This window comes from Pinus tabuliformis, chromosome 3_2 (assembly GCF_031772625.1).
Source record: "Pinus tabuliformis cultivar Carrire ecotype Pingquan chromosome 3_2, CPIR1, whole genome shotgun sequence".
Lineage (NCBI taxonomy): Eukaryota > Viridiplantae > Streptophyta > Pinopsida > Pinales > Pinaceae > Pinus > Pinus tabuliformis.
In genome coordinates, this window is record NC_142302.1 from 264,070,828 (window position 1) to 264,142,916 (window position 72,089).

General features: G+C 36.8%; 1 protein-coding gene across 1 annotated transcript; it reads left to right on the forward strand.

The window, feature by feature from the left end:
- The first annotated feature begins 18,591 nt into the window (after positions 1-18,591).
- LOC149180676 (uncharacterized) lies at positions 18,592-51,716 on the forward strand. Its single transcript, XM_089413953.1, has 4 exons — positions 18,592-19,161; positions 19,266-19,539; positions 19,729-19,957; positions 51,491-51,716. The coding sequence occupies exons 1-4, from the start codon at positions 18,592-18,594 to the stop codon at positions 51,714-51,716; spliced, it is 1,299 nt and encodes a 432-aa protein (XP_089270079.1).
- Positions 51,717-72,089: the final 20,373 nt, after the last annotated feature.

A 72,089-nucleotide genomic window follows, 5' to 3' on the forward strand; every position in this document is an offset into this window, starting at 1 on the left:
ATGGAGCTTGGGGAGAGCTGTGTGGTACCCAACAAGTAATGTAAGACTCAGATGAAGCTTTGTGCATGAGTAAGCGCAGCGGAAGGTAAGACTATGATAGTCGGTTGGATTGATTGGGTCCATTGTGGTAAATGGATGATGACAAGACAATCATGAGAAAGGTAACCAGGAAGGGTAAAGTAAATGGATCTGAGGTGTTAGGTGCCTTGGCTATGTTGGGAACGATTGTTCTAAATGTTGTGCATGCTATGCACAAATAAGGAAGTTCTATTAACCTTAACCTTATGTAATTATGTTGGGATCATGATTATTCTGATGTCTATATGCGTATACATGTATATATGTATGCCATTGACTGACTAGATCATTATTATTTTATGTTGATGTTTATATGCATGTATGTGTATGTATGCATATCATTGCGTGACAATATTGTGATTGTTTATGCTAATGCTTGTATATGTGTATGTATCTATGTATCTGTGTTACTGTCTGACATGATCATTAGGAATCGTTCTTGTAGAGGAATGAATGCTTACACAGGGAAATGACATGAAGAGGTTCCTAGTCTTACGAGGAATCAATTGGGAAGACTAGTCATGACAAATATATGAGGTCAATATCATGTGGATATGAATTGATATTGTATGCATGTATTATGCCTATGTTTATGTTATGATAGGTAATGCCGACAGACGCATTAGTAGAATTAAAGTCGTGCGGTCTGTGGCATGCTAGGATAAGCATGGATGACAGAGAGACACTAGAAGAAAGGTTACATGGTAGAGATAGTGTGGTTTGGATGTGAGGTACTATTTTTGTGCATATGTTGTATATGTTGTACATATTGCATGTGATGTTGTGTGCATGCATTGTCGTATGTATATAGTGTGTGTACATGTTGTTTTGCAATGATTATGTACAAGGTGGTACAGATAGTGTTGTGTGCATATGGTGCTCTGTGCATGTTGGATATGCGGTGCTGTGTATAAATGATGCTATGTACATGTTGGATATGTAGTGCTATGTACATGTGGTGTTGTGTGCATGTTGTACATGTGGTGCTATGTACATATGGTGTTGTGTGCATGATTGTACAAGTGGTGTTGTGTACATGTTGTACAAGTGACACTGTGTGTGGGTGGTGCTGTGTACATGTCATGCATGTGGCACTGTGTATAGGTGGTGTCATGTACATGTAGTGTATGTGGTACTATGTACATGTGGTATTGTGTACACATTGTACAAGTGGTTTAGTGTACATGTGGCGTTGTATACACGTTGTGCATGTGGTGTCGTCTACATGTGATATTGTGAATATGTTGTGTAGATGGTTGCGGTGTACAGGTGGTACTATGTACATAATCTGATTAAGAAAATTAGTTTTATTGTGCTAAGATCCTCCTCAGATTATAAACAAAATTCTATTCATTTGCTTAAGGATTCATGAGTTCATTTCAAGTGAAAATGTGTTTTATGTTAATTTTATAAGCAATTTAACATAAATAAGAAACAGAACAACAACATATAAATGTATAGAACATCACCAAAAACACATCACAACATGAACATGATGAAGGCTTTACCCCTCCTAGGCTATGTCTCCTTGGTCTAGCTTCCAATGGCTTGGGCCTCTCTATTACGCTCAAATGTGTAAAAAGATGTGTTTACAATGCTCAGAATGCTTTGAAACCTGTTCCAATGGCGTTAGAATGTCCAAAAAATGGCCATCTAGCCTCTTTCTGCTCCTGATTTGGTAAAAAAAATTGAAGAAGTTATGGCCTTTCCCAATCTTCTGCTAATCGCACTGTAAATTCCCCAAAATCCGACATCATCCAACAATTTCGCTCGCCAAGCACGCTAACGGAGCGACAATTTCACCGAAAATAGAGCGAAATTATCAGACAGTTAAAAATACCGCTAACGCTTAAGGTCCGAAATTTGTGGCCAGATGGGGGGTCACATGCCCGGAGGCTAAGGCCAACGGCCTGTCCCCATTGGACGGGCCCCCAATCCACCTTTGCGGTGATCACATGAGCGATTATGTCTGTGGGTTGGCCCAACCTCCAAACTGCGTGTTATAAACTTGAAATACAACTCGTGGTCTATACATATTAAGAACTACCACCACGGTGTAATGGTCAAGATTGTGTATTAGCATTGGGAGGTCACAGGTTCAACCCCTACTGCCTCTGACCATACTATATAAATTTTTTTGGTGGCCTCTTGGGCTGCTGCGTGGCGACCTTCGGCTAGGCCACGTGTCAACTTGTGGTTGGCCACTCCTTCAACCAATCAAAACGACTAAAGTCCGACCAATAAGGATGTGCCACTTGGCACAATATCATTTTCCGAGGAGCCTATTAACCAAGTCAACATCCACATACCCCACCTAGTCAGCGCCGCGTCAGTACTACGAACTGATGACTAGGTTGTCCTTTTTTTTGAAAATTTTCCTGTTTGGGAAAGTGGATAAAACTCGTTTATGGAGTCATACAGAGTCCTTTTCATGTGAAACACGTTGCGTCAGATTCAAGATGATGAGCACTACACGGTCGTCTAAGTTCCACACCAATCCGACAACTTTGAGTTTTGAGCTATTTTTTGAGCTCTTGATCATTCCTCCCCACTAGAAGCCTTTTGGACCCCAAAAGATCACTTTCAGTTGTCCAGTAGGTGAGGGTACATTTCCATCACCTTTCAAATCTTGATCCATTTAGCCTTTGAAGGATTTGTTCCCTTGAGCCCCACTCGAAGGTAATCCACATTCCCTCATTTTGAAGATCTTGTTTTTCTGTCAAGAATGGTGTCTTGTTGTAGTTCATCAAGGTATTCAGGAGAAAAATCTTCTATGGAAGGAATTTGGACATTCTCTCCTTGATCTTCAATCAAAGGAGGCTCATACAAACTTAAGTTCTCAACATTAATGACAACATAAATTTACATATATGAAGGCAAATCCAACCTTAAGGAATTGTTACCAATCTTTTCCAAAATTCTGAATGGACCATATCTAATTGGTTTCACTTTTTTACCTTCTCCTTGGAGCCTCTCTTTGCTAATGTGAAGCAAAACCTCATCACCGACTCGGAACTTATGATCTACATGATTATTTTCGTGCCTTTCTTTGTACTTGCCTTGGCTCTTTTCAAGTTGTTCTTGAACTCTTTGGTGTACCAATTGAATTTGTTCAATGAACCTTCTTGCTTTGTCTATGTCACTATGACCATCAATAGCAACATCTTTTCCAAAAATGAAATCCAAAGGAGACTTAGGCAAGTATCCCAAACATGCCTCAAATGACGATGTTTGAGTTGAAGAGTGCTTGGCCCGGTTGTAAGCATGTTGAATATAGTGCAAATGTTCATCCCACAACTTAGGATGCTTGCTGCAATACCCACGAAGAAGATGTATCACTGTCCTATTCACCACCTCTGTTTGACCATCTGTTTGTGGATGAAATGTTGTACTCTTTTTCAATTTGGTTTCCATGAATCTCCACAATATTGAGCAAAAATTCCCAACAAAGCGAGAATATCGATCACTAACAATGGATGTGGGAAATCCAAAATGAACCCATACATTCTGAAAGAATAATTGAGCAGTTTGTTCAACTGTAACTTGCTTTTTACATGGCATCAAAATACACATTTTGATGAACCTATACACAACTACATACAAATAATCATGACCTTTTTTTTACAACGGAAGACCTCCTACAAAATCCATAGAAACATTCTCCCACGGTCGTGAAGGAACTGGAAGTGGTGTGTAAAATCCTAACTTCATATAACTAGGCTTACTGAATGCACATAATGAACATCCTTTAATAAAACGTGACACACTTTCAAGCATACGAGGCCAATAAAAATACCCCTATATATGTGCGACCGTCTTACTTACATCGAAATGACAAACAATAAGAGAAGTATGTGCCTCTATTATGATGTTGACTCTTTCTCCTTGTGGAATACAAAGCTTGCCAAGATGGTACAAGAAATTATCATGCAAATGATAATCAATTTCCTCTACTTGGTTACCTTGAATCAAGCTTGCATAAACATCCTGAAAGTCATTGTCTAATGCATATTTCTCAATATAACTTTCATGCAACACAAAATTATGCTTGAGTAAAGTAATTGCACTAATAATAGGCCTAGAAATCATATCAACAACTTTATTATAGATACCTTTCTTATACCTTATTACCAAGTGGAATTGTTGAAGAAAACTCATCCATCGAAAGTGCCTTGATTGTTGCAACTTTGATTGAGATTGCAAGTATTGCAATGGTTGATGATCAATGTGAATGCTTGTTTCCTTACCCATTAAGTAGTGTTTCCATTTTTTCACACTTTGCACCAATGCATACAATTCCTTGTCATATGTAGGATAATTAATCACTGCACCATTGAAAGTTTCCGAATGAAAACAGATAGGAATACCATGTTGCATGAGGACCGCACCCATGGCGTAGTGACTAGCATAAGTCTGAATCTCAAATAACTGTCTCAAGTCTGGAAGTGCAAGTACTGGACTTGAACTGATCTTTTCCTTTAATGAACCAAAGGTCTTTTTCTATTTGCCTCCCCACTGAAAAACCTTTTTCACACTTGTCAATGCATGCAAAGGAGCTGCTATAGAAGAAAAGTTAGCAGTGGATTTCCTCCAATATTGGGCTGCTCCAAAAAAATTCTTACCTCAGTAACTGTCTTGGGCCTTGGACAATTCAAAATTACATCAACCTTGGAGGGATCTATTTTCAACTCACCTCCTCCAACAATATGATCCAAGTAAACTAAAAAAGTTTTTCCAAACTCACACTTTGACATCTTTAGATACAAATGTTCTTTCTTTAGGACATCAAGTACTTTTCGCACATGCATGACATGTTCATAATGATATTTACTGAAAATTAAGATGTCATCTAAGTAGACTATAACAAACTCATTAAGAAATGGCCTCAGCACATCATTCATCACATGCATGAAGGTAGCAGGAGAATTACATAAACCAAAATGCATAACTAACCATTCGAACAAACCTTGTTTAGTTTTGAATGATGTCTTCCAAATGTCTCCTTCAACTATTCTAATTTGATGGTAGCCACTCCTTAATTCCAAATTAGTAAAATACTTTGCATCTTTCAATTGATCAAATAAATCATCTATTCTAGGCAATGGGTAATGGTTCTTTATCGTAATATTGTTCAATGCACGAAAGTCCACACACATGAGCCATGTTCCATCCTTCTTTGGCACCAAAACAATAGTTAAACCACATGGCGAAGAAGATGGCCTAATGATCCCTTTATCCAACAACTCTTGAATTTGGCTTTTAATTTCTGCACTTTCCATCACTGACATCCTGTACATGCCAATGTTAGGAAGAGGACAATCTTGCTGCAACTGTATCTCATGTTGGATTCCTCTCCTGAGAGGTAATCCTTTTGGTTATTGAAACATCTCATCATTTTGGTTAACTACATCAACCAATTCAGATTTAAATCTTGAATCACAACCTTTAAAAGCTTCATTATCAACATCATTCTTGATTTTGATCATTAGAAGCACAAAATTCTTGCTTGAATTCACTAGTCTTTTCATTTGTCCTGCATTAACAAGTGAAAGATTTAATCTCTTGCTATGATATCTCACAATATATTCTACTCCATATTTGAACAAATGGTATTTGTTTTCATGTCTATCGAAGATATATTTTCTGTCATGGAGATACAAGCTACCCAAAACTGTACCACATATGTCTAATGGCACAACATCAAGCTCCACTTCATCTATGAAATTTGCAGTAATGGCGAATTTCAGTTTACACTTTCTAGTTACCTGTAATTGTGCATTGTCACACACCCATCCAAGTGGATATGGTTTATGAAGTGGAATGGTTTCCAAGTTTAAACTTTTGACAATGTTTTCAGAGATAAGATTGGCTTGAGAGCCACTATCAAAAAGTGTATCAATTGCTATGTTTTGAGATCACCCTTATGTGAAAAAGTTATATCTGCTTCTTTTCATTTGGAGTTTCATTGTGTGAATTTGAAGTACTAGTGCTAACAATGGATTCTTTTCCTTTCATACCCATGGCTGTAATTTTAGTTTCATTACCCGAATCAGATCCCAAATCCTATTGAGTCATTGCAGTTGTCTTTTATTTTCCCTTGTTGTTGAATTTCTTTGGTTTCATTTCGAGATGAAGCTTCCAACAATGAGCTTCATCATTACCCTCTTTGGAACAATGCTTGCATGTTAATTTCTCTCCTTCCTTATTGATAGATGCATTTTTCTTTCCCTTCCCTTTGAAACCCTTTTCTTTTCCTTTACCCTTAAATGGATTTTTACTACCCTTTTCTGGAGTGTTTTTTGCTCTTGCCTCAAGATGAGTGACTTGCACACACACATCATCTAGGTTATTGGGATTAAAAATTAAGATAGTATGCCTAAGGTAATTGTGTAAACCCTCTATGTACTTCAACAACATGTCTTGTGATTGCAAATCTACACCTAACATTAGAGACCTTTTTCTAAATTCTTGGGTGTAATCTTGCACATTTTGACATTTAAGTTGTCTAAAGTTCTGCCAATTCATGATGGATTTATGCATATAAGCTAGAGGGTATATTTTTTTTAATTGTGGTAATGAAATCAAACCAAGAAATTGAGATTTTGCCGTGTTTTTAAATCTCCTCTTGTGTATTTGATTCCCACCATACTAGTGTTGCACCTTCCATCCGTAAGGAAGCTAATTGAATCTTTATGTCATCCTCTTGAAGGTTTTGAATTCTGCAATAGACCTCCAATTAACGAATCCAATTATCAAGTTTCTCTGCATTCACTTCACAATTATACATGGGCAACTCAAATTTAACATCAAGTTTTAGTAAGGGTGATTTACCAGTTCCTTTTGAGGTATGTTGATGAGTATGAGTAAGGGTTGTGTTAGTGGAAGAGGGTGAAGATGTCTGTGAAGAAGAAGATGAAGAATATGGTGGAGAGGGTGGAGGTTTACCTCCATTTCCATTACCTCCTCCTCCTGAAGAACCTTCTCCTTTGGGAGGTTTGGAGCTTTCACCCTGTAGCCTGGTATTCCTCTCTTCATAGAGGACCTTCACCATCTCTGTCATATCAAAGAAAGCCTTCCTGAAGACCTTCTCATCCTCTGTCATTGTAGGCTCTCCTTCATGAGACATGCTCACTGGTGCCTCAACTACAACTTGAGGAAGAACTGGTGATGGATATTGTGGCAACCTTTCCCTTCTTCCCTTTGACCCAACTTCAGGGCTTTCAACCAGTTTCCCTTCTCCTCTTTTGAGTTTTAACCTTGTAAGCATGACATAAACTTGCAAACAATTAAATCCTTCTTACACAAATAAAACCAAGAGATATAATACCAAAAATGGATCTGATTAAGAAAATTAGTTTTGCTGTAAGATCCTCCTCAGATTATAAACTAAATGTTATTCATATGCTTAAGTATTCATGAGTTTATTGCAAGTGAAAATGAGTTTTTATGTCAATTTTATAAGCAATTTAACATAAATAAGAAACTGAACAACAACATACAAATGTATAGAACATCACGAACAACACATCACAACAGGAACATGATGAAGAATTTCACCCCTCCTAGGCTACGTCTCCTTGGTCCAACTTCCAATGGATTGGGCCTCTCTATTATGCTCAAATGTGTAAAAAAATGTGTTTACAATGCTCAGAATGCTCTGAAACCTGTTCCAATGGCTCTAGAATGTCCAAAAATGACCATCGAGCCTCTTTATGCTCCTGAGTTGGTAAAAAAAATTGAAGAAGTTATGGCCTTTCCCAATATTTTGCTAATCACACCGCAAATTCCCAAAAATCTGGCATCATCCTACACTTTCACCCGCCAAGCACACTAAGTGAGCAACAATTTCGCCAAAAACCAGGCAAAATTGTCGGACAATTAAAAAGACTGCTAACACTTAAGGTCTGAAATTCGTGGCCACGTGAGGGGCCACATGCCCCGGGGCTAAGGCCAATGACCCGCCCTCATTGGTCGGGCCCCCACTCCACCTCCGCGGTGATCACATGAGCGGTTATGTCCGCGGGCTAGCCCAACCTCCAAACTGCACGAGCATAAACTTGAAATACAACTCACTATCTATACATATTAAGAACTACTCTCGGGGTGTAATGGTCAAGGCTGTGTATTCACATTGGGAGGTCGCAGGTTCAACTACCATTTTCTCCGACTAGACTATAGAAAAACTTTTGGTGGCCTCCCAGGCTGCCATGTGGCGGCCTGTGGTTGGGCACTCCTTCAACCAATCAAAACCACTAAAATACCACCAATAAGAATGTGCTACTTGGCACGATATCATTTGCCGAGGAGCCCATTGACCAAGTCAACGTCCACATACCCTGCCCAATCAGTGCCACATCAGCAATACAGATTGCTGACTGGGATGTCTTTTTTTTGAAAATTCCCCTGTTTGGGAAAGTGGACAAAACTCATTTCTGGAGTCTTACGGAGTCCATTTCACGCGAAATGAGTTGCACCGGATTCAAGATGACGAGCACTACGCGATCGTCCAGATTCCACGCCAATATGACAACTTTTAATTTTGAGCTATTTTTTGAGTACTTTATCAGTACATGTTGTACATATGGTACTGGTGTACGTGTGGTATTATGTGCATGTCGTACATGTTATGATGTGTACATGCGGTACTATGAAGGTGTATTATGTAGTCGTGGTATCGTGATGTGTGTATTCCTTATGTTGTACTTTGTGTAGTACATGTATTTTGTTGTGTTGTATGCTAGGAGTAGGTACATGTATTGTGTGGTGTTGCACATTGGGTATAGATGTATGAGTATTATTACATATCAGGTGTATGTGTATGCATTTTGTTGTGTCGTGCGTTGTGTGCAGATGTATGTCTTGTGATGTACATTGTGTACATATACATTTTGTGTTGTGTCGTACACCGGACGTAGGAGTATGTATTGTGTTGTGTTGTACACCGAGTGCAAGCATATGTATTGTGTTGTGTTGTACACTGGGTGTAGGTGTATGTGTTGTATGTCAGGTGTATATGCATGTATTACATGGTGTGGTATGCCTTGTGTGGTTGTATGTGTGGGATGTACACTATTTGTGTGTGCACATGGTTGAGGAGAAGGCACTAGGTGTTTGTTGGGTGCAATAACCAATTCGAAGTGCGTACGAAATAAGGAAAAAGATGGAATCCAAGGACTGATTAAAGGATAAGTATCAATATTTTATTTAGTTTTATTATGCATGTGATTTATGATTCTCATCTATGATTATTACATGTGATCTATGATTATGGTTTATGATGGTTACATGTGATTTATGATTTTGATCTATGATGGTTGTGTTTCGAGCTAACCTGATGTGATATGTTATACATGATGATTTGGTCAAAGATGTTAGTTTGACTTGTTGTGAAAGGAGGTGAACATAATTGCAAATGTACCTTATTGACGAACTACCAATTAGGTATGATTTGAAGTTATTTCAATTTATTTTGAATCTAATGGAAATTATTTGCTTGGTATAGGAATGCATGAACCTTCTTAATTGGGTGGTTGAAATCAAGTGCAAGAATTAGCAATGTCAGCAAAAGGAATTGGAAAATGTAGTAGTATGCTGGTAAAGCACTTCAGGAGTAGGGCCATTGTGGGAAACTGGTACCCAATAGTGTCCATTGATTTCCATGAGCATGCTATGGCTTGTATGATGATTTGAGGCAGGGATATGCCTTAGTGTTTGTATCTTCCGATGTGAGGAAGCCTTGCTAAGGGATGGACTCCCCAAGATGGGAGTGTCAACGAAACTTGGAAGGCGTGTGACTGCATGGAAGGAGATGACCATATTTCCTGAGGCACTGTGTAGTAGGGAAGGGAAGACCAGGGATGGATTTGTTTTGGTAATTAGCATTTCCTGATGGAATCAGATGCACGTTGGGAGTGCACCCTGGAACAATGAGCCGATAACTTTTCATTGAGAGGATAGGTGGCGTAGGATTATAGCGCTAGACATTAGATGCAGATTTGATTTTACAGTGGATTCTGGACTTCTGGGAAAGGAGGTGAATCCTGGTATTACTTCGAGGGTGGAGGTGTGTGCCTATGGATTCCCTTGTTGCGTATGTGGGCATCATATCCTTTATTTGCTGGTTTAGCAAATGTGCATATCTGTATAGGTGGTTATTGTAAATACTGTAATGAGCTATGTTATAAATCTCCAGTATGCAGTATGGTTGTTATCTAGTCATGTTGTCATGATGTTTTTCATTGCATGGGTCATTCATTGTAAATACTGTAAAGAGATGTGTTGGTTATAAGTGTTATTAAACACCGAGAATAGTTTTCTCCCAAGGGGGAGGGTTCTGTAACAACTCTGGTAAAAATTCCATGTAAAAATATATAAGACCACGGTTGATGGGACACGTATTCCAAGATGAATGTTAGGTAGGACATCTTAGTGTGGTTGTTCATTTGGTTTTTTATAGCTAAGGAAATTGGAAAAGGCAATGTCTAAGGCTTTGGAAAGGCATGAGACATTTATTGGCATTTTATTTATGAAAGTAATGGAAATTAGGAGAAAAGGAAGGTGAAAGGTCATAGGTTGCATGTGAGGAGGAAAATGAAGAAAATAGAGGCCTCATTAATAAAAAGGCTTCTGAGGATCAATTGGCAAGCTCTTAGTTGGTGTAAGCTCTTGGTTCAAGCTTTTTCTTTGGTTATGCATGGGATCAAGAAAGGAAAAGAAGGCAAGATGAAGAAAGGAGCAAGCAAGGAAGAGCAGGATCAAGTAGCTACAACACAATTCTTTGTAGGTATCAATTTTCACGTGTATTTTCCTTGCTGTTACGGGAATAAGTACCCTAGGGCTTTGGGTCAGAACCCCAACAGAGCAAGAGTAATCTACAACAAGAAACACACATACAACTCAGGCAACATGATTAAATAATAAATCTATGTATGGATGAACATACCCAGATGTCCTTCATTTGGGTAGTTCCAGCAAGGTTCAGACCCTCTGCAACTCCTGATGATCTTCGAATCTGCAAATCAACCAATCTGAACATACATAGCAACATATAGATAAAGCATTTTAATGAAATCAACTTTATATCATATAAGTAAGATGATTAGTTATACATCCAAATGACATTCATACATGAGTTACAACAACATCTGATGCATAAACAAGGTCAATCTCAGGAACAAGACAACATTTCTTTTTATTGTAGAAAACTATAATAAACATGGAAAGAGTTCACCTGAGTCTTCTTCTTCCGGCTCCAAGTGGAACCATCCTCTAGGTCCGTCCAGTCCCAGTCTTCAACAACCTCCTTCCATAACCAATACCATGATATCTCAAGCAAGTGGGAGAATATCAACACTCAAGGAAATAAGGGTTTCCTGAACTTGGGGAAGTGCTTGAAGCACATGGATACTTCAAACTTGGTGAGGGGATAATTTCAGTATAGTAATTCTATCTCTTCTCTCCTCCTTAAGGCCTTCCCATAGAAGTCTTATTTATACTTCTCCCAATTAGTTTTATAGTTGGGAAACAGTTGGGAACAATTGGGCCATGGGCACTAGGAGGTAATCAACATGTAAACCTGTGAACTCCACCCATAGTTAAGGAAATTTATTTTTTTAAGTGTTTTAACACATATAAGTAGGTTGGGTATTGACTAACCCGTGTGTACATGCTTTTATCACAGGGAAAAGTAGCGTACAGGGAGTAAAACATTGTTTTTAAAATATTTGGACCAAGTCTGGAAGGAGGGGTTGCCCTAGGCCATGAACCAAGAATCACAAATACCAAGGGTGATATTTAGAGCTATAATAGATGCCCCCTAATATATGAGGTCAGAAGGGGTACATGATGGCCGAAATGTATTAAGTATATGGAAAGGAAACCTATCAAAAACTGAGAAAGACTTCACCAGATTTTAGCCTGCCAAGCCATCAAAAAGAGATAAAAAAGAAACAACTATCTGAGGTAGGCATACCCATGCTCAGAGAAAGTAAAGCATGTTGACATATCAAGTACAAGAGAATCCACTATGTATACAAGTATAAAAGATTGAAAGTACATAATGGATCATCTTATCGTGATCGAACAAGTACATGTCTGAATATCACATATAAAAAGATGATCAATGAAGTTGATCAATGATGTCAAAAACTGATCCCAATAGTAACAAATGAACATGATGGAATAAGATGATACTACATCACAACTCGGATGCCAGCATATAAGATGTCACTGTGAAGGAATGCAACATATAATGTGGATGGTGTCAACTAGCAACAACAAGAGCAACTGACAAGTGAACCAAAGAATGTTGATACAACCCGAGGTCTTCATCGTCCGCTGTGGTTCATTTCTACACAATGGGAATAAATGATCTGAAGTCGACCATGTGAGAAATCGTTTGATTATCGGTCATTGATGTATACCGTTAACAAACGGGAAAATACTCACCGATAATGATAATGAGAGTCAAGGTACCCAGTACAATCTAATAAGTGTGAATGAATGAGTTGAGGTCGAACACCTGGAAGAATCTATCAATCAGCGGGCAATGATGGTTTCCCACTGTCGATAGTGAAGGGTCTGCCACTGATGACTACAAACCCCAAGGTACTGCCAAATGGACTCTAGATCTTTGCCCCAGAGAAATGAGTCGTAGTCGATAGGAAAAGATCCACTAGAAGGAAGGCATTAAGGCATCCTTCATCAATCTAGCGCGAGTGTAACCCATAGGCCAATAATGTGGTAGGAATCAGACGAAAAAAGATGTAGTAACCCAACCGAAGCACGTTTCTGGCGTACACAAGATGTAGCGAATGCATGATAGAAACCCTCTGAACCAACCAATAATGAAAGCTGACATAGAGGCAAGGAATCCACTAATAGGGTCAAATAGCAACTAGGCACTGCACGAATCCCAATGTGTGATAATGAAAGCTGCTGTCGAACACAAGGGAAACCACTCATTCAAAGACCCATGATATTGATCGATGTTGAACACAAGGTGACCTATCAATAATGAAAATAGGGCCATGGTGCAACTCTAAGCTTGCCCTCAGAGCAATATGTCGTCGTCGATAATGACAAGACCCGCGAGAAAGAATTCAATGGAGACCTTCTCAAATCGGCGCGAGCAAAGGACCAATATAACTGATGTGATGACAAACAATACACTGACAACCAGGGATGATCGACTGAAAAATAGGTCAAGAGACACCGCAAAGAGGCCGACTCAGGCTTACTTCCCTTGAACAAAAGCACGACTCAATGATGACTATGTGGTAGCATATGATAACTTTGTATAAGTTTGTCATGCAGGAGGAATGAACGAACTCTCCATATGATTGGAAGAGATAACCAACCGAAGGAGAACTGACTTAATGACAAGGCTAAGGCGTACCTAAGTCAAACTAAATCTCACCCAAAATGGAGGAGAGAATTTATTTTGAGTGCTTTGTTCAAGGGCGACATAACTGACTCTAGCTGCCAACAATATATGGAAATGTTGTCCCATTCCCGCTCTTTTTTGGAATATATAATTTTTTTTGTCTTTTTCTTTAAGCTCAAAAAATAATAAAAGACTGCTATAGTACAGTGGAAAGAACGAGTGTCAGTGAAACAGATGATCTAGTTCCTTGGATGGGAACAATCCTATGCTCAATGCAGGGAGGAAAAACTAGTCAAGGACACTCAAAGGGATGTTCCTTCCACGGATCAAAGGGTGTGTCAAGTTGCAGAAGCTAAGTGATTGTAGGTTTGAGTTTGCAAAAGACATGGTCAAATAAGTGGCTTAAACACAAGTCCAAGTGAAGCCGACTCAAGGCAAAATGGTGCAAATAGTCAAAATGCAATGCAGCAGTACAACTCAGCACAAATGAGCCTCTAGGGTATAAGGCCAGAACGAAGTGAAGAAGCAAAGAGAAATGAGTCTTCAATGCACAAGTCATGGTGGGACTAAAGAGGACTCCCGAGCCTACTCAATATAACAACATGGGCAACAAATGTCAGTGAGGTGCTAACTACGATGCCCATGTAAAGGATGGCTCTACCATCGTGTCATGATTTAAAAATCGGCGAGTGAACATGGTTTACTAACCATAACATGATGGGATCGACCCTATGGCTAGTGTATCGACAAATGGAGGCTAGTATGCAAGATGCAACGAAAAAAATGGTTTCCCTAACCTATATGCCAGTGAGTAAATGATACCTGCCATGACGGGTCAGCGGTCATGGAACCGATATGAAATCTCGAAGAAGCATCCAAAATACCTTGAAAAACAACCTATTCCTGACAATCCAAGCTCACAAGTTAAAAGATTCATGAGACGAAAAAAATCAAGTTTTGAAAAAATTTGACATTTTCAAAGCTATAAAATGACCTTTTGACTCACCATTTGTGCCATTTGTGTTGAGAGCAAAAGTTGTGGAGAAAAAAGAGCAAACTTGCCCCCCAAAGAATTGGACCGTTCAAATTGGATCAAAATCATTAGGTAACCCTCAATTCAAGCTTGCATTACTTTGTGATTGTTTTTAGAATTTTTTTAATAAGGTTTGACCATAGGAATTTATGTTAAAAAAAATCAACTCGGCGCATACGCGGGTTGGATGTTATCAACCCGCGTATACGACGACCCTACACGGGACTGTGTGTAAAAGGAACCCGTGTATACGCAGTTTGAAATTTAAACACAAAAATCTAACGGTTGAAACTCAATTTTTTCAGGATGACAACCAGATGGAGAGAGAGGGAGCATACCACAATTGATAATGAAGTTATGAATCTTCAGCAGGCATTAGATGCATTGAGGGGATGTGGTTTGTTGAAATTTTTCAAAATGCCCAACATGAAAGCCAACACTCGTCTGCTTGAAATGCTAATCCACTATTGGAGTGTCGAAGATGATACATCTATGATTGATCAAATGCCTTTGCAGATAGAGGTGGAGGATATTTACTTTATCACTGGTCTCTCTCGGAGAGGAGAGATTGTACATTCGACTGGCCGGACACGAAGTAGTCTTTTAGTGGAAGACTACGTACACATTTACTGTCCTGGGTATTCGGAAAATGTTAGGATATTCCGACACACAGGAAATAGTTAAGTATAACTTGGTCTAGTGTAGAGTTAGGCAAAGTGTGTTTCTTTACTATGTACTTTTGTAACTTACAATTCAACGGTCACGATATGTAGTGATTCGACGGTTCATTCTCTCCTCGGTATTACCAACACTTGATCCGTGGCTTAACACCCGATTGGTCCATGATCTCTATTTAAAGAACATGGAGGGTCATTTGTAGGGTAACTGTGCATGAGAGAAGCTTATGTACATTTTCATTCTTTTATTAATAAATTGCTTGAAGTGGCCATGTTGGCTCAGGTCGTGGACTGTTTCCCTCTTTGGGGATTTTAACCACATCAAAAATACTGGTGTATTGATTTGTGATTTGTTTGTGAGTGGTGTCCTTTGGCATTTTGTTTGAGGAACTAACCCTGTAAATTCCTACATGGTATCAGAGCTATTTGAGGGCCGTATCTGTTGGTGATCCAAATCTGAAGCTGGTAGAACTGCATCCAACTGCCATTTCCTAGATCTAGTGTTTTTGACTGCTTTCGAGTTGACAAGACTGCTCTACTGTGTTAGGATCATCTGTTCCAGTGAAGAACCCCTTTCGTTTCATGCAAAAAGGTTTCTAGTAGCCCTAGCTACGCATTTTTAAGATTTGGAGGTATACAATGTTTATTTGCAGTTTCTAGTTATTTTCTCTCTGTTTATTTCGGTTTATTTAGCTCTTTATTTTTTTTTTTATTGCCGATCTATACCTTTCATTTCTACATATGCTCTTTTCCCCACGACTCTGTGCGATATGGGAAAATTAGAAACAGAGAGGAAGGATTTTTCTTATGCGTATGCTCTTTTCCACCGCGCCTAAGTGTGATCTCGAAAAATCATAAACATTGAGGAAAATATATAGTTTCTGGCTAAAGCTAACTTCAAGTCGTAAGGTTTATTTTTTTTGTATTTCCGTGTTGGGTTTTGTGTTCTTTGTTTTGTAGGGAAAAAAAGAGCTTTCTCAAGTAAGCACATAGCCCAAAGCTTCAGTGACTAAAAAAAAAAATAAAAAAAATCTCTTCATCTTTTCCAAAAATTACAAACCTTTTAATCTAGCTCATTTGGTCCAAAGCTACTTTATGAGAATAGATGTCTTGAGTTCAAATATTTCTTGGTCCAAAGCTACTTTATTAGATTAATTTTGGAAAGGGGGCATATTTTTTTTAATATGACATTATCATTCATTTCTGCACATTCCCGCACTTCTTCGGCATCTTCAACAACTTTTCTTCAAAAAGCCATAACTTCTTCATCCGGAAGTCATTTTCAGAGCCGTTTTTTTGAATCAGCCTATTTTTTCGAGATATTTCCATTGGAACACTTATTTTCAACATATACGACTTCAGTTTCTATTAAATATGGAAAGTCCATGCCAAATTATTCTTGACAACACCAACTACTTCCAATGGTGGTCCTACATTGTGGATTTACTTAGAAATAAAGGTCTTTACCGAATATCCTCAGGCTACGTTACCGGATCCGCGGGGGCCAATCGGTGAAACCTCGGATCCCCGAATCCGAAACGGGTACGGGTATGGATACGGTGGGATCCGTACGGTAAGTTAACAAAAGTTCATGTAACAGTGGATCCTCAGTTAATAACTCAGTTAATTGAATTTTTTTTCTAGTTTAACTCCTAGTTTAGCTGCAAAAAATTCTATAAAAGGGCGATATTGAACTCGATTTTAGCATAAGCGGCTCCTCTGTGCGGCATCGTGGTTGAGCTGTGGCAGTCGAGCAGAAGAGCAAGCTCGGGCATCGTGGGTCGAAGTCTGCACAGTCGTGGGCACCGTGAGCCGATTTCTGCACAGTTGTGGGTTCCGTGAGCTGATTTCTGCACAGTTGTGGCCGCTGTGAACCGATTTCTGCACAGTTGTGGGTTCCGTGAGCTGATTTCTGCACAGTCGTGGGCGCTGTGAACCGATTTCTACACAGTTGTGGGTTCTGTGAGTTGATTTCTGCACAGTCGTGGGCGCTGTGAACCGATTTCTGCACGGTCGTGGGTGAGCCGATTTCTGCACAGTCGTGGGCGCTGTGAACTGATTTCTGCACGGTCGTGGGTGAGCCGATTTCTGCACAGTCGTGGGCGCAGTCGAAGTCTGCACAGTCGTGGGCGTGCACGCGGTAGGTGTTATTTTTATTTTTTTTATTTTTATAACATTACGTTATCATATGATATGCCTGTAGGTTTTATTTTTATAAGTTATAAAATATACGTAGGTTTTATTTTAATTTTTAATTTTTTTAACAAGTTATAACTTATAACATATAACGTTCATATGATATGGTTAAAATTTAAAATTTAAAATATTTTTTTTATAAATAAAAATTAAATGGCCCGTGGGCCGTAAACTATATTAATATAAAAATTTAAAAATATTTTTTGTTTATGTTTATATCTGGTAACGTAGTATAGTTTATTTGATGCCCGGTAACGTAGTATAGTTTATATCCGGTAACGTAGTATAGTTTATTTGATGCCCAGTTTAGTCTTTGCCCTTTATCCGGTAACGTAGTATAGTTTATGTTTATATCAAAAGTTTATTTAGGTAACTGGTTAGAATTGTTTATGTGAACTTTATAATTTTATTTTAATAATTATAATAATTTTATATCAATTATTTAGAATGTGTATTGTTTTTTTTTATTAATATTTATATGTTTATAACTTTATAAGTTTTTAAAATTTTAAATTATGTATATATATAATATTAATAATTTAATTAGTTATTTATTTAAATTTAAATTTTAAAATTATTTATTATAAAATAATAATTTAGAATTTTATATTTTTTTAAATTTTATTTCGCCCTGTACCACTTTAGAATTTTGTTTTGAGAATGACAATTTTATTAATTTATATTTGGTTATCATCGCAGGTGTGATAAACATGGAACCATTACAACATGAATCTAGTGAAGGAATAAATGTCAATAAAGATCCAAGATCTCCTTTATGGCAGTATGTGGAAATTCTTGGCAAAAACTCTGGTGGTGGTTCGTACAAATGGAGATGTAGTGAATGCAATAGCATTCGAAATGGCTCATACACTAGGGTGAAGGCCCATCTCACTGGGCAAACTAACACAGGTGTGTTAGTATGCAATGGTCCAAATGGCCAACCTGGGACAAGTTTGAGTCCTGCAAAAGTTAAGTTTTATGCATCTTTGCAAGATGCTGCTGATAGGAAATTCAGCAAGGGAAAACTCCCTGTGCAAGCCTCTACAACCAAGTCGTCCTTGCCATCTACACCAGCTCTCACAAGTAATAAAAGGCCTACTCTAGGACCTCTTGAAGCAGCATTCAATAACTAGGGTAGAGAAGTTGCAGATGAGCATGTTGCTCGTTGCATCTATGCAAATGGACTAGCATTCAATTTGGTGCGCTCTCCTTATTGGCAACAAATGATTAAAGCAGTTAATGAAGCACCAAAAGGATACAAGAGCCCCGGGTATGAAAAGGTACGCACCACTTTGTTAACATCAGAAAGAAAATTTGTGGATAGAAAATTACAATCAATCCGTGATACATGGGCAGAAACAGGGGTGTCCATTGTTTCTGATGGATGGAGAGACCAAAGAAATCGCCCTTTAATTAATGTTATTGCAATTTTTCCCCAAGGAGCAATGTTTTTGAAGGCCATTGATTGCAGTGGAGTGGAAAAAGATGCAACATTCATCTCGACAATTCTTATTGATGCAATAGAAAGTGTGGGATCACAAAATGTTGTCCAAGTTATCACAGACAATGCAAAGGTTTGTAGAGCAGCGGGCCTGATTGTGGAGAGTCAATACAATCACATATTTTGGACTCCATGTGCAGTGCATTCATTGAACCTTATGCTAGCCAAGATTGGTGAAATTGAGTGGATCAATGAAATATATGTAGCATCAAAGGAGATCCAAATGTTTATCACGAATCACTCAATGTCCCAAGCCATATATCGGAGTTTTGCAAAGTTGGAGCTACTAAAGGTACTCCAATTTTAATCAATGTTATGCATTATGAGTTCTCAATTTTAATGTTCAATTTATTTTATGTCTGATTTAAGATTTTACTTTTCAATATGTTTATGTAGGTTGCCGAAACTCGTTTTGCTTCCCACACTTTAGTCATAAAGAGGCTTTTGGAGGTCAGACAAGCATTACAGGCAATGGTCATTGACCCTCTTTGGGAATCATGGAGGACTTCAACTTCTGATAGAGGACAAAGAATAAAGTATATCATTCTTGATGATGCATGGTGGGACAAGGTCCAATACCTTTTGCAGTTCACAGAACCAATTCTAACCATGATTAGGGCATTTGACACAGATATGCCTTGCTTGGGGGAAGTCTATGAAAACATAGATAGTATGTTGGAGAAAATATGAGAAATTATCAAGGCAATTGAGCATGACCCCTCTGAAGTATTTTACAATGAAGTGAAAGACATAGTTACAAAAAGGTGGAACAAAACGACCACACCATTACACCTTTTGGCGTATGCTCTACACCCCAAATATTACCATTCCAAAATATTGTCTTTACCTGGTAGAGCAGCACCAAATAGAGATTCTGAAGTGGTACAGGGATATAAGACAGCTTTGAGGAAAATCTATAGGGAAGTTGGAATTGCAAAGGATGTACGTGATGAATTTGGAGCATTTGTACAATCCACTGGGATCTTTTCAGATCCAATAGCCATGGATGATCGAGGGCATATGGATCCTATTACTTGGTGGGGCTTTCATGGTGGAGATAGCACTTATCTCTCAACTCTAGCCACGAGGTTGTTATCGCAGGTTGCCAGTTCCTCATCCGCTGAGAGGAACTAGAGTACATATGGCTTCATCCATTCGGTAAAGAGAAACAGATTGGGAGCAGAGAAGGCTGAGGATCTTGTATATGTCCATTCCAACCTTCTCCTTCTATCACATTCTACTTCAGAGTATAAAAAAGGTCCAAATAGGATGTGGGATGTGGAACCTGAGATATATGACTTGAACATGACATTGAATGCCATGACTCACCTTAATCTACTTGAGGATGCTACACAACCACTTCCTACTTCTGCAACAACTTTTAACATTCCTGGCGCACGATCGTCTATTCATGATGTAGAGTTGCAATATGTAGATGATGATGATGTAGACCCATTTCATGATATGTAGACACACCTACTCTATATTATCATATTAATAAAGTGATCATTGATGAAACATTCATTTTGTTTTTACTACTATTGAGAACTCATAATGCATTATGAGTTATCATTGATGTGATTCATGAATGGTTTTGATTTTAAACATCAAATGTATTTTTTAAAATTTTAAAAAATATTATTATATATTTTTGTACTCGCCGTATCCTCGCCCTATCCGGATCCTGGCTTTTCAAAAATCCAACGGATCCGTATCCGTATCCGGATCTGGATCGGGATCCGTATCCGTATCCTGGTAACTTAGGCCTCAGGCCAAGAAACCAAACTGAAAGATGAAGATAAGGCAACCAAATGGGAAAATAGGCAAGATAAAGCACGTGGGTTGATAGGGATGTCTATTTCTCTAGACCTTAGATTCCATATTGCAGAACTTGATACTCCTGATGAAGCAATGAAACATATCACTAAAGTTTTTGGAGTTAAAAATGAACTTAGAGCCCATCGACTCGAAAATGAGTTGCTTACATTGGAACCCAATAATTTTCCTTCCATTGAAGATTTTCTGTCCAAGTTCAAGACCCTTAGACTTCTCTTGGAAGGTGTTAAGGTTAAGAAAGAAGATGGTAACCTTATCTATTCCGTTCTTACTAAGTTGGGACCAGCCTAATCTGTGTTTATTTCCACCTTCCATTCTACAAGAGAAGCCTTCATTTCTCAAGGACAAGCCTACAAGTCCCCTTCCTTTGATTCCTTTTGTGATTCTTTAATAAGAGAACAAGAAAAACTCTTACACCTTGGTCTTCTTAATCTTGGAAACTCTTCTAAGAAAGCCTTAGCTGCCCAGCAGCAACCAAATTCAAAGAATCCTAAGAAGCCGCATCCTAAAAGGAATGGTCCTAAACCAAACAAGGGTCCTAAGCAATTTCAGCCTCAAAATGAAAAATTATTTCAACAAAATGATAAGGCAAATAAAAACAAAGGAAAGAAGACTGATAGACATTGCCACTTTTGTAATCGAGATGGCCACTTAGAATCCAAATGCTTTAAGAGAATGGAAGCCTTGGAAGCAGCAATAAAGAAGCATAACATCCATTTGGAGCACTCTTCAACTTCAACTTCATCTTTAGGAATAACACTTTCTGCATGTGGTCGTTAAACATCTCGGTTTGGATTTGCACTAAATGTATCTTCTTCTTCTAATTCTCATGAGTGGCTCATTGATTCTGGAGCTTCTTATCACATGGCCAAAAACAAAGCCATGTTTTCTTCTTTAAATGATTGTAACACCAAAAATATATACGTTGGTGATGATAGATCTTTTAGTGTTGTAGGAACTAGAACTATTCATATAGACAATGGTCAATTTAATGATGTATTATGTGTTCCAACCTTATCCTGCAATCTTCTGTCTGTATATCAAATAACTCATTCAGGTGAAGGTAAAATTGTTGAATTTTCACCTCACGATGTTGTAATTAAGGACCTAAGAGATCCTAGACAGATTTTAACCACTAGCATTGCTGATGATTCTATAAGGTTGTATAAGTTTAACAACTTTGGGTCATCAAATCTTCCCTTGGTATTTGTTGCTCATAATGATGAAGCAAGAAAAATTTGGCATGAGCGATTTGGTCACTTAAAATATCGCTCCCTTCAGAATCTATGTAAAAAAAATATGGTCACAGGTCTTCCAATGGTATCTTCAGAGATGGTGTTTGTTCCAGATGTGTACTCAGAAAACATTATCGAGATAGTTTTGAAAAACGTGCCTCTTGGCACATCTAAGCCCCTTTACAGCTTGTGTATAGTGATTTATGTGGTGCACTTCCAGTTGTTTCATTCTCTGGCTACAAGTATTTCTTAACTTTCATTGATGATTTCTCCAGATGCACTTGGGTATACTTATTAAAACTCAAGAGTGAAGTATTTAACATGTTTTTGGCCTTTAAGATCTTTGTTGAAAAACAATCTGGACATCAAATTCTTAAGATAAGATCTGATAATGGTGGAGAATATGTTAACAACAAATTCATCAACTTTTGCATTGAGAATGGAATTCAAATGAAACATACTGTTCCATATACTCCACAACAAAATGGTGTAGCTGAAAGGAAGAATCACACCTTAAAGGAAATGGCTAATTGTATGCTTCAATCTAAAGGATTTAGTCTTAATTTTTGGGCAGAAGCAATTAACTGTGCAAATTACATAATAAATCGCACTCCTACTAAGGTTTTAAAGAATATCACTCCAGAAGAAGAATGGATCTCAATTAAACCAGATGTAAGTCACTTTCGTGTTTTTGGAAGTGAAGCATGGGCCCATATTCCAGATGAGAAACATAAAGCTTTAAAACCTAAGAGTGAAAAATGTATTTTTGTTGGATATTCTGAATATGTCAAAGGATATAGACTTATTCCACTTAAGTCTAAAAATGTTATCATTAGAAGAGATGTAAAGTTTGCTGAAAATATATTAGCCTACGAGCCTAGTTTGGCAGATGTGCCACCTCTCTCTATCTCTTCTACTTTTGAAAATATTTCTTCTTCAGATGATGAAAGCGAGGATGACAATCCTCCCCCACCTTCTCAGGATCCTTCTTCAGCTCCTCAGCTCCAAAATGGCTCTGTGCTACTTGGGATGTAGCAGGTGCTCTTGCCGGTGATCCTACAGATCAACGACGTAGACGTTCTCAGTTCGATAGAGCCTCTTATTTACTGGCTCAAGCTTCAACGAATTATGATCCTGCCACCTTTGTAGAAGCTTTAGGCCATCCAGATTGGGACACAACTGTGAATGAAGAATAACATTCATTATTGGCAAATGATACATGGGATCTTGTTCCTCTACCAAAGGGACGAAAACTTGTTAGATGCAAATGGGTTTACAGAACCAAGTATGGACCAGATGGGAAAGTTGATAAACAGAAAGCTCGTCTTGTTGGTAAGGGTTTTTCACAAGTTGAAGGCATTAACTATACTGAAACCTTCTCCCCTGTTGCGAAAATGAACTCTATCTGTCTTGTTCTTTCCCTTGCTGCCTCTTTCAAATGGGAAGTCCATCAGATGGATGTTAAATCTGCCTTCTTGCATGGGGACTTGCATGAAGAAATATATATGGAACAACCTACTGTCTTTATACAAACAAAATCCAGCCTTGTATGTTGACTTAAGAAATCCCTTTATGGTCTCAAGCAAGCTCCTCAGGCTTGGTATGCCAAAATGGATAGCTTTCTTTTAGAAACTGGCTTTTCTAGGTGTCATTCTGACAATACTGTCTACACCATGAAAATGGGCAAGTCTCTTATCATTCTTGTTCTTTATGTTGATGATCTTATCCTCCTCGTAGTGATCCCAACCTTATAAACCATGTGAAGTCCAGCCTTAAAAAGAAGTTTGAAATGACATGCTTAGGACACTTGCATTATTTTCTTGGTCTTCAAGTCTTACAATCCAAGGAAGGTATTTCCCTTTCCCAGTCCAAGTATGCCTGTGATCTTCTATGCCATTTTCACATGGAAGACTATAAGCCAGCCCCTTCTCCCTTTTAGTCTGGAGCCAAACTTTGCGTCACTTGTACTTCCCCTGAAGTTGATGCTACCTTATACCGTCAACTTGTAGGAAAACTTTTGTATCTGACCCATACTCGTCCTGACATTTCCTTTGCTGTTGGCCTTCTTGCTCGGTTTATGCAAAACCTACATGAAAGTCATTGGAAAGCACCTAAAAGAATACTTCGTTATGTTTGAGGTACAGTCCAGTTTGGGATTCATTATAGTGCAAAAGCATCTCCTCTATTGGTTGGTTTCACTGATTCGGAAGTCTACTGCAGGTTATGTGTTCACTCTTGGTTCAGGACCTATTACATGGGCTTGCAAGAAACAAAGTGCCATTTCTCTTTCTTCAGCAGAAGCTGAGTATCGTGGGGCCGTAGAAGCTAGTAAGAAATCCCTGTGGCTTCGTCAAATCCTGTGAGAGTTTGGCTTTTAGCAGCAGCATCCGACTACACTTTGATGTGATAATCAAAGTGTCATTCAACTATGCAAAGATCCAGTCCAACATCAGCGTAGCAAACACATTGAACTGCACATGTACTTCATCAGAAAGCTCATTCATGACCATGTTCTTGAAGTACAATATTGTTCAACAGATGATCAAGTTGCAGACATCTTTACAAAGGCTCTCACAGAGGCTAAGTTTACTAAACTTCAATTTATGGTTAGAGTTCAAGAAGTTGTCACTAAGGAGGGATAGGCTCTAATGCCTCCTTCCTTCTCCTATTGTGTCATATTTGTACATCCTTTAATCCTATCCCAAGTTGTTCTTAAGGGGGGATGTTAGGATATTCCGACACATAGGAAATAGTTAAGTATAACTTGGTCTAGTGTAGAGTTAGGTAAAGTGTGTTTCTTTACTATGTACTTTTGTAACTTACAATCTGACAGTCACGATATGTAGTGATCCGACGGTTCATTCTCTCCTCGGTATTACTCACACTTGATCCGTGGCTTAACACCCGATTGGTCCATGATCTCTATTTAAAGAGAATAGAGGGTCATTTGTAGGGTAACCGTTCATGAGATAAGCTTATGTAAATTTTCATTCTTTTATTAATAAATTTCCTGAAGTGACCGCGTTGGCTCAGGCTGTGGATTGTTTCCCTATTTGAGGGTTTTAACCACGTCAACAATACTGGTGTATTGATCTATGATTTGTTTGTGAGCGGTGTCCTTTGGTGTTTTGTCTGAGGAACTTACCCTGTGAATTCCTACAGAAAAAAAATGGAAGTCAGATTCCAATAAAACATGTGGAGAGCTTATCCCTGAGGATTCTATTGTTCACCATAGCCAGGATAAATGGATCAGCCTCATTGCACCAAGCTTCACAAGTATCCATGAGCTTGGCTGTGGAGTGCCTCACCACTATTTTTGACTGGTGTACACCTCTTCTTACCAATATGAAGAGCCAATTGTCCTCTATTCAGAAAGGGCAGACCAATTTTTTTGGATATGGGACTATTTTATGCTCCTTTTTCTTTGAGAAGGTGCCTGGGCTATGTCCCAAGGTATTAGTCTCTATCAGCAGCCCCAAGATCCTCGAATGGGTAGGTGGGCCGATTTGATGAAACGCCTTGGAGGCGGGGACGTGCCGAGGACTACTTTTGATGATGAGTTCTTCTCCTGGTGGGAACAACAAATCATCGTTGTGGACAACTATCCCTATGCTGGCATGGATTTCCGAGGAGATCCAGACTTGGTGCTGCCACCAAATGCAGCATGGGGAGAGATAGGTAACAATTTTTTAAGTTTTTATCAAATTTTAAGATTTATTTTTTATTTTTTTATGTTTTTTAAATATGAAAATGAACTTAGAAATATTTTTGATGGGATTAAAATACTAACATAATGATCATGTTCTAGATGTGGGTCCAGTAAGACCAGACGGATTCCCGCAACACATGCATCGTGGAAGAGGTGCTGAAGAGGTAGCTGCTGAGACAGAGAGGGTCTTATATGCAGTCCAAAGAAACTTGGTGAGATTGACTCACCAGGTACCGATGGTGGCCATAGAGGACCTACCTGAGGAGATGCAGCATCACGTGGTAGGAGTACCACGAGACTGGGTTCACATACTTTGGCATGTGGCCAATGCAGTAGTCACCTTCTTGGCCGCTCATCCTGAGCTGGGTTGATAGATAGACTAGACATGATTATGGGCATTTAGTCCCGATTTTGTATATTATTTTTGAACACTTTATGTACACATGGGAAATTTTATGATATATATATATATATATATATATATATATATATATATATATATATATATATATATATATATAGTTCCAAATTTTTGATGTTTTTTTTTAAATTGATGAATAATTGATATCACAACATTCCCCACAAAATATGCACAAAAATATAATATATACAAATAAGTAATTGCTCGACCAAAACCTAAGGAAAATGCCTCTTAAGGTAGATCCCATCAGGGAGCTCCGCCAACTTGTTCCTAGAGATGTTTATAGGTACTGTTCTTGAGCCAATCAATATATTACCTTCGACAGATAACTGTGTTGGAGCCAAAGGATTTGAAACTATACAAACATCACTAGTAAGCAGATTGGAGGACCTAGATTCGACTTCATGCAAAGGAGGACGAAATATGAATGATGATGTAAATCTTCCTATGGTCAATCTACAATCGTCATTGTTTCGAAAATTGCTTCGTCAGATGGAAAAACTATATCTAAGAAATTCACAACAGAAGTGGAGTCGAGGATCCAAGTAGGAGCCACATCACCACTTAACTCCTCCTCCTCCGAAGGAGTGGGATGGTCGTCTGTAGAGTTATCGATAGATTCATATCTAAGTTCTGCTGCAGACATAGAAGATTCAATTCCACCCACTTGGCCTTCATATGATGTGGTTGCAAATGAAGGAAAGGTCCCAGGATCCAAAAAATAATGAGTTCGAACAAAATCTTTCTGTAAAGGCTCCTTTGAGGATGAAATTGTATCGATTCTAGTCGTAGGAGGGGAGAGATCAAACACACACATCAAGGAAGAGTACATCCGTACTCCTAAATTATCTATAGGTTGACGAGGATTATCCACCAATGGAATGGTAGAATTCAAAGTTGCACGAGAATCACCGGGAGAATAATCTAATTGATCTATTTTAACAATTATTCCCTCATGAGGAAAACAGAGGATGTGGAATAAAGATGACACTATGGCATCCATTTCATAAATCCAATTCCTCCCTAAGAGGAGATTGTAATCATGGTTGGCATCAATGATTTCTACTTCGATATTAACGACCTTTCCTCCAACACATATAGGAAAGGCCAGGATAATCCCGTGTGGCCTATGAGAATGTCCGTCAAATGCTATCAAGAGAGTGGTTGAAGGAACAGCTCATGGAAATCCAATGGCCTTCCAACATGACATAGAGATTACGCATGTGGAAGCTCCATCATCTATAACTGTCCGAAAAATATTGGTTTTCTGGTAAGTAGACTTTATTTGGAAAGCCATATGATGAGGGAGTCTCTTTTTGACATTGAGCATATCAAAAGTGAGCGCTAAAGAATTTTTTGGATCTACTACCTCCAATGCTGAAAGAAAAGCACTTCTTTGAGCAGGACACGACTGAAGTAACTCTAAAGCAGACATAGCGCAAGGACTTTGAGCTAGATCTTCTACAATCGAGTAGTTTTGGGCTACCCTAGCATTAGGGTTAATAGCCACGCACTTGGCAAAACCTTTCGGTATCCGAGGTATAGACTCGACAGAGGGTCGCTCCACATGAAGTGGATCCATAGTTCTTGGAACACATTTGTTCGTAGATGTTTCTGCTTCACCATAATCACGTGCGCGTGTAGCCACATTGACATGAGAACTCATCATGAAAACATTTGAGGAATTGTCCCCTTCCTGGTTGCCCCTTGTAAAGGTACCAGGGTTTGAGTTTGGGCCAGCAAACAACTGCTTCCATTGGGGGAAAGGGTTTGTTAAGACAGCTTGGGAGCTAGAAGACCCTTGCTGCATTAACAAGCACTGAGCATCTTGAATTTTTGGGTATAGATGAGTCAAATGATCTCCACTGCATAACTTGCATGGAAATTTAACTTTCTTCTTAGACTCATTTCTACCCTCATCGGCACCATCGCCAGGCTTGTTAGCTGTACCCTTCCCTTTATGATTCTTCTTTTTACCTCGTCCCCTCGTCTTCCCATTGGATTGTTGATTTCCTTTGGGGTTAGAGGCCTCGACGACATTTATGGAAGAAGGTTGGGAAGGCGAATGAGTAGACGGTGCAGCCTGGTTGGAAGAAGTAGTTTGTAGAGAGAACTGCTGCAATTGGTTCAAAATGTTCACCATATTTGCATCAATCAATCCAACTATACCATCAGCATGAGGGCTTGGCTTCTATTTGGCTACATCAACTGTGGATCTAGGAGCATCATGTAAGATTTTCTGAAGAGTCCCAGACTGAGAATATATCAGTTCTAACTGCTGGGCACGAAAGATAGCTTGCTCTTCTGAATAAACACCGGACATAGAAACATCCTTGGAGATCTCGGGTTGTAATGATTTTAAAAACCATTTGAGACAGAATTCTGGTGGAATTTTCGCTTTAATAAGCCTTTTTCTCTGTCTCTATTCCTGGATATGATCCAAAATGTGAATAGCCATGTCCTGATGAAAATTGGCCAGAAGCTTAGTTCTGGCTTCGTAACGGACAGGAAACTGAAAATGGTTTAAGAAAATGTTAGCCAAATTAGCAAAAGAAGTAAAAGTGCCCCTTGGAAACTCTATATACCACTTAGCCTCAATCCCAATTAAGGTGCACTGAAATAACCTCAACCTAATCGAATCATCGATCAGGGAGTTGGATAAGCACCATAAATGGAACGTGGTTACATGGTTGCCTGGGTCTTCACCATTCTTCCCTTCGAATTTTGGAATATCTGATGGAAGTTTGGTTGGGACCGGAGGCCAAGCCGGATTGTACCTAGTTGGATTGTTTGTCAACATTGTTAAGTCTAGTAGATTAAGCATGGCTAGAAAAGGAAGTTGTGGAGGACCTTGGGGATTCCACCCAGATGGGGTGGGGTTACCAAAAGTCTGAAAAGAATGAATTGGGTTTCTAAAGGCACCAAGTTGCCTGAAGTAACTCGTAGAACCTACTAGACCAAAAGGTGACCCTTGTGGTCCAACAAAATTCGGAGTTTGACTAACTCCAACTAAAAATCCCTCCGTAACCTATAAAGTTCCCCCTAACAAAGTTTTGTAAGGAGATAACAGCCCCTGGTAAGGGTTCCAAGCGTTAGCTAAGGGTGGAAAACTTTGAAATGAATTAACTGAGGAGTACGTCACATTCCCTTGTTGGCCGAAAAACTGATTCTCAACTCCTATCCCACTAACCGTAGGGTTTGTCCAACTCTTAAAGGGATTACTGCCTTGACTTGTAAAAGGAAAAGGCATAGACCCTACTATCGAATTGGAATGTGGTATATGGCCACTACCAAATGGTAAACCCTGAAAAGAAGTCGATCCACTCATCATGGACGTGGAGGCGGTTGATGGTATATTCAGTGGAACTGAAGGAATACTTTGAGAGGGCATTCCAAAAGGGAAAAATCCAAAAATGGATGCATTAGCTTGGGAACTTCCACTCGTCGGCGGAATGGAAGTAGACCCAAATAAGGATGTGCTGGGAGTGTTAGAAGGGATGGAAATAGTTCCTCCCCCTTGCACATATATGAGAGTCTGCATGCTCGCAACACTCGTGGTGGACGCCATGCTTCTAGAAGTGGTCATCAAAGGGATAGATGTGTGTGGACCTGGGCTTGAAGGCCCGTGAGTTGGAGTTCCAACGTCTAACAATACGTCTGGATGATTAGGAGGGAGAGGAGAATTTGGAGCCGCAACCGACTCTAAAAGCTCTTCTACTTCAATACTATCTTCTGACTGGAAGAGTAATCGAGAAAGAACTGGTGTGTTAATCTCTAGCTCTGTAGTAGTACCCGATCTATCTTGTAAACTAATGCCCCCAAGTGGAGGATCAATCTTTAGAATCGCTCCTCCGCCTTCTAGGAGAAGGCTCTGGACTTGCAGGTGAAAGCCCACGAAGTCTACGGGACCGTCAAGATGGTCGGTCAACCACTTTGAATTATTTTTATAAGATCTACTTAAAGACTAACAAGAAAATTGAAAGCTAGGTCAACTAAGATCACAAAACACACACTAAAAATGTCCCTAAAGAGATCAACAATCAAACAAATTCCAAGTATTTCCACTCCGAGTGATTAGGACTAGACACCAAAATACAAGAAAGTTAATAATAAGGGCCTTCCTGATCCGGATTTAAGTAGGAACGCAACAAATTACAGAGATAACCATATACACGAAGATGCAGCGGAAATAATACTTCATTTCATTAATGGAAAATACTGAAATATGCTTACAACCAGAAATGGAAATAAACCAGCTAGGGCGATGGTAGCTTATCTCTGAGAAGAGATGTGGTGGCTACATGCCTCTGAACTGTTCCGAACTGTGTTACAATGAGGCTCGAAGGCCTATTTATTGTTGAGAAATAATGGAAAACCCTTCACATCCCGAAACCTACCCCTAGAAGATGAAACGCCAAATTGTGGGCCCCGTTTGGGTAAATTGGTACATCAATTTCTCGGGTCGTAACTTTGGCATACGATCTCCGTTTGACGTGCACGATAGCTCGTTAGAAAGATCTATCCGAGTACTACCACTTTGGGAGGCAACATGGGTCCATGGACCCATGTTGCCCCAGATTAAAAAAAAAACGTCGTTTAGGGCCTCAAAACGGCTCCGGAAGTTCAGGACCCAAAAAACTGCTAAAAATAGTAAACTGTGCTACAATTTAGGAAACTAAAAAAGCTGTAAGAGACAATTGTGGGGGTCCAAATGGGATAGGTGGGTGGCCACCAACATCCACCTGGATCATTCCTCCCCCCTTAGGAAGCAATGGTCCCCATTGCGTTGAGTTCCTCCTTGAGATGAGGAAGCTTCTGCTGAGTTGGTTCTCTGGTGAGCTGTTCTGCAATCTCTGATGTGTCCAGAAATGGTGGGAAGCATGGTCGACGACGGCCCTCGTTGAACACTCGGTGCAAGTGAAGGAATGAAGGAATGCTGTGCTTCAAAGCATTGTTTCTCGTAGCCTTGGTACTGGTGTAAGGACCATGTCGGAGTGGTCTGAGTTTCTGATGGGTTCTGGTAAGGCGTTCTCTCTGGAGATGCAACCAGACTTTGTTTCCCACTTGAAGCTTATGTGATACCCCTGTGGGTGAGGAGAAGTTATTCCTATGTTCTATCATGACCGTATTCCTTTGCTGCTGCTGCTCTGTAGAGGAACCCTTTGCAGGGGTCATGGATGTAGCAACGATCTTCCCCTTACTTTGGGAGTGAACCAGACAGATGAATTTCCTGGTCTATGATATGAGCTTGCTGCCTTTCTTGGTAGTGATCAAAGATGTGGCGGTAGGTGGGGCTACCTCCGGTATCCTGTATAATGAATTATTCAAAGAAATAATGACAGCGCGAGGCCTTGACTCATACACAGCATGTCGCCTCCACAAGTATGGCTGGCCTAATAATACGTCACAAACATCTAGAGGTGTAACATCACACAATACCTCGTCTGTGAAGGGCTTGATGCTGTAGGGAAGGCGGCACTGCTGGCGAACTTTGAGATCTCGTCCTTCATGAAGCCACCCGATACTGTATGGCTGCAGGTGTGGTGTAGTCGGTAGGCCCAGCCGCTTCACAACCTCTGCTGAAATGAGGTTCTTTTGGCTGCCATTGTCGACAATGAATTGCAGCGGCGAACCCTTCACCCACATCTGTGAGTGGAAAAGATGCTCCCCTTCCTCTGGATTTTCGGGCTCATCTTTCTGGATCTTGGCGGTGGCAACAGTGGCGCTGGGATCCGCATCAATGATCTGCTTCCCTTTGCCATTACCCTTGTCAGGTTCTGGCTCAGGGTCAGAACATGCATATGATTCGGAAGCCTTCAACTCGGCCACCAACGATTGCTTGGTCCGACACTCACTTGTGTTATGAGTGGGACTCTTGTGGAACTCACACCACTTTCCTGTGTCCTTCTTCGCCTTCGTGGTGTTGTTCTTTTCTTGCAACTTCGGCGGGTTGTCTTGGGCTGCCCCGCCTTGGCTTTGTCCTTTGGGCTTCGGATTTGCAGATCCAAAGTCTCGCTTCTTCTGTTTGAACTTTTGCTCGATTTTGACAGCTTATCGGTATGTTGTGCCGAGTGAGGGGATGTTCAAGAACCCCATCTCTTCCTGGATGTATTTGTGTAGGCAGCCACGGTATTTGAGTACCAGATGCAAATCAGAATCTTTGATACCCAATTGTGTGCAAAGGGTATGAAAAATGTTTGTGAACTCGCGCACATCTTGGTCTCGTCCCTGCCGCAGTGTGGTCCATTTGATGTATTTGTCCTCATAGCTTCCGACAGGGTAGTACTGCTCCTTGATGGTATCCCGGAAGTCATTCCAAGTGGGTGCGGCTGAAAACAGTGAGCCTGTATTTTCATCCTTCTGTTCGCAGTAGGTTTCCCACTAGTCCTTGACGTGGGGGGCTGCTTTGAGAAGAGCGAAAACAATCTTTTCTCGACTTGAAAATTCATGAACAGAAAAATACCCATCTAGCAGATTTAACCATTTATCTACGACATCTGCGTCTATTTGACCATCGAAGATGGGGATTTAAAAATTAACTTGTACCTTAAACGGCGTGGCATTTCCAGAGTCGCTGTTGGAAGCCGATGCGTCGCCTCTAGGTAGCCGCTGAAGGATCTGCGCAAAGCTATCCATCATCGCGTTCCTTTGTCGCTCGAGCGCTTCTTCGAGCAAGATTTTGATAGGATCTCCTGCCCTCTCGTCTTTCTTCTCATCCACCATGAGAGGCCGTCAGTATTTGCGAGGCTGGTCTTGCAAAGGTTCGACCAGTTCAAGCCCTAACTCCTTATATCCCGACCTCGTTGGGGACATGCAAAGAAAAACAGAGAAAAAGCAGACCGCTCTGATACCACTGATCCGGATTTAAGCAGGAACGCAACAAATTACAGAGATAACCATATACACAAAGATGCAGCGGAAATAATACTTCATTTCATTAATGGAAAATACTGAAATATGCTTACAACCAGAAATGGAAATAAACCAGCTAGGGAGATGGTAGCTTATTTTTGAGAAGAGATGTGGTGGCTACATGCCTCTGAACTGTTTCGAACTGTGTTACAATGAGGCTCGAAGGCCTATTTATTGTTGAGAAACAATGGAAAACCCTTCACATCCCGAAACCTACCCCTAGAAGATGAAACGCCAAATTGTGGGCCCCGTTTGGGTAAATTGGTACATCAATTTCCCGAGTCGTAACTTTGGCATACGATCTCCGTTTGAAGCGCACGATAGCTCGTTAGAAAGATCTATCCGAGTACTACAACTTTGGGAGGCAACATCGGTCCATGGACCCATGTCGCCCCAGATTCCCAAAAAAATGTCGTTTAGGGCCTCAAAACGGCTCCGGAAGTTCAGGACCCGAAAAACTGCTAAAAATAGTAAACTGTGCTACAATTTAGGAAACTGAAAAAGCTGAAAGAGATAGTTGTGGGGGTCCAAATGGGATAGGTGGGTGGCCACCAACATCCACCTGGATCACTTCCGAAAATAGACTTGGGTAATTACGCCCCAGGTCTACTAGCGAAGGTATCAGAGGTAGTTATGTTGACCTCCAGACAACAGGCTTTACCGGTGCAAGCCCCCAAGCTTCGCAAGGGTGCCCTCCAGAATTACTGTTGACCGTGATGCAACATCAACCTCAGGGGCCACAGGATTCCCCTCGACAACCACCTGTGTAGATCCCTAGGACAAGAAACTAAAGACACCAACTCATATTAGAAGCCGGGTGGAACAATCGTGAGGTAAGATCCAACAAATAAGAGAGGGGGTATCTCTTGTCCTTATCTTCAAGAACGCTCGTGCTTAACTCCCAGTCATAGAGCTTTCCTGGTCTTCCTAATGCTATTGGATTTCACTCTTTAATCAAACTTCTATGTTTTACAATTTAGAGTGGCCTTGGAGAGTTCACTCTCCTCTCACCTAATCTAAGGCCCTAAATAAACCTAAAACTTGTTAGTGTATTCTGATGACAATACAAAAAATTCTAGTTTATTTTATTAAGCACTTGATTTTAAGTGGCTGTTCTTTTAAGTCAAAGGGACAATATGGAAATGAAACGGATGGTGTTTGTATGACGCAAACGAAATTAATGAAAAACTAACTTATATGAAATGCACTTGTTTGTTCTTCGATGAAAAGCAATTTATACTTGGGTTCTAAGAAACTTCTATAAAGCAAAAAAAACTTTTTTCTCTTTTCTTTTCTTATAGCAGACTTCACACTCACAAAAACTAAAAAGACTATTGATGCTTTAATAATGCAAAACTACCCTAATGCAAGGTGTATATGATAATGCAAGATTCTAGATTACTCTAAAAAGAAATGGAAGCAATTGTTTATAACTTTTAATAAGCCAACTTAAGTGTTTGAAAAGAATGCAAGTTTCAAATACAAACTTTCTTCCAAATAAGAAAGGCAAATCTCGAAAAATCACAATTCACTTTCAAAAAAGCAAAAGAAACCAAAATCAAACTTGGCAAAAGAAAGCAAAAACAATGTTTTTTAAGAACTTTTCTTTTTCAAGAAACAATGAAAACAAATTTTCAAAAGCACTCAATATGCCACTGAAGGCTCAAAGACCGAAAGAAAAGCACAAGGAAACTTTGTAAGTTACCAATTCAACACGAATGAAAACTTGAACAAAAAAGGGTTTCAACTTGCACTAAACGATCCAAAAGCAGCAAAATATCTTTTAGAAACTGACCAAGAAGTTAGGAAAGAAACACTTTCAAATTCATTAAAAAGAAACTTTCAAAAAGCAAGAAAAGGTGTAAGGCCTCGAAATGACTGAAAGCAAAGTGAGTAGACCAATAATCAAGTTTGACACAAAGATTGAAAACAATCTATTGTTCTCGAAGATCAGAACAATCAAGAACCTCAATAAGAAGCCTTGTGTGTTCAAACAAAAATCATAAAACTCACTCAAAAGCAAACCTAGGCCAAAAACTTTTCAAAATAAGAGAGAATTCAAAACAGTAAGCTAACTAAATAATTAAATTCTGAAGACAGAAATTGTCCACTTAGAAACCAAACAGACCAAGAAACAAATCTTTCTGGGCAGAAAGATTTGAAAAAAGCATACAAAAAATGGTATATGCGACTGTGTTCCAGAACAGGGGCATGTACACACGCTTCTGACAAAAGAAACTCACGTATACGTGGTTTCAGTTCACAGAAACAAGCGTGTGTACGCTTTTGTAAACAAACAAAGGTGCGTATACTAAGTTTTGAAAGAAAAATAAAAAACAAGGCCTGATAAAAAAGATCAAACTTGAAGTTTGAGTTCCTACAGGAGTAGGAAATACTATCACAGCAAGCAAACCAAGAACTGAGCCCTGACTGACACTGAACAACCCAAACTAGGAATAACAAGATTGTTATCCCCAGCGGAGTCGCCAATTTTGTTACAGGAATAAGTACCCTAGGGCTTTGGGTCAAAACCCTAACAGAGCAAGAGTAATCTACAACAAGAAACACGCATACAACTTAGGCAACATGCTTAAATAATCAAGCTATATATGGATGAACATACCCATATGTCCTTCGTTTGGGTAGTTCCAGCAGGGTTCAGACCCTCTGCAACTGCTGATGATCTTCGAATCTACAAATCAACCAATCCGAACATACATAGCAGCATATAGATAAAGCATTTTAATGAAATCAACTTTACATCATATAAGTAAGATGATTAGTTATACATCCAAATGAAATTCATACATGAGTTATAACAACATCTGATGCATAAACAAGGTCAATCTCAGGAACAAGGCAACGTTTCTTTTTATTGTAGAAAACTATAATAAACACAGAAAGAGTTCACTTGAGTCTTCTTCTTCCAGCTCCAAGCGGAACTGTCCTCCAGGTCCGTCCAATCCTAGTCTTCAATAGCCTCCTTCCATAACCAATACCATGATATCTCAAGCAAGTGGGAGAATATCAACACTCAAGGAAACAAAGGTTTCCTGAACTTGGGGAAGTTCTTGAAGCACAGTGATACTTCAGACTTGGTCAGGGGATAATCTCAGTATAGTAATTCTATCTCTTCTCTCCTCCTTAAGGCCTTCCCATAGAAGTCTTATTTATACTTCTCCCAATTATTTTTTTAGTTGGGAAACAGTTGGGAACAATTGGGCCATGGGAACTAGGAGGTAATCAACGGGTAAAACCTGTGAACTCCGTCCATAGTTAAGGAAATTTAATTTTTTTAAGTGTTTTAACACATATACGCGGTTTGGGTATTGACTAACCCGCATGTACACGCTTTTATCACAGGGAAAAGTAGCGTACATGGAGTAAAACACTGTTTTTAAAATATTTGGACCAAGTCTAGAAGGAGGGGTTGCCCTAGGCCATAAACCAAGCATCACAAATACCAAGGGTGATATTTGGAGCTATAACACTTGCTAGACTTGGCATGCATGGTATTGCATGTCATTCTTTTGCTATTCTGGCATGGGTTTTGCCCGGTGTAACAGTGTTTTCAGCCTAGCCTTTTGATTTTTGAATAGCCATGGTGTGATGGGGTTCTCATGTTTTGGTTGAGTTGGATTAACGGATGGATTCAAAGCTAAGTGAGGTGGATCTCTGAAATGATAGAACACATGGAATATTAACCCTTTGAACCAAACTGTGGGTTGTGGTAAAGCTGAATTTTGTGTTGCCTCGGATGGCCTAAGAATCCTTGCTGGTGAATGACGGGATATACGATAAATCCTAGAGGTGGTTTACTCTTCGTTGGGCCTAGTAATCTTGGGTTCAAATAAGAGATAAAGTCTCGAGAGTGGGTATCGGTTTAGGGCCTAGTGATCCGATGTGGATTGCGGTAAAGCCTGAGAGACTGGGGTTTCAGTTCAGGGCCTAGTGATCTGGGTTTGGATTACGATAAAGCCTGAGAGACTAGGATACAAGAAAATTCCTCACGATGTAGGTGGAGAAATCTGGCGGAATCCATGCTTGTTTGGCCTAGTGATCAGGTGGAGATCATGGTAAAGCCTATTATGATGTGTTCATTGTGTTGGCCTAGTGATCCGGGATGGATTACGGTAAATCTTGATTTCTATTGATGAGGGTGAGGTGGTTTAGCCTTGGTATGCCCTAGTTGGTTCTTTTCGTTTGAGTCCCACATTCATGCTTGGAATATGGAACGAGAGTGAATGGATGAAGAGAGATTGGGCTCAACCATTCTATGATCGGGTGGAACGTGGAAGTCCCATCCTGGGTTTGGTTTTTCCATCATTAATGAAAGGTTATTTATCCTTGTATTTCTATGAGCATTTTGATAGATTATATGTGGTATATATGGTTTTACTTTCATGAGTATTTCTATTGTTATTATGCTCATTATATCTATGTTTTATGACAATATATGTGTATGGATCTCAACATTCTTTTGCTTGTAAATGAATGGATAATGTATCTATGGCCTAATAGATGGTAATGAAAAAAATGGCACGAGGGAACAATGGTTCTTAGCGATCCTCAGATAAGTACAAGGTCCCTATGTTTAATTATGTTGGTTACACCTGTAGATTACATGCTTCCGACATGTTTGATGAAATTCCTGTCATGGCTAGTAGGAGTCTGATTAAGGTCTTGTTTCACTTATTGCTTTTGCATCATTTTTGCGACGTTCTTTTATTGCTCCTAAGTTATCATTCCATTCTGGGCAGTGACCTGAGCTCTGGGCCTGAAAAGTGGCTCAAATCCTGGGGATGCTAGTATAACACTGGCAAATTGGGTCTCTGGAAGCTGGAACACAAGCTTGTGAGAGATAATTTGGGTTTCTGGACGTTGTCATTCCTATATCATGAGATAAACTGAGGCTTAAGATGTACAAAACATCAGTGGGACCCAGGGATAGGATGTCTAAGTGGCTAACATGTCTCCCGAGGGTTCTGTTGCTGATGTGGATAGGTTGGTTGTTGTGTTCCATCGATTCCACTTCCTTAAGGTCACATAGGAGATCGAATCCAATCATAGTAGCCTCTCATCAGATGTTTACACTGGCTGGCCAATTACTTGGGTAGATGTGTGAGGATGTTATAGTTCATAACTAGCACTATGACACCAATTAATCTGATTTTGTATAAAAGAGCTCTTAAAGAAGGCGTGATAATGGGTTCCGGTAACACTCCTCCACTATAATTGGGTTTTAGTCATGTTACCTTATCAGATGAATGGAGTAGTGACTATCAACCATTATCCAAAAAGTATCCGCAGTTAGCCAATACATCTCATTAGTTACAAGTTGTTAGTAGACTTGATGGAACCTCAAGATTGAAGTTTAAAGGTGTAAATTCATTAGACAGAAGTCAATCACTTCGTGTCCCTTCATCTGTATATATTCCTCCAAGAATGTTAGTCATCAATATTCCTTCCATAGAATACCAAAATTACCGTCATAAACAAAGGCATCATGGTCGTCTGTCTAGTTCTTGTATATACTGTCAAAACCCAAAGAAAAAATACTATTCTATTGAGTCAGGACAATCGTCCACCTCTACATATACCACTACATCTCATCACGGACAACACCCAAATTTCCTTGAGTGTGTTATGATTCTTGCTTCAGACATAAAAATGTATAGCTTGCCAAGAGAAAAACTTGGCAACAAAATCATACTTCCTGAATGAAGTGTAGATCCAAAAAATTGTATTCTAAAATTCAGGAATGGATTAGTACAGAGTGATCTACAATTTTTACATTATAGGTCAATTGCAGAGCCAGAGCTAGATGAGAATGTGAAACTGCTCAATCATAGCAATTACCAGTTGGTCTGCCTAGCACAAAATTTAGATGACTTGGAAAAAGTTATCCTCCAAGTCAAAGAGCATGTAAAGACTATACATCAGACATATGACACTATGTATTTCCATCAAAACGCCTAAGATGATCAACTGAAAGAAGCACAATTAGGAGTTATAAGTAAAGTTGTGACTAGCTTTAAATATTCTCTACCTAGACTAACGTCTCCTCCAAATTATGAAGAGGCTGAGAGTGAAGGACAAAAATTTACATATCTCAAGGCTTCTCAGTCTTAATCTAGTTTATCACTAATTTTTTATTTTATTTTATTTGAGAATAAATTGTTGATCCTCAGAAGTTTACAAAGATAGTTAATGGAGCCAATCTAGTCGAAGAAAAGCTAGAATTAATAAAAGCCAAACTAGAAAGATTCAAAGTTCATGAAATACAAATGGTAGGACTAGAAGACACTAGAGAATCTTATGAATTTTTTTAGCTTTTCACATAAAGCTTCAAGAACTACAAGTTCTTATATAGGATCACAATCCCATAAAAGTCCATTTTCTCAATGGACTAGACACATGTCAACGAAAAAAGCTAGAGATGAGTCTCTTCCTAACATGACCATCCATGATAATGCCTTATTAATCTATTTTGATTTTTTAGATAGAGAGAAAACATAAAATTTACTACAGAAGATAAATGCATGGGCTACACAGAAGAAAGTCGAGTCAAAAACTACACGGAAAGATGTCGTTGTTCAAATAACTTGGGCACTTACAGGAAATACTAGGCTATGGTGGGAGAAAATATACAAGACTGAACAAGTTGGGATTTTGGAAAATTAAGATCCCCTCCAGGAAATGCTAATGACATTATCTCATGAATTTCTAAGCATTATACCATCCGACTCTAATCATTATGCTCAAATGTTTACGAGTAAAAAATTATGCAACCTAGATTTGTTGAATGATTACTATTATACCATGCAGAGTTCGTATTATAAAATCCCAGATCATCACAATGTTTCCTATTTAAGGCACTATATAGCATCAATGCTAGGAAAAATTCTAGAGTTAGTACACCATCCACTGTCCAACCAAGGAATATCTGGTGAAACTCTCTCTTTCGTTGCTTTACAACAACATATTCTAACAATTTTGAGAAATGAATGTGCATCCTACAAAACTCATAAGAATGTTAAAAAGAAGTTGATTTTCAGTCCTAATATATGTAATTACCTTTTAGAAACTTACCATTTTAGTTGCTTTTAGAACTCCTCTAATAAGGGTTCTCATAAATCCGAAATTCAGAAGTGTGAGTGTTCCAGGAGAAAGTATCGATTCAATAAGAAATTTGGAAAGCCAGATTACTAGACGAACAAATATCCTAGGAAGAAATATGTATTCAAGAAAAGATCAAAACCTGCTCAAGAATCTAAATGTTTCATATGTGGCAAGAAATACCATTGGGCAAACAAATGTCCAAAGAAAAATAAGAAAGGATTTCATAACAAGATTATGGAATTATTTAAATCTTCATATGATCATATGAATATTTAAATAATTCCATAATCTTGTTCTGAATTCCTTTCTTATTTTTCTCTAGACATTTGTTTTCCCAGTGGTATTTCTTGCCACATATGAAGCATTTAGATTATCGGGAAGGTTTTGATCTTTTCTTGAATACAAATCTTTTCGTTCATCTTGTAATCTGGCTTTCTAGATTTCTTATTGAATCGATGCTTTCTCCTAAAACACTCACATTTCTGACTTTGGGATTTACGAGAACCCTTCTTAGAGGAGTTCTGAAAACAACCCAAGTGGTAAGTTTTTAAAAATTAATTACAAAGATTAGGAATGCAACTTAACTGTTTTTTAACATCCTTACAAGTTTTGTAGGATGCACATTCATTTCTCAAAATTGTAAGAATATGTTGCTGTAAAGCAACGAAAGAAAGAGTTTCAACAAATATTCCTTGGTTGGATAGTGACTAGTGTACTAAATTTTGATTTTTTCCTAGCAATGGTGCTATATATTGCCATAAATAGGAAACGTTGTGATGATATGGGATTTAATAATACAAACTCTGCATGGTACAATAGTAATCATTCAACAAATCTAGGCTGCATACTTTTTGACTCATAAACATTTGAGCGTAATAATCAAAGTCAGATGGTATAATTCCTAGAAATTCATGAGATAATGCCATTAGCATTGCCTGGAGGGGATCTTAATTTTCTAAAATCTCAACTTTTTTAGTCTTGTTTATTTTCTCCCACCATATCTTGGAATTTCCAGTAAGTGCCCAAGTTATTTGAATGACGACATCTTTCCATGTAGTTTTTCACTCGACTTTCTTCTGTGTAGCCCATGCATTTATATTCTATAGTAAAATTAATGTTTGGTCTTTGTCTAAACAATCAAAATTGATGAATAAGGCATTATCATGGATGTTCATGTCAGAAAGAGACTCATCTCTAGCTTCTGTCATTGACATTTGTCTAGTCCATTGAGAAAATGGACCTTTATGGGATTGCGATCCTATATTAGAACCTGTAGCATTTGGAACTTTATGTGAAAAGCTAAAAGATTCATTTATTTTATGTTTGATAGAATAATATCTAGTATCTTCTTGTCCTGCCATTTTTATTTCATGAACTTTGAATCTTTCTAGTTTGGCTCTTATGGATTATAGCTTTTCTTCGACTAGATTGGCTCCATTAACTATCTTTGTAAACTTCTAGGAATCAAGAATTTCTTCAGAAAAAGATTTTAGTGATAAACTAGATGAAGACTATAAAGCCTTGAGATATGTAAATTTTGGTCCTTCATTCTCAGCCTCTTCATAATTTTGAGGTGACCTTTGTCTAGGCCTAGAATCTTTAAAGCTAGTCACAACTTTACTTATACCTTCTAATTGTGCAACAATTACTTTTAGCTGATCGTCTTGGGCATTTGGATGGGCATACATAGTGTCATATGTTTGATGTATAGTCTTTACATGCTCTTTGACTTCGAGGATATATTTTTTCAAGTCATATAAGTTTTGAGCTAGGGAGACAGATTGGTAATTGTAATAATTGAGCAATTTTACATGCTCATTTGGCTCTGGCTTTGCATTTGATCTACAATGTAGAAATTGTAGATCACTCTGTACTGATCCATTCCTGAATTTTGGAGTATAATTTTACAGATCTAAAATTTGTTCAGGAAGCATGAATTTGTTGCCAAGTTTTTCTCTAGGCAAGATGTACATTTTTATGTTTGAGACATGAATCATAACACACTTAGGGAAGTTTGGGTGTTGCCCGTGATGATATGTAGTGGTATATGCAGAGGTGGATGATTGTATTGACTCAATAAACAAGCATTTTTTCTTTGGATTTTGACACTATATACAAGAACTAGAGGGGCGACCATGATGGCTTTGTTTATGACAGTAATTTTTGTATTTTGTGGAAGGAACACAGCTAACTGACATTCTTGGAGGAATATATACAGATGAAGGGAAACAAAGTGATTGAATTATTTATAATGAATTTACACCTTTAAACTTCAATATTGAAGTTCCATCAGGTCTAGTAACAACTTGTAACTGATGAGATGTATTGGCTAACTATTGATACTTTTGGGATAATGGCCGATAGTCATTATTCCATTCATCTGGTAAGGTAACATGACTGAAATCCAATTGTAGTGGAGGATTGTTACCGGGACCCACTATCATGCCTTCTTTAAGAGCTATTTTATACAAATTTGGATTAATGGGTGGCATAGTGCTAGTTACGAACCTTATGCAAACAATGGTACGAAGCTGAGCGATGTGAGAACGTGGAGCAACATTAAACCCAATAAAATGAAGAAAATATTGTAAGAACTCATTAACATAAGGGTCGGTTAATGACACTTGATATCTCAGAATAATGGATGACCAGATTGGACCATTGTTAAGTGGACTTTGAAAACCTCCTAATAGTGCATCTTGGATGTCATTATGTCTGGTATCTAGGACACATGTTAAACACAAAGTTTCAGTCCTGACTTGACTAAAGGATTTATCCCAAATTGGATCAATTCGAGGTGAATATATTTGTATCTGTTTTCAATACCCCATTCTATATCTTCCTTTTGAACAAGAGGAACTCGATAGACTGATCGAGACAGAGAGATTGGAACATTTACAAAAGTGAACCGGAAAATACTAGCAACACAAAACTTAAATATAGGTAGATTATATATTTTTTCTACTTCTGTGTTTGGTAATGACCAATTTGGTTAAGGTTCATATTCTTGTGAAATAACATGAGTATTGTAAATAGGATCCTTGTGGTCTTTGTTAAGGAACTTAGTAAGAAAAGAACATCATTTCGCATGAGCTATTTTATGACTCTTTGGAAATTCATAACTTCACTTAACTTCCATTTTGACAAGATAAAAGTATTATATGCACCTGAAAAATTGCAGAGATGCAATCCTTGGTCACGCCCAATGCCTAGACACGCCTCTCCTCGACAACAAACGAGACTTATCACAGCTTTTACCTTCAACTTTCGCTTACTTCGTGTCTCACATGTGTCCTAGATACCAGACATAATGACTTCCAAGATGCACTATTATGAGGATTCTAAAGTCCACTAATAAATGGTACAGTCTGATCATCCATTATTCCGAGATATCAAGTGTCATTAACTGACCCTTATATTAATGAGTTCTTACAATATTTTCTTTAGTTTAATGGGTTTAATGCTGCTCCACATCTCACATCGCCAAACTTCATACCATTGTTTGCATAAAGTTCGTAATTAGCATTATGCCACCCATTAATCCGAATTTGCATAAAAGAGCTCTTAAAGAAGGCGTGATAGTGGGTCTTGGTGACACTCCTCCACTACAATTGGGTTTCAGTCATGATACCTTTCCAGATGAATGGAATAGTGACTATCAACCATTATCCCAAAAGTATCCACAATAAGCCAATACATATCATCAGTTACAAGTTATTACTAGACGTGATGGAACCTCAAGATTGAAATATAAAGGTGTAAATTCATTAGATAGAAGTCAATCCCTTCATGTCCCTTCATTTATATATATTCCTCCAAGAATGTCAGTCAACAGTATTTCTTCCACATAATACCAAAATTATTGTCATAAACAAAGCGATCATGGCCATCCCTCTAGTTCTTGTATATACTGTCAAAATCCAAAGAAAAATTACAATCTATTGATTCAGGAAAATCGTCCACCCCCGCATCTACCACTACATCCCATCATGGACAACACCCAAATGACCCTGAGTGTGTTATGATTCCTGTTTCATGCATAAAAATGTACAACTTGCATAGAGAAAAACCTGGCTCTGATACCAATTTACCAGAGTACACAAAATAATAAAATACACGCTCTTTAGTTTTTACATGACCTTTGACTTCGAGGATATCTTTTTCCAAGTCATCTAAATTTTGAGTAGGTAGACATACTGGTATTTGTTATAATTGAGCAGTTTTACATGCTCATCTGGCTCTAGCTCTACATTTGATCTATAATGTAAAAATTGTAGATCACTCTATACTGATCCATTCCTGAATTTTGGAGTACAATTTTCCGATACCAATTTACCAGAGTACGCAAAATAATGAAATACACACAAACATAGATCACAAGATGAAACACATAACTGGAATTCTTCAAACGCAGAGGCTATTTTCTGTTATAGAAACTCTCTGAAAATTAAAAGTGATTTGGGAAGAGTCCCCTCTCCTTTATATAAAGAAATTAGAAACACTCTAGATTCCATCTATCAATACTAGATCATAAAAGCTAGATCTGATATCTAAAATTTGTATCAAGAATATTTTGCACAGTGGATATTTTTATGGGAAATGCACGAAATCGACATGTTCTTCTCCTTAAAGTATAACACTATTCATGAAAGTAAAGTAAAATAAAATACACAGTGGATATTCCACCTAGAGGAACCCACGAAAGCATGCATAATTGTACTTAAAGTTTTGTACAAAGAGGATGTTCATTTACGGAGAACCCTAGAAAGCTAGAAAAGGTTCTAAATTATTGTTTTGAGTATTTAATCAATAAGATCCTTTAGGACTCCTGTCAGAATCACAATATGAATTATTGAAATTTTCATCATGATTTGAGGCATGCCAGTCCATATTGATGCCAACTATGATATGATTTAACCATGGAGGTTCATGACCAAAACAAGCAAAGAAAGGTGAAAATGACATGTGAGGATCCATCTTATCTTGAGGGATTCCAACTTCTCCAAAAGTTATGGCCAAATGAAGAACTATTGTCATGATCGCTTTCAACTGTTGTGCCTCTATACAGAAGATCGAACTCAAAATATCATATATGAGAGCTCCTTCCTCCATTTCTTTCTCTAAGACTGATAATGTTCTGTATGGACTTCTGCAATCAAAATATTATTTTCTTGGAACATATGAAACCATTAATATATCCATCTGTTTACTCCAGTATCATAATGGAGACATAATATCTTCACAATACATAATGACAGAGATTCTTTCAAAGGCTCTGGCATACTTGTGAATACCATAATATTTAATCCAAATGAGATTTGGGTCAAATATATAAATTATCCTGGAATATAGAACTCTTGCCTGACTAAAGTAAACACAATCATTTTGTAAAAGATGCTAGTTAATATCATAACTGTGTCGACCTTCTCATGAACTAAACCATTTTTCTAAGATGATTCTCTGAATTTCAACTAGTAGAGACTTAACCTTTTTTTTCTTTAATTTGTAATTTGTAATTATTTATTTATTTATTTATTTTAATTTTTTAATTAATTAATTTCAATTTTAATTTTTTTCTTCTTTTGTAAAATAATCCCAACGAAAAGCATAATGGCATGATGAGCATAATTCTACTTGGGATTTCCTTTTAGAGCTTTCTCCCTTTTCAAATTTCTTAATTGGAATGATTTTTGTTTCTTTAGCCCCTTCTCTAGTTAACATATCAACAAGGTAATTTTCTTTGCCTGCTTTATAGATGATGTCAAATTCAAACCCTTCTAACCAGAGTTCCCATCTAAGAACTCAGGAGTTTCCTTGTTCTAACAATATTTTGTTTTGAAACATGCCTTTCATATGCTTGAGATCTGTTTTGACTATAAAATGCACACTTTTAAGATAAAGACAATATTTTAATCCCATTTTTTATAGCTAAAATATCCTTATGAGATGAAGGATATTTAAGCTCTGCATCTGTAAAAGTGCTTGAAGCATAAGCACATATTTCTTCCTTCTTATGATGCTTTTGTAATAGAATAACAACCAAAGAGGAATTAGAAGTGTCAGTTTCTAAGGTGAAAGGCATGTTTGGATCTGGGAGAGATAAGGATGGAAAACCTTGTATTTTTTGCTTGATTCACTGTACAACTTTTGTCATTTGTAATGTCCATTCTGAACCCTTTTTCAATCTTTGCTGAATAATCTTTGTGTCTTTAGCTTGTTCTGAATAGAATTGTCTAACATAGTTTAGACATCCTAAAAATCTTTGGACAAATTTTATATCAGGAAGCTGATCAAGAAATCTCAATAGTGACTGTAAAACATGAGGTTGCAATTCTATCTTCCCTTGAGATATAAGTAAACCAAGATACTCAATCTTGGTTTGGGAAGTAATGAATTTGTCTGGTGAAGAAGATAATACCAGACCATGCTTGAAAACAACTTGATAAAATAATTCTAAATGTTTTTTGTGTTCCTGTACATCTCTACTAAAAACCAACAAATCATCAATATATACAATAACAAAATCAAGGTTGTGAAAAATGTCTTCCATGCGCTTCTGGAACTCAGAGGGTGCATTCTTCAAACCAAAGGGCATAACAGTCCACTGATATTGGCCACTTGGAACAACAAAAGATGTTTTGTACCTATCTTTTGGATTTATACCTATCTGCTAGAATCCACTCTTTAAATCAAATTTACTAAACACATTAGCACCAGATATTTTTTCCAAGAGAATATATTTGTTAGGAAGTGGATACCTGATAGGTTCTAAAGCTTCATTCAACTCTTTGTAATTAATCACCAACCTCTTTTTTCCCCTTTTCTGCTCTGAATGTTTGTTGACGTAGAAGGTTGGGCAAGCCCATGAACTTTTACAGGGTTCTATTAATTTTCTGTCTAGGAGTTGCTTAATCTCTTATTTACATAACTTCTGCTCTGCTGGGCTCATATGATTGGAATAAGCCTTTTGAGCTCTGTGGTTATACCCTTCCTTAAAAGGAAGTGAGACAAAGTATTTTTCTCTGAACCAAAAGGCATTAGGGCGCTCGAATATACAATCTATCTTGACCTTATTTACAATATATTTCAAGACTTTTTGTCGAAAAGTTCTACATTCCTAATGATCTTGTTGATCTTAGATAGGTCTTCAATTGATTCATCAACAATGTCCACTTTATTAGGTTGAATTCTGATAGTATATGTATTTTTAGCAGGAACTGCTACCTTTTCATTTTGAACACTGAATGTTATCTGATCTTTATCAATGACCATAAGCATATGATTCTTGGCAAAATATTGTCCAATAAGTATGTCATATCCAATATCATAATTATACAAAGTAACATAAACCAAAGTTGAATCTAGCAATAGTGGGAAATCAGGGGCAACATAAGCAATTTGTATAAGTTTCTTATTAACAAATTTCAAAGTTATCTTTGTCGGTTGCTAGTAATAAGACATAATGGATTTATACTTGCAACAGATTCTCATGGCTATTGTATCTATTTGGGCATCTAGATGATACTTTTTATAGTCTGGAACTTTAATGGAAATTGGAATTACCATTATGTCTCCAATTCCACTGATTTATTTTACTACTAGTTTAGCTATTTGCTGTCTATCTTCTCTCATGATTTCTTCTATTCTTCTGATTTCTTCTAGAGTAGCGTCTTTGCTGGAGAGTTTCCATTCTAGTTTCTTGAAGATGGATGCTATAGCAAGCTTGAACCATTCATCTAAATAAATCTCCTCATCAGAATGAGATTCTTCATTTATTACTTCTTGAAGTTTGTCGATCTTGTCTTGGATTCTTCATTTGAGAATAATCAAACTGGAATCAAGAGAATTTTTCTGTTTTTGGAGGTTTTCTATTTGATGTTTCACATTTTGAAAAGAAAACATTAATCAATCTGATATATATGTACAAGAGTCTTCATTATCATTGATGTATGAAATAGTAATCTTCTGGAAATCATTTTCAAATTCTGTATCAGACTTAGTATTTACAAAGAAGTATTCACATTTTGAATCTGGCTCAGAAACAAGATCCCATTCAACTGGATCATATGAAGATTTAAATACTTCCATAATCTTGTTCTGAATTCCTTTCTTATTTTTCTTTAGACATTTGTTTTCTCAGTGGTATTTCTTTCCACATATGAAGCATTTAGATTCTTGGGAAGGTTTTGATATTTTCTTGAATACATATCTTTTTCTAGGAGATTTATTCGTTTGGCAATTTGGATTTCTAGATTTCTTATTGAATCGATACTTTCTCCCAGAACACTCACTCTTCTGACTTTGGGATTTATGAGAAACCTTATTAGAGGAGTTCTAAAAGCAACCAAAGTGGTAAGTTTCTGAAAAGGAATTACAAAGATTAAGATTGAAACTCAACTAATTTTTAAAATTCTTATGAGCTTTGTAGACTTCACATTCATTTCTTAAAATTGTAAGAATATGTTGCTGTAAAGCAACGAAAGAAAGAGTTTCAATATATATTCCTTGGTTGGACAATGAATGGTGTACTAACTCTGAAATTTTTCCTGGCATTGATACTACATAATGACTTAAATAAGAAACATTGCGATGATATGAGATTTTATAATACAAACTCTTCATGGTAAAATAGTAACCATTCAACAAATCTAGGCCACATAATTTTTGACTCATAAACATTTGAGCATAATGATTAGAGTCAATTGGTATAGTGCCTAGAAATTCATGAGATAATGCCATTAACGTTGCCTGGAGGGGATCTTCATTTTCCAAAATATCAACTTGTTCAGTCTTGTTTATTTTCTCCCACCATAGCCTGACATTTCCTGTAAGTGCCCAAGTTATTTGAATGTGACATCTTTCCATGTAGTTTTTGACTCGGCTTTCTTCTGTGTAGCCCATGCATTTATCTTCTGTAGTAAATTAATGTTTAGTATCTATCTAAAAGATAAAAATTGATGAAGAAGGAATTACCATGGTTGGTCATGTCAGGAAGAGACTCATCTCTAGGTTCTGTCGTTGACATTTGTCTAGTCCATTGAGAAAATGGACATTTATGGGATTGTGATGCTATATCAGAACCTGTAGTTCTTGGAGCTTTATGTGAAAAGCTAAAAGATTCATTTATTTTACGTTTGGTAGAAGATTCTATTGTATATTCTTGTCCTTCCATTTTTATTTCATGAACTTTAAATCCTTCTAGTTTGGATTTTATAATTCTAGCTTTTCTTCGGCTAGATTAGCTCCATTAACTATCTTTGTAAACTTTTGGGGATCAACAATTTCTTCAAAAAAAGATTTTAGTGATAAAATAGATGAAGACTAAGAAGCCTTGAGATATGTAAATTATGGTCCTTCATTCTCAGCCTCTTCATAATTTGGAGGAGACCTTGGTCTAGGTAGAGAATCTTTAAAGCTAGTCACAACTTTACTTATAACTCCTATTTGTGTAACAATTTCTTTCAGCTGATCATCCTGGGCATTTTGATGGGCATACTTTGTGTCATATGTTTTATGTGTAGTCTTTACATGCTGTTTGAGTTCGAGGATATCTTTTTCCAAGTCATCTAAATTTTGAGCTAGGTAGACAGACGATAATTGTTATAATTAGTAATTTTACATGCTCATCTAGCTCTGGCTCTGTATTTGATCTATAACGTAAAAATTGTAGATCACTATGTACTGATCCATTCATGAATTTTGGATTAAAATTTTCCAGATCTAAATTTCGTTAAGAAAATATGACTTCGTTGCTAGATTTTTCTCTGGGCAAGCTGTACATTTAGTTGTGACTAGCTTTAAATATTATTTGCCTAGACCGAGGTCTCCTTTGAATTATGAAGAGGTTGAGAATGAAGGAAAAAAATTACATATCTCAACACTTCTCAATATTCATCTAGTTTATCACTAAAATATTTTTCTAAAGAAATTGTTGATCCCTAGAAGTTTACAAAGATAGTTAATGGAGCCAATCTAGCCGAAGAAAAGCTAGAATTGATAAAAGCCAAACTAGAAAGATTCAAAGTTCATGAAATAAAAATTGCAGGACAAGAAGATACTGGAGAATCTTATACCAAACATAAAAGAAATGAATCTTTTAGCATTTCACATAAATCTCCAAGAACTACAGGTTTCGATATAGGATCACAATAGCATAAAAGTCCATTTTCTGAATGGACTAAACAAATGTCAATGACAGAAGCTAGAGATGAGTCTCTTCTTGACATGACCAGCGATGGTAATGCATTCTTCATAAATTTTGATTGTTTGGTCAGAGACCAAACATTAATTTTACTACAAAAGATAAATGCATGGGCTACACAGAAGAAACCTGAGTCAAAAACTACATGGAAATATGTCATCATTCAAATAACTTGGGAACTTACAGGAAATGCCAGACTATGGTGGGAGAAAATAAACAAGACTAAACAAGTTGAGATTTTGGAAAATGAAGATCCCCTCTAGGCAATGCTAATGGTATTATCTCATGAATTTCCAAGCATTATACCATATGACTCTGATCATTATGCTCAAATGTTTATGAGTAAAAAATTATGCAGCCTAGATTTGTTGAGTGATTACTATTGTACCATGTAGAGTTTGCATTATAAAATCCAAGATCATTACCATGTTGCTTATTTAAGGCACTATATAACATTAATGCTAGGAAAAATTCCAGAGTTAGTACAACAGTCACTGTCCAACCAAGGAATATATGTTGAAACTCTTTCTTTCGCTTCTTTACAACAACATATTCTTATAATTTTTAGAAATGAATGTGCAACCTACAAAATTCATAAGAATGTTAAAAAGTAGTTGAGTTTTAGTCCTAATCTATGTTATTCCTTTTAAAAAACTTATTGCTTTGGTTGCTTTCAAAACTCCTCTAAGAAGGGTTCTCATAAATACCAAAATCATAAGTGTGATCGTTCTAGGAGAAAGTATTGATTCAATAAGAAATCTGGAAAGCCAGATTACAAGACGAACAAATCTCCTAGGACAAGATATGTATTCAAGAAAAGATCAAAACATGCTCGAGAAAATAAATGCTTCATGAAGGACAACTGGGCAAACAAATGTCCAGAGGAAAATAAGAAAGGAATTCAGAACAAGATTATGGAATTATTTAAATCTTCATATGATCTAGCTGAATGGGATCTTTTTTCTAAGCTGGATTCAAAATGTGAATACTTCTCTGTAAATACTGAGTCTGATACAAAATTTGAAAATGATTTCCAGAATATTACTATTTCATACATCAGTGATAATGAAGACTATTGTACATAAATATCAAATTCCTTAATGTTTTCTTTTCAAAATGTGAAACATCAAATAACAAATCTCCCAAAATAGAAAAGTTTGTTGATTCTAGTTTGATTATTCCCAGACGAAGAATCCAAGACAAGATTGACAAACTTCAAGAAGCAATAACTGAAGAATCTCATTTTGATGAGGAGATTGATTTAGATGAATGGTTTGAGCCTGATACAACATCCATCTACAAGAAACCAGAACGAAAAATCTCTACGAAAGACATTGCTCTAGAAGAAATTAGAAGAATAGAAGAAATCTTGAGAGAAGATAGACAACAAATGGCTAAACTAGTAGAATAAATCCAACAAAAACTTCATAAGCTAGATGAATTGAACTCCCAGTTTGTCTCATCCATGTTTGACAAGACACAAACACCACTTGGTTTATGTACAAAAAAATGAGAAGAGCTAGTGAAAGAATTAAGTGGAATTGGAGACAAAATGGTAAATCTAATTGCCATTAAATTTCAAGGCTATAAAAAGTATCATATAGATGCCCAAATAGATACAAGAGCCATGATAAATTGCTGTACGTATAAAGCCATTCCGACTTATTATTGCAACCGACAAAGATACATTTTAAAGCTGTTAATAAGAAACTTATACAAATTTCTTATGTTGCTCCTGATTTCCCATTATTGCTAGATTCAACTTTGGTTTATGTTACTTTGTATAACTATGATACTGGATCTGACATACTTCTTGGACAATATTTTGTTAAGAATCATATGCCTATGGTCATTGATAAAGATCAGATAACATTCAATGTTCAAAATGAGAAGGTAATAGTTCTTGCTAAAAACACATATACTATCCAGATTCAACTTGATCAAGTGGAAACTATTGATGAATCAATTGAAGAACTATCTAAGATTAAGGATATCGTTAGGCACACAGAACTTCATGGACAAGAATTCTTGAAAGGTATTCTAAATAAGCTCAAGACGGATTGTACAGACGAGCACCTTGACGCCTTTTGGTTCAGAGGAAAGTACTTTGTCTCAATTTATTTTAAGGAAGGGTATAACTGCAGAGCTCAAAAGGCTTCTGCCAATAATATGAGCCCAACATAGTAGAAGTTATGTAAGGAAGAGATTAAGTAACTCATAGACATAAAATTAATAGAACCCTGTAAAAGTTCATGGGATAGCTCATCCTTCTACATAAACAAACATTCAGAGCAGAAAAGGGGAAGAAAGAGGTTGGTAATTAATTACAAAGCAATGAATGAAGATTTAGAACCTATTAGGTATCCACTACCTAACAAAGATATTCTCTTGGAAAAAATCTCTTGTGCTAATGTGTTTAGTAAATTTGATTTAAAGAGTGGATTCTGGCAGATAGGTATAAATCTAGAAGACAAGTATAAAACAACTTTTGTTGTTCTGGGTGGCTAGTATAAGTGGACTGTTATGCCCTTTGGTTTAAAGAATGCATCCTCTGAGTTCTAAAAGTGCATGGAAGACATCTTTCACAACGCTTATTTTGTTATTGTATATATTGATGATTTGTTGGTTTTTAGTATAGATGTACATGAACACAAAAAACATTTAAAATTATTCTATCAAGTTGTTTTCAAGCATGGTATGGTATTATTTTCTTCACTAGACAAATTCATTACTGCCCAATCTAGGATTCAGTATCTTGGTTTTACTTATATCTCAAGGGAAGATAGAATTTCAACCTCATGTTTTACAATAACTGTTGAGATTTCCTTATCAGATTCCTGATATAAAATCTGTCCAAAGTTTTTAGGATGTCTAAACTATGTTAGACAATTCTATTTAGAACAAGCTAAAGACACAAATATTATTCAGTAAAGATTGAAAAAGGGTTTAAAATGGACATTACAAATGATGGAATTTGTACAACGAATCAAGAAAAAAATACAATGTTTGCCATCCTTATGTCTCCCAGATCCAAACTTGCCTTTCATCTTAGAAACTAATGCTTCTGATTCCTATTGGGCTGCTATTCTATTACAAAACCATCATAAGAAGGAAAAAGTATGTGCTTATGCTTCAGGCACTTTTACATATGCATAGCTTAAATATCCTTCATCTCATAAGGAGATTTTAGTTGTAAAAAATGGGATTAAAATATTTCAACTATATCTTAAAAGTGTACACTTTACAATCAAAACAAATATGAAGCATATGAAAGGCATGTTGCAAAACAAAATATTGTTAGAATAAGGAAACTCTCGAGTTCTTAGATGGCCACTCTGGTTAGAAGGGTTTGAATTTGACATCATCTATAAAGCAGTCAAAGAAAATTACCTTGTTGATATGTTAACCAGAGAAAGGGCTAAAGAAAAAAAACCATTCCAATCAAGAAATTTTAAAAGGGATAAATCTATAATAGGAAATCCCAAGTCTAATTGTGTTCATCATGCCATTACTCTTTTTGTTGGGATTGTTTTTTAGAAAAAAATTAAGTTTCTACAAATTGAAATTCAGAGACTCATCTTGGAAAAATGGTTTAATTCATCAGAAGGCCGACACAATTACGATATTAACTGACATCTTATATAAAAATGATGATGTTTACTTTGGTTAGGCAAGAGCTCCATATTCTAGGATAATTTATATATTTGACCCAAATCTCAGTTGGATTGAATATTATGGTATTCACTAGTATGCCAGAGCCTTTGAAAGAATCTCTGTCATTATATATTGTGAGGATATTCTATTTCCATTTTGACATTGGAGTAAATGGATGGATATATTAATGGTTTCATATGTCCCAAGAAACGAAGATTTTGATTGCAGGAGTCCATACAAAACATTATCAATCTTACATAAAGAAATGGAGGAGAGAGCTCTCATATATGATATTTTTGAGTTCGATCTTCTGTATAGAGGCACAATAGTTGAAATCAATCATGATAACAATTCTCCATTTGGCCATAACTTTACAATTAGTATTGAGTATTTTGGAGAAGTTGGAATCCCTCTAGATAAGCTGGATCCTCACATGTCATTTTCACCTTTCTTTGCTTGTTTTGGTCATGAACCTCCATGGTTAAATCAAATCATACCTGGCATCAATTTGGACTGGCATGCCTCATATCATGATGAAAGTTTTAATGATTCAGATTATGATTCTGACAGGAGTCCTAAAGGATCTTATTGATTAAATCCTCAGGACAATAATTCAGAACCTTTTCTGGCTTTCGAGGGTTCTCCGTAAATGAACATCCTCTTTGTACAAAACTTTAAGTACAATTATGCATGCTTTCGTGGGTTCCTCTAGGTGGAATCTCCACTGTGTATTTACTTTTACTTTACTTTTATGAATAGTTTTTTACTTTAAGGACAAGAACATGTTAGTTTCGTGGGTTTCACTTAAAAACACCCTCTGTGCAAAATATTCTTGGTATAAAATTTAGATATCAGATCTAGCTTTTATGATCTGGTATTGATAGATGGAATCTAGAGTTTTTGTAATTTCTCTATATAAGGGAGAGGGGAATCTTCCCAAATCACTTGTTATTTTATGAGAGTTTCTATAATAGAAAATAACCTCTATGTCTGAAGACTTCCATTTCTGTGTTTCATCTTGTGATCTATGTTTGTGTGTATTTTATTATTTTGCGTACTTTGGTAAATTGTGTCTCCAGACACAGAGACTATTTTCTATAACACAAACTCTCAGAAAATTACAAATGATTTGGGAAGAGTCCCCTCTCCCTTATATAGAGGAATTACAAAAATTCTAGATTCCATCTATTAATACCATATCATAAAAGCTAGATATGATATCTAAATTTTGTACTAGGAATATTTTGCACAGTGGATGTTTTCATGAGAAACCCACAAAACTGACATGTTCTTGTCCTTAAAGTAAAAAAATCTTGTTGGTTTCCTCAGTTTGGGTTTCCAGGCTAAAAGCTTTGTGTTAAACGTGTCTTATATATATATTTTGAAAAATCTTGTATATACATACATACATATATATATATATATATCTTTATATCTTTATATGTATATATATATATATATATATATATATATATATATATATATTTATATGTATATCTATATATATATATATACATATATATTTATATGTATATCTCTATATATATATATTTATATGTATATCTCTATATATATATATAGAGATATACATATAAATATATATATATATATATAGATATATATATATATATATATATATATATATATATATATATATATATATATATATACATAGATATATCTATATATATATATATATATATACATAGATAGATATATCTATATATATATATATATATACATATATCTATATATCTATATCTATGTATATATATATATCTACGTATATATATATATATATCTATGTATATATATATACATAGATATATCTATGTATATATATATATATACATAGATATATCTATGTATATATATATACATAGATATATATATATATATACATAGATAGATATATCTATATATATATATATATATATATATATATATATATATGTCACTGCATCACTAAACTAAAAATCCATTAACCATGGATTATATTACAATTGTAGTTTATTAACCAAAACTAAAATTCCATGGGAAAAGTCATAATGCACCACAAAACCTCATTTAGCAAAAAACAGTGTGTTGAAAATTCCAAAAGCAAGGATTATATATATATATATATTATTTTATTTTATTTTTTCTCAGGGGAAACAGGGGGCGGCTTCGCCCCATTGTGACCCCCTTTCTTTGCCCAAAACAACACAAAATGCATGCAAATAATGATGAAAATAATATAACACGTACCCAACATTCTCCCACTTCTTGTTTTCTTTGCAATAGGGAGTCACTGAAGTACATGATAAACAATCTAGGGACATAATACCCATTATTTCTCTACACCAAGAGAACTTCTCAGTGCTCACAAATTTTGTTAATGAATTTGCAACATTCTTCAAAGTGTCCACCTTTTCCAATAACATCTTCTTGTCTGTCTTCAGTCATATCTCTCACAAAGTGATAATGAACATCAATATGATTTGTCTTTGAATGATAAGATAGGTTCTTTGCTAGGAATATTGCACCCTTACTATCACACTTATCCTCACAATGTTGTACTAAACCAATAGCTAAACACAATATTTGTAACCATATTGCTTCCTTGCTTGCATGAGTGGTTTTTATGTATTCAAATTCTATAGTTGAGTGTGCCACCAGAGACTATCTCTTGCTCATCCAACAAATTCCTCCTCCAAATAGGTTAAACACATACCCACTTGTAGATATTTTGCGATCCATATTTCTAGCCTAATCTACATCAACAAAGCCATTTATGTCCAACACTCTATCCAATCCTAGTATTTCTTGGTGGCACGATCCATATCCAATAGTGCCACACAAATAACTAAAAACCCTCTTTACTATTGTCCAATATCCACTCCTTGGTTTTTGACATATACCTACACACTACTCCCACTACATGTGCAATGTCCGGCATAGCACAACCCATTACATACATTAAGCTTCCCATTGCACTGGCATATGGAACACAAGACATATCCTCTTCCTCTTCCAGTGCCTTGGGACATTGATCCACAAATAAATATACACGTACAAGAATAGGCACCTTTACCGGTTTACATTCCTGCATATTAAAACTCTGCAATATTGTCTCAACATACTTCCTTTGACTTGACCAAAGTTTCTTGTTTCCTGCTCTCTCATGATTTCCATGCCCAATTATGAAATATGCAACATCAAGATACTTCATGTCAAGTTTAGAGGACAATTTAGTTTTCACTTCCTTGATGATTTCCCTATCGTTCCCAATCAATAACATATCATCCAAATACAAGACCGAATAAATAAGATGAAAACAAAATTATTTGAAATACATATAGTGATCCACTTTTCTCCTTGTGAAGCCAAGTCCCAATATACAACGATCATTTTTTTTATACCACATCCTTTGTGGTTTCTTTAACCCATACATTAACTTTTTTAGCTTGCATACTAGCTCTTTCTTTCTTTCCACAACAAAGCTTTATGGATGTTTATGTAGATTTATTCTTCAAGATCCCCATGTAGAAATGTTATCTTCATATCCATCTATTCTACTTCAATATATAAAGTAGAAACAATAGATAAAAGAGATATAATAGAAGCTAACTTGGAAATAAGAGAAAATATATCACCCAAATCAATTCCATCTACCTAGGAATAACCCTTTGCTACTAACCAAACTCTGTATTTCTCCACTTTGCCTTCTACATTCAACTTCTTAAACACTTATTTGTGACTAAATGGATTTATCCTAGCCAAAACTCCATTAGATCATAAGCCTCATTCTTGTCCAAGGCTGTGATTTCTTCAATCATGGCCTTTTCCAAAACTTTCCATCCTCTAAATCCATTTCTTCCCTGGCAGTTCTAGGTTCATCACCAACACTAAAGAAAGAAAAATTTAAACTAAAATAAGGTGGAGTATACCTTTTTGGTGGCCTTCTTTCCCAAACTATTCTCCTCAATACTAAAGCATGTGGTTTTTATTCTTCTAATTCTTGTTCTTGTTTAGAGTTTGACTCATCATCCTTCATTTCAAACTCTATCTTTTTTGGTTCTTTCTCCCTTTGTAGGACTTCTTGTATGACATCATCTTTTACTTCTCTATGTACCACATCTTGATTATACACTACCTTCTTAGTTTATGGGTTCCAAAGCTTATAACCTTTCAAACCATCTTTATATGCAATAAATATACACTTTTTAGCTTTGTTATCTACCTTGCTCCTATTCTTCTTTGGAACGTGTACATAAGCATCACACCCAAATACCCCGAGATGTTTAAGAGAGGGTTTCTTAGTAGTCCATACCTCATGTTGTCTTGTCATCTAACGTTGACAGTGGTGATCTATTTACTGGGTAACACACAATATCCACTGCCTCTGCCCACAAATCCTGATCTAACACGACACCACTAAGCATGATCCTTGCATTCTCCATCAAGGTCTTGTTCATCTTTTATGCAACTCCATTTTTCTAAGGTGTGTATGGTGTAGTATTATACCTTGCTATATTACACTTCTTATAGAATTATTAAAATTATCTCCTACAAAATTTTCCACCATTCTCTGTTCTCAACACCTTAATTTTCTTCTTTATCTGATTTTTCACATGAGTCTTAAACTCTTTGAATTTGTCAAAGAATTTAGATTTATTCTTGAGGAAGTAAATCCATTGTTAGAGATAAAAACAATACGAGATAAATAATGATAAAAATCACATACACACCAACAATACACATAAACTATGCACACCATGATTTGCCCTGGAAAACCCCAACTAAAACCAAGTGCTTGAAACCACCATTGTGGAGCTATCAACTTTCACTCTTTTAATAAGTCAAGTACATTCTCCCATTTAAAATTGACTAGGGAAATCTACATGTCCGCCGCCCCGCCCCCCCCGCCCCCCCCGCCCCCCTATCACTTAGTTCTACTCCAATACTTTATCGATAGGGGTATGCATCCCTAACTAGGTCTTACAGTCATACGCCCATATATATGTAATCTAAAAATTTCACCTCCAAGGTAATTTTTTTTGGATATTGTTGTCTTGAAACTTATGCTAGTATTCTCTCGCTTCCACACACCTATTCACACCAAGTGTTCTCCTCACTAGATTTGGATTTTGTGGTTGCATCTCACCTTGCTAGACCTTTATTTCTTTTCAGGAAATATTCATGTATGCAATCATCATCTCTTTCTATAGGCCATGATCCCTTGACTTAGATACCAATGTTAGAGATAAAAATAATATAAGAAAAATTGTGATAACATTCACATATACAACCAATACTTTAAGTGTAGATATTGAATCCTATATGTGCAGGAACAAGTAATAATGAAACTCTATGTCTTGAGATAATCCAAATTTTTGGTAAGAAGAGTTTTGTTTGTCATGTATATATCTTATTAAAGTGAGTATGCCCATATGAAATGAATTTTGCAGTGCATTGATGTTTCTTTCAATTTGCCTAGTAAGCAGTTGAACATGATTAAACAATTGACTATGTGATGGTTTTGAAACAAATTCAATAATTGTTGTAAATGATATATTGAAATGATGTTATGGCAAAGAAACTAACATTGTTTGGTTAAATGTGAATGCAGATTTCAAGTAGAGTTCCTTAAGCATGGAAATCAATGTAAGCCCATGATACAAGGTAAAAATATTATCACTTGCAAAGGGACCAATATTATGACAAGAGTCTCCTAGTTATGAGACTTGGATTCTATATGAAGAAAGTTTGGAAAATAAATTTTATGATTCAAAATTTCATGATAAATCTCATGGAAATTGCATGCATGTGATACACATGAGATAACGTATCTATCTAGGAAGGATATATGATGTTGCAAATCATAGCAGCATAAGAAAATACTTGGAAGTATTCCATGTAATTCCTTAGAAGGATATGTTGAATGCCTTGGTTGGAAAAACTGAAATATGTAAGTTGGAGGCTTAGGAAAAAGGTCATTGTGGTGACATCAGACCCTATGGTATGCTTTGATCACCATGATCCATGACATGTGAGATGAGTTGTGAAAAGTTAAGTGTAATGTAAAGGGATGCCCTGGCTGTAAGACTTTATGAGTCTTTTTGACCTTCCTATGTAAGAAAGTTTTAGCAAGGTAGATCACTTGAGGGACAATATAAAATAGAAGATGATTACTTGAGCCTAGAAGGGTGAATGACTGCAAGAAAGAGGAGACTCAATGGAATTATGATGAAAAAAATAATTGGGTCACATGCTCATTGGAATCATGAATTTATTTGTGTTTGTCTGAGCCATAAGTAAGCTAAGCTTGTTACATATGGAAGTATGATGAAGTGAAAATAATCATACATACAAGTATTATGGTTATGTAAATATTTTTATACGGATTTGAGTAAATTTAGGAAAATTCTCATACTTAGAAAAATATTTTAATACACCTATTTGCTAATAAGTGTTATAGGAATGCAAAAGGCTTAAAAGTGACCACTTTGTGAAGAATAATTCCATCACTAAGGTAGTGGAAACAATAAAGAACGTGAAGAATGATGTTGAGAAGAAGGAGTAAGGATACTGGTGTAGCTAAAGGGAAATAGTCCATAGTTTGCTATAATGAACAAATAGCACCTGTAATAGTGTAATGTTTCCCAAGGTGACACCTGAAGGGGGTGTGAATACCGAGGATGGCATCCCTTTAGGTGGTAGGCGATTGTAATTTCCCCATCACTTAACCCCCATTGATATTGTAATTATAATCATTATATTATTGATCCTTGTATGGGCATGTAAATGTAAATGGGCAAAAGACCCAACATAATGTAATTATAATCTAATACTAGTTGATGAGGAGGTGAAGCCTTGATATAATATGGACCATGAGAAGCCATGGGGAGGAGTGGAGCCAACAAAAGGGAATTGAAGAATTAAAAACTACCATTGTGTTATTTGGATAAACCAAATGTTCACAAGGATCAAGATTGTCAACCTATTGTAGCTGCTACAACACCCTCCAAATTTAGCCAATATTCAAATTTTGGAGCCTCCTATTGATTATGTGAATTGACATTACAAGTTATTAAAGTTTTTCTAGAAACCTATCGAATTTCCAGAGCTAGAAACCTATCGAATCTCATATTTCTAAAACAATGTAGAGATGAAAACCTCACTCCAAATTAACTATTACTAGCTCCATAATTTCATGCTCTCTCTTCTCAAAATACAAATCACATTGCCCTGATGATGGACTCACTAAGCTAGTCCGAAACGTTGGTTTCAAAAAACTGTTCACAGGTTTTTCCAAAAAAATAAATTTTTCTATGCTTGTTCCCTAAGGTTTTCTAAGTGTTCAAGTTCCTTTCTAAAGAAGTCCGAAGTGTCATCTTTTGTTAAAGGCAACTCTGACGCACTCTCATGAGATAACTCCAACACACTTTCTTATATTAGTTGATTCTGTTTAACATTAGAACATGTGCTGGGCACATTTGTAGGGTGTAGCACACCTTTTGATTGCAACTGACACTTGAGTCGTAAAGACATGCATCCTAACTGTCACACTTGGAAATTAGTGTAATTTTATTGTTGTTTTGATGTATATATGTTGATTTTGAGTATTGTGCAAATTCTTGTCATGTGTTTGATCATGTATGTGTGTGATCATGTTCAATACTTGTTATATTCCCTTACTCTTACTCTCTTGTCTCATTGATCTCACACTTAGTCAATTTTGGAGTTCATCCTTGTCCTCACATTTTGTGCAAGTCATGAGCACATTCATCCTATAACCAAGTGATGATTGCATTACACATTCCTAAACCTTTGTGTTGAAACCCTTACCTATTGTACCTGCGAACTGTACCCATCTTGATTACAACCTCCTTCATTGTGCATTAAGCAACCTTAGAGCACAATCACTCAACCCTTACTGCTTACAATTGCTCATTGTGAAAGCCTTGATCGACCCTGCCTTGTTCTACACATTGCACACTCCTAGTGGAAAATAGGGCCATCTATTGACCCCTACAGTGTAAACCTATGCAATCCATGGAGCCTCCTCCTCAAACATTGCACACTGTGCAGTCACAATGCCCAAGCTTGTCACCCTTGTCTCCTCGACTTGCCCTCTGCACCCAAAATTTATCTCCTTTCTCTTGCCTTTATGCACTGCACACTTCTAGTGCCTAGACATGTCACCCTTGCCTCTTGAATTTACACTATGCACCCAATAAGGCCTCTCTCTTAGTACTTGCACAATGTCCCATCATAGTAAGCATCGTATATGAGAAAACAAGGTAGACTAGTTGATTTCAGGATTGATATTGTCTTGCCATGAGTGAGCTTCACTTGCAAGTACTGCCATCTTAACATGGAAGATAATGTTCAAGGAGGTCATCAAAGAGATCTTGCAAACCTGATACTTGTGGACGTGAGACACAAAGAGACCTCATACAAGGAGATAAAATAACTATGGACTATGATAGATAGATTGAAACCAAGATGACTTGGAAGACTCTAATGCTATAACCAGACCCTTTGGAGGGTAAAGATGAAGTATAAGCTAGATCTATCCTGAAGGACTGAAGACATGGAAACAAAGAGAAGAGCTTGGCATTGGTACACTACAATGAAGTCTCATGTCATAGCCGCCAAATTATAGCTCTTTAAAGTGCCAACTCAAGAGTGTTGTTTTGTCTCATGTATTTTTCCACATTATTAGTGGAAATTAATTATGTAATTTCGAAAATTGGGAAATGTAAAATGTGTGGAAGCCCAAGGGTCACACATGGAATGTGAAGAGTCACTAGGTAGCTCAAGATTCATGAGGGAGGTAAAGAGTCACATGGGAGGTGAATAGTCACCTTATTTGCTACAAATTAACCCTTATAACTCAAGAAAAGGAGTTTACACCTTGGCTTCTCAAGCTAGGCATAAGAGAGAAGATCATTCTTTTGAGGAGAAAGTGGTGGCATAACGTTCCATTATTGAAGCTAGTGATGCAACAATATAATTGAGTATCTTGTAACTTTCACTTTCTCTTAGAGCCGACACACTTTCATGCATGTATCATGAATGTTGTAAGACTATTATTTCGTGTTTGTGATGTTTGTGTCTTATTTGTGCTAAAGAAAATTAAATATTTCGTTGGCCTTGGTACACATATTTGAATTGTGCATCCTTGCTTGATTTCATGATCATTGTTACTTTGTGAACTATTTCATAGACTAATTAACAATTCTTTCTACGTATATGTGTGTGTCTTTATTAGGATAGTACGGTTACTTTTCTTCTAAAGGCTCACTCGTTCTTTTCCCCTCTATGAAAGTACCTTGTACACATTGCAACTATTTATATCACAAAGATTACTTGCTTATCTCAAAAGTATATGCATGCTCTCTAATGTTGTAAATTGTAGCCAAGGAAAATATTTAAGAACATAATAATTATAGCTAGGCCTATTTCCCCGATGGGGCTCTTATCCCAAATAGTGTGAGGTCTAACTAGGACTTCATATTGGGGAGACCCCCTATATGTTGGCGGCTTCTAGCACTGTTAGCACAACCCTTACCAAGAAAATATGTAATGGGAAGGTGCGAAAATAATTGCCAACAATTATGAGAGGAATGACTAATAGTACCAAAACTACTCAAAGGTATGGGAAGGGTACTAGGCGAGGATTTATGGAGTCTAACCATAAGCTTTTGATTCAACCAATATGGGCAGATTTGACAAGAAACCCGAGAAATTTGACCCGTGAAAAGATGGAAAAGCATTCCCCATGAGGGAGGGGGAGGGGTGGTGTGGAATAAAAAACATTAGTGTGTGTGCAAGAGTGCAAGAGTGGAGTGAAGTGTAGAGCAGGGTAGGTGCAGAGAAACAAGAGACCAACACTTGGAGGAGGGCCATAATAGAGAAAAAAATATTGATGATATGACTGGATTAAGGAGATTAGTTTCAACACTCCACCCAAGATTGCTAAGTGTAACTTCCCTCAAGGATTCCTTATCTGGCTTGGGGTGGACAACTGAGAGAGAGATTGCAATGCAACTAACACTACGGTGGAGTAAAGTGCAACTCACCCTTCATTAATTGCAGGTAACATTTGATTATAATAATATAAGTGCACTTGGGAATTTTAATTTCTTCAATGTGATATTGTGCAAGAAATAGAACTAATGACTGTGTAATTACAAGTTTATTTTTTTAATGTGTATCACAACGTGTGTGTTGCTTGTTTATGCCATAAATTGGTAAATTTCCATTGATTCCTAGATGTGAGGGAAATCTAGTTTTAATGGCCATGATAGTTGTGTAATTTTCATATGGCTTCTTGTGTATCCTTACATGCTCTTAAAATGAGCTTGAAGGGAACAATATTGTAAATATATATAGTTCGAGTCATTGCTAAGTCTCTGGATGATACCAAATTCAATCAAATAAGTAACATGGCTAAGTGGATAGGGGAATTTAACCCCTCAATCTCATGGATAGCCATGAATATTGGTTGGATATAAGGAGCTCCCCATAAGTTACAAGTGAGCTTAGTTTACCTTAGGAAAGCTAGATGATTCATATGTTTGTTGTAGATATTAAGAGATATTGTGGTGTTATAGACTTAGAATATAAGGGCAATTTCCTTGGCAGTAAGATAAAGTCTCAGATGAGAAGAGTCTTTGCATAAAACTTCAAGATTCATATTGAAGAGTTCATTGAGAAATCTTAAATGGTGGAAGTATTGTGAGGAGATTAAATGGCCTTGAAGTGTAGGTGTTCGGTCTTTACTAGGTCATTTGAAGTTTTGAATAGCTACAATGTACACTAGCTGGGACCGTTGATTGGTCGTGAGGTCCTCAGTTTGGAAGAGAGGAGGTCAAAACACCTCATAAGAGGCAATTGTGTGTAATGTCCCTCTAATATTAATTGTGAAGTCCACTGGAAATTGGTAGCAAGGAAGAAGTGTTTGGGTGCTTTCATGGTTGGGGAGGACCTTGATAGTGTAGAAGTATTCTAGGCCACTTTAGTACCCTAGCATGGTTCTTATTAGATCTTGGGACAAGATGAGAGTCTCCATTGGCCAACATGCATTTATAAGGATAATTTTGAGGATTAATTGTTTTGTTCGGGCCAAAGAGAAATTAGGGAACATCCTTGGAAATCCTAGGGAGTTGGTGATCCAAGCTTTATCCCCTAGTCATATGGATGACACAAGGGCCATGACCAAGAGATAGTAGGAATGGGGCTTACCAAAATACCGAGCTACTAGAGGATTTAAAACTTTATGCTTTTGCATCTATATTGGTATTACAAACTATCACAAGTCAACAATAACTCTGTTAATTAGGCATGTTAACTAAAAACATCGAATACTAGAGTACCAAAAATTTTGAAGAATGATGTCATGATTATGTCACATATAATGACATGGTGATGCCACATGTAAGACACGTGTCACTTAGATTCAACATTTTTGGCATGCCAACTATGTAAATATGAGTGACATGTGGCAATAAACACATCAACAAATTGTCATGCGATAGCAAACACATCATCTTTTTCCATGTGTCAGATGTTGATTAAGTGTTAAAGAATGAGGTGGCATGCTGAACTATCACACAAACATATCGAGATATCAAGATCTTGTGAAGATTGTAATTATAGAAAAAAATTGATATCTTGGTATTCCAGTATCCATGTATTTCTATATGTAAAAATCTATTAGTTATTGAATAATAGTGAGGTACATTAGGATATCAGAACACTAGAGAGTTGGAAATGCACCTTTTATAAAAAAAAATGTATGCAAGGCTCCAATTAGATGGACTGTCAAAATATATGGATTAGTGCGAGAGTGACATGTGTCAATGCCATGGCGTATACAAATGCTAATGAGGCCCTTAAGGAGTATATCTTCAAATCCACATAACTTTTTCCGAGGAGATTAGAATGAGATGAAATTTATGTCATTGGAAAGCTCTTAATGAGTAGAAGATGATGGAAATGTCCAAAACATGATTTGAGGCAATGGAAGAAAGATAAATTTTGATAACTTCATCTTAATAATAAACCTTAAAGGTAGGGTCTAATTACACCCCACAACCCTAATAAGACATTATGGGGTTGGGTGTGTTATACTACAAACATCTATCCAAGCCACATATAGAGAGTTAGATCTCATCGGGCACAAGGAGGATCTCCTCCTTAGCTTCATTATAATCCAGAAAGACCCTCCCCAATAGTGTCTTTAAGTGCCATTAGATATCCATCGTGTACATATATTGGTTGAAGTGACCATGGGTGTGACCAACATTAGAAACCTAATCAACTATCTCATTGGCCACCTCAGTAACATTCAAGTAGGAACATTCACATGCAATCCCATTTTATCCTCGACAATTTCATCTTAGATAGGTTGGGGCATATGGAAATCATAAAGCCTCTCAGAGGATTCCACTCTCTACTAGGCTCTAATGCCAACGCGATACTTGTAATAGGAAACATCACACCAACTTCTATCATGTTGCCTTAGAATTGTTGCCATTGACCTGAGAACCAAACTCGACTCGAGATGGAAGGAAGAGATGAAGGGAGTGGCTATAGAGGGTAAGAGATGTTGAACATAGATGGAGGGAAGTAAAGTAAGATGAAATATAATGAGAGGAAAAGACTAGGAAGAGCCTAGAGAGTGAGGGGTGAGGAGAGAGTTAGAATGTTTGAGTAAGAGGGATTTATTCGCAACTAAGGACTCATAGTTAAAGGGATAAACAAAGACAAATCCAGACAAAGAGGAATGTTACCAACGAGCTTCTCGATTGGAGAATAGAGAAAAAAAATTCTCTTGTAAGGAAACAATTGAATGGAGCCAATGACCTTAAAAATTGGTGTAATTTAACCACGTGGATTCCATTGTCTACAATAAACGTAGAGTGCGAGAGCCGAGCACAATGAGTGGTCATAATACTTTCAAAAGTTGAGACCTATACTGTGAAGTAACCCTTGGTGTGTGTATAATTTCACCCTTGCTTAGATTGAGCATCCCACTTCGAGTATAATGAATGAGCGACATGAGAAGTAAGGAGGGGAATGAACTCACCAATTGTGCCTACAACTCACCACTCTCCATAACAAGTGCCATTAAACTGAACATGTAGCAAGACCAAATTGGATCATCCTATTATGTGAGAACATTGTCCTCGGATCCTCAATGTGATACATGTTTGATGACTACAGGGGGTGCATTACCACATCCATCACCATAAATACTTGGTGGGATGGTGGGCATGCACCCCTATCCATCTCCTTGTTGGCACCCCATCTAGGAGAAATTTTCATTCTTGTTCACAATTCATAGTTTTCATTTATTTAAAATTTGACACTTCATTTTGAATTTCCAAATAATCAATAGTATAAGGCATAAATTACAGAAAAAACATTTCAAAAGAAAATATGTTTTTCATATCTCTCCAAGATGCCTCCTCTTTAATTCCATGCAAATCTAATGAGAGCAAAGCATGTTGCAATCTCTTGGTAAAAAATGAAATGTAAGAGAGACAAAAAAACCTTGAAGGATATAGAAACCAAGAAAGAAAGCCTTCAAGGGAAGGGTTAGGGCCTACAATTCGATTATTAGAAGGATATACTAAAATCCCCAGAGGAGAACAAAAGGAAAACCTTGTTGGAAAGATAAGAAGAGTGGAGAATAAAAAGTAGAGAAATTTTGTTACAAGCAGGTGATAAAAACACCACATTTTCCTAACAATTTGTAAATAATAACAAGACCATACACACTATTGGGGCCATGGATAGATCAAATGGGTTAAAAGACACATCCTTTGTTGATCTAGCTAAAGAAGGGACTATGGAATTTGGGAACCTATTCAAGGAAGACTCTAGAGTGACCATTTGATGCCATAAAAAATGTGGCTTCTAATTTCCCCAACTTTATTGACTAGGATGGAAATAATCAATTAATGGCTGAGGCCACAATGGAAAAACTTATGGGTGTCTTAATTAGTTTGTAGAAGGATAAATGCATTGGTCTAGGTGACATCCTTGTGGTATTTTGTATTGGTTGTTTTGACATCCTGCGAAATAATCTATTAAGGGTAGAAGAATACTCATTAGTGGCTTTCAATGTTACCTGTATCTTGCTCATCCTTGAATTAGACGATCTATGTACATTTGAATAAATTAGTCCCATTTCTATGTGCATCAACATATATCCAATCATAAAAAACTCATAGCTTGATAATTAAGAGACATTATCTTCGATCACATCTCACTTAAACAATTTAGTTTCTTCTAAGGGACAAAAACACTTGAAGAAATTGGACTCACCTGAGAGGGTCTACATTCCTTTCGCACTAGCAACCAAAAGACCCTCAATTTCAAGATAGATTTGTCAAAGACATTTAACAGTGTTAGGTAGTTGTATCTCAGGATGGTTCTAATTAATCCATGTTTCTACCACTCTTTTGTCACCTAGACCATGAATTGTGATTGCACCACCTCATTTTATTTGCTTATAAATGGTTTTTCCACACCATTTTTCGAAGTATAAATAGGCCTTAGATTTGATTTCCCTCTCTGTCCCCTCCTTTTTCTCTAGCGGAAGAAGGCCTCAGTAGAGCGTTAAAGGATGCTCTAGCCACATGCCATTTGAAAGGCATTGTAGGAAGACCCATAGGCTCAATTTCCCATTTGTTATGTGTAGGTGATATTCTAGTAGTTTTTGAAGGGAACATCAACTATGTTAAGAAATTGGAAGAACTTCATAGCATTTTCTCTAAAGCCATTATAATTCTCATAAATAAATCCAAATTCTCTATTTCTCTTGGGGCCTCTTAGACTAGGGAAAAAAATCCATATCTGAAACACTTTATCTCCATGTTGAAGACTTAAGGATAGGTTTCAAGTACTCGGGTTTTATGCTTAAATCAAAAGACTACCACAAAAATGACGTGCTCTGGATCCTTGTCAAGTTGGAAAAGATAACAAATCCTTGGTGCAACAAATGGTTACCTAGAGTAGGCCGCTTGATGCTAGTTAAGGTTGACGTAGAATCCATCCTAGTATATTATACCTCTCTTGCTTGGATATGAAAAGGTATTCTACGAAAATTCCACCAATTGCCTTATTACTTTCTTTAGGTCAACAATGTAGAATTTTTATTTTATTTTATTTATTTATTATTATTATTATTTATTATATTTTATTTTTTATTTATTTTTTATTTATTTATTTTTTTATGGTTCTAGCGTCATCAGGGAAATTGGCCATCTCCAAAGTTTTGGGTGGACGAGGACTAAAGAATGTCTTCCTTTTCTCCAAAGTGCCATAAGCAAAAAATGTGTGGAGGGTGATAAAAGGAATAGGGTCTTAGAAACAATGGAAACCAGGACACTACTGAGAGGGGTTGTGAATCAATAGTGTGGCCAAATTATACAACTTTTCACAAATTATACAATTTATCACAAATTATACAAATTTTCGCAAATTATACTTTTGAATCACTTTAACAATTGTTCATGGATCAACAACACAGCTCAATCATGTAAAACATAACATAATCAACAATCAAATGAGCAAGATATACACAAGACACCAATATTTCTTTTATTGCAAGCCTCAACTTGATTACATAAATTCCCCACAAGCTACTACTTGTAGGTTTATCAGCTGCTACTGAAACAAACTTCTATCCCTACTCATTTATCCGTCTTCATTGAAAGGGACTGCTACCCTTACTCATTTATTAACCTCTGTTGAAAGGGACTCTTGCCCCTGCTCGTTTATCAACTAATACTGAAAAAGACTCTTTCCCCTACTCGTTTATCAACTACTATTGAAAGAGAATATTGTAGTTTTTTCTTGTCAAAGGAAAAACTAATATATATATATATATATTTCATTTTTTTTCTAATTGATTTCTGGCCAGACTTTCAAGCACATCCAAATTTTTCAGAATAATGGTTCTATATGAATTGCTGGGTAATAAATTAATAACAAAATATATATATATATATATAATAAAAAAATAATATAATAAAAAAAAATAATATTTTTTATAAAATGGCTTATTTTTAAAATTGATTTTATGCAAAAATAGGGGGCCTAGCCCAATATTCAAGTTCAACAAAGATTGAAGGTCACAATTCATTGAACTCACCAATCAAGTCACATGTCATAGCATCGTTCGACACAATAGTCACTGAGAAGAGGACACACGAGACTATTAGTTCACTACGTGTCGAGAAAAAATGGAACTAGTGGCAAGCATACGTAATATTATGCCAAAACTCCGCATCAATGTGGGATTATTCCCATTTTTTGAAAAGGAAAGGTAAGCCTCACAATGCATAACTTAGAGACCAAACATTGCCCATTAGAATGTTTCGTTCTAATTCGCTACTCCTCATTAGGAATCTCACTCCATACATTGATGATGCCACAAATGAGAAAAGCACGGTGTACATAAAAATCATGAAATTCATGTGCCTGCTCAATAAGAAATAGCAAAGAACGATTGCTAATCCCCGTGATTGTCCAGGATTTAAAAAAATGCATATGAATAAAAATCTCGCAGTTTCGAATGGTCAAGATGACCACTTACAAATCGAAGGCCCAGGATGGATTGTGAGGTGCCTTGTCCATTTGAAATTTAATCTGAGGGTGTTGTTCCTCTAAGATGATAATGGTCAACTAATCATGCTAGAGAATCTAAGATATTTGTTTTGGGGTTTTGGTTTTGGTTTTTATGGAGGACCAATACATAGACAAACTGTAAGAATGATGTATTAACTCTTTTTAGATAGTACTAATAGATAATCAAAGGGCTGTTTTTTAACTTCAAACAATGATTTGAATTTATAAGGTGTGTAGAAAGAATTTTAAGGAGATATGATTAATTTAGATTTAAGACAGAAAGATAAATTATCATAAGTGGAAAACCTTTGTCCAATTTTCAAAAGTTAAACAAACAATGATTAAGGTGACATAAGATGCTGACAATTTTATGATATAGAGGGAGCCTTTCAGACAGATAGTCCAATATCTCAGTCTCTTTATGATAATAACTTTAGAAAGGACTTTTAAGAATAACCGTAACACATTTATTCTCACCTGATATCTCTATAAAATTTAAACACATGAAGAATAAACAAAATGAATGAAACAAATGAAAAACTAACAGAAGAAAATGAAACTGTATGAAACCAAATTCAGAATCCTTTGCTTTATTATCAGTGATCTAGAAACAACTTGTACATCAATGCCTTTACAAAATTTCTTATGAAAGGTATCACCTTTGCTAACTCGTAGAAGAGAGTTATTTATAGAAGTTGAGTGTTAAGAAAATATCTTAAACAAATTTACAAAAATAGCTTAATACAAAATCAGGAAAAATGAACTGATAGTCGATCTGTCACTATTTTGCTATTGAACTATTGATGACTGTTCCCCAAAATGATGAATGCTGTTGACCTGTTTATGTTTGTTCCCCAAAATGCTGAACGCTGTTGATCTTTATTTCAGTCAAGTAAATCAATTAACTGTTCCCAACGTTTATTATCTGGGATAGATAACTTAGTTACCCTTCGATAAACCTCATCCATTTATGTATATTTAGTAAAAGTAGGTTTTACTAAAAATATCTGTTTTATTTCATTAAGGATGAAAAAGGTATCTCGGAGGGCATTCAGCACAAGCCTTGGGGTCGCTGTACCCTTTATATTTGAAATTGTAGCTGCACTGGTCTTGACCTCTGTGAGCTTGTGGACATAGTCTTCAGTAGGCATTAACTGATCATTTATCACAAATATGGAGGGAAAACCCTTGCCGGTCAAGGGTTCCAGCCTACTGAAAAAACGTTGAACTATGACATTAACAATGCTGCACTTTTCCTCCCACTGAAGAATGTGATTTTCTTTGTAATAATTTTCTTCACTTCCAGTATGGCTTCTGTCATGTCATCAATACCCAATTCTTGAAGCTCATAACTGTCTTTAGAATTCAGAAACTTGATTATATCAGTGGCTATTTCTAGCTTGTCCTCAAGTTCATTTGAGATAGTTTCAATAGCTTCTTGAGCTTTTTCCAACAAGTCTTTTTGATCAAAAATTATTCTGATATAAGGGTAGATATC

Coding starts and splice junctions, on each gene's coding strand:
- LOC149180676 (XM_089413953.1), top strand. CDS start 18,592: ATGATTAAAGCAGTTAATGAAGCACCAAAAGGATACAAGAGCCCCGGG. Junction 19,162..19,265: donor CAAAGTTGGAGCTACTAAAG/GTACTCCAATTT, acceptor ATGTTTATGTAG/GTTGCCGAAACTCGTTTTGC. Junction 19,958..51,490: donor CTCTCAACTCTAGCCACGAG/GTTGTTATCGCA, acceptor GATTATTCCCAG/ACGAAGAATCCAAGACAAGA.